Consider the following 70,031-nt stretch of genomic DNA (forward strand, 5'->3'; position numbering starts at 1 on the left):
ACTTTCCTTTAAGACGCTCTGTATATCTTGTAAATCCTCTTTTGCTTATATCCCTCACACATTATGCGTGACTTTCAAGTCCTTGGAAAGGGTAGAAAAATGTTTATCCACCCGTCCATCCATCCATCCACTCCTCCATCCACCCATCCATCCACCCTTCAATCCACCCATCCACTCATCTATCTACCCATCCAGCCAGCCATCTATCCACCCACCCATCCACCCACCCATCCACCCACTCATCTACCCATCCATCCATCTATCCATCCATCCATCCATCCATCCATCCACCCACTCGCCTACTCACTCATCCATCCACCTGCCTACCCGTCCACCCACCTATCCATCCACTTCACAAATATTTATCAGGCTCCTGCCAAGCCCACAACAGGTTTAGGTTCTGGGCATAAACAAGACAAGCATGGACCTCGTTTTGCAGGTATGATCACGAGAGGAGCAAACAGAGCAAACAGACAAGCAAACAAAACCCCAGAAGCCCACACAGCAATGAGTACTCTAAAGAGAACAAAACAGGGTGATGGGCATTAGAGGCGGACAGGGGAGGGTTCTGTAGCTGGGATGGGCAGGGCAGGCCTCCCTGAGGAGGTGACCTTTGGGCTGAGATCAGAATGACAAGGGGGAGCAAAGGTCTGGAGGAAGAGCATGTCAAGTGGAGGGGACAGCCGGCTGCGAGGGCTCTGAGTCTGCAGCAAGCGAGGCCCGCATGCCAAAGGGAGGGGGCAGGAGCCGAAGGGCGAAGGCCAGGACCCCTCATGGCAGGTCACCCAGGCTGGGGCCAGCCACAGGAGCAGAGGCCCCACCCGGTCGCCTTCCCAACACTCAGCGAGAGTGTGGATGCGATTCACATACCCAGACACTTCCCTACGCACTCGGTGCTCCAGCAATACCGGCCCAAGTCTCCTGTTAGAACCATGTCAGTGGCCGCAGTCAGGTGCAACAGGCTGGCTGGGCCCCCGGCCTGGACCAGGGAGAGAGGGCGTGTTCCCTGTTTCGGCGACATGTGCGGGTTCCTGTCTGCTGGGCCTGCTCAGGGGTGGGTGTTAGTGATGGGGAGCAGCTGGGTCTGACCTCCTGCAGCTGACAGTCTCCGGGGCCTCTCTGGGGGCAGAGGGCTCCATGGGGCAGGGGGACGCGTCCACGGTGCCAGCGTGCAGCCCGGGGCGGGCACCTCTTGCCCTGCATCTCTTGCCTTCCCGGGCAGCTTGCAAGGGTGTGGAGTGTAGAGAGCGCGTGGCTCCCCGCCTCGGCAGATCCCGCAGCCCCCCAGCAATCAGGGAGGAGCGGAGGCGCTGAACGTCCCTGCCTGTCCCACCGGAGCCTCATCTGCTCCGGGAGGTGGCTCGTTGCCACGGCTACGGTGGCGGTGTCCCTGCTCCTGTTGATAAACTGGATAAACCAGAGGGGAGGGAGGCCTGATGAAAGGGAGAGCCCAGAGTTCAAGGAGGAAGCCCAAGAGATGGGGAAGCTGGGAGGCTCTTGGGGGATGGGTCTCTAAGCCTGGCCTAGGGACTGGTCTGACCCCGTGGCGGGGCACTATCCCATGTCCAGGAGAAACACACCGTGGCTCTGTGGGCTGACCGAGGGCTGTAGGGAAGGTGGCCTGTGAGGACCTGCAGGGACAGGAGCGGGAGTGAGGCCCTGGGTGGGGCACTGACCGTGGGGGAGGTGGGCGGAGGCTGCATGGCCCAGGCCGGGGGTAAGCCCCCAGCAGGCAGGCAGGACGCCCAGCGGGTGCCAGTTCACGGTGGGCCTGGAGCCTTAGAGAGACTCTCCATCCTCAGAGACGGTGTCTGTGGGCTGGGGGGCTGGGGGGTGGGCAGGGGACGCATTCACTGATTTGCAGACACGCAGGCGGGCTCCAGTGGGACAGCAGGTTTGAGGGAACCTTCATGCGGTCCAGTCTCCAGCGGACGCCCGCGGACGCGCAGCTCGTACACGTAGAAGTGGCCCCTGACATTCACGCGGACTCGCGAGCAGGGGGGCTGGCGGCTGGTTACAAACGGGTGACGAGGACAGCGGGGCTCCCTGGTAAGGTGCCAGCGGTCTGCAGACTGTGGGCCCTTGGCTCCCGGGACCCAGGGCTGGGATCCGGCCCTGACTCTGTAGTTCTCTTGGGATGGCCCCCCCTCCCCGTCCTGTGCACCCATGAGAGCTCAGGGAGGCGCCCCTGGGATTCTAGGGAAGGGGGAAGGGACCCTGTGTGGGGGCCACTATCTCATTGCTTCTCATCAGCTCTGCCAAGAGGCGTTACTCTGCTCGCGGAGGGCGGGTGGCTCCAGAGGGCCCACGGCGCGGCCAAGGGCATTGGCTACAAGGGCCCAGAGGACAGACGCTCCATCGGAGGGCTACCCCTCCCCCCACCCCGAGGGCTCCTTTGGAGACCGGAGGACACATGGGGGCTTCCCTCTCATTATTCCGTGAAAGGCCTGGATGGAGATGGTGGGATCCTCCTGAGCCGCACGCCTCGGAGCAGTGATTCTCGGTAACCGCCTCCCAGCTCGGATGCACCAACCCAACTCCAGGCAGCGAACGGAACGAGCTCTTGGCCAAGGGTCCTGAACGCCGGTAGGAGGTCTCACCAAAAGCACACTGTGTTTTTCCCAGGGCCAGAATACAACAGCTCACACCTCGGCAAGGTGTGTTTTCCAGAAGTGTATCGCCTTCGCCAAAAGGAGGAGAGCGATCTTTTTCATTTTTTTAAAAACCTTTCCCCAGACAAACAATTGCAAGCCTGGATGCGTGTTTATTAGCCCGGAGTCTTAGAGAACAAAGCCACGTTGTTGGCGGGAAGGAGACCCCCAGGGGTCTGCTTGGGGGTGGTTTTACCCCACGGGGCTTCAATAGAGCACTTTTGCAAATAATTAATTGCTTACCCCTCAAGGCTACTGGGGGCCGCTAAAAAGGAGCTTACGGCCAAGGCCCAGGGCTGGAGGCTGACTCGGCTGGTGGCGGCGGGACGTTAAGGCCGCGTGGAGACTTGATGCGCTCCAGGGTCCGGTTCCATTTAACGGCTCGGAAGAAACCCCAGCCACTGTCGGAATCTAGAGTTCGTGCCTGTAACTTGGGCCACCTGAGCCTGTGGGGACACTGCAGGGGTGAGGGAACGCGGAGGGGGAGCCTGAAGCGTGGATGTTCCGTGCAAAGGCTCCTCTGACGCCGCTGAAAGCAACCGGGGTGCCCGCATTTTTCACGTTTTCTGTATAAAAGGCCCGTACGGATGAGCCCCGCAGAAGCAGCGTCGGGCCCTAGGGCCAGAGCCGGGGTTCGTGGCCGCCCCTCGTCCCCGCTGTGGTACCCAGGCCCACCTGACTATCCACGAAGCCAGGACAAGGGCAGAATACACTTGGCACACCCACACCATCCGAAGTCCTAGGTGAAGATGATCTGCGGAAGGACCTGTCCCCCCAGCCGCCCTGACAGAAATACCTTCCTAATGGAAGCCCGCCCTCCACGAGTCTCGCGTCCCTGGAAATCTGCACCAGATGTGGCATCTAACGCCTCCTCCCTTCTCTTCCCCGCTCTGGCTCCTTCCTGAGCCGCCAGGGCTCCCGTGCACACGTATGTAGGACGTTCCCGCATACCCAAGCTCTAGCCACACCCCCGCCAACCTCTACTGCCCGGCCACTCTGTCCGTCCTAGAGGAGGGATGGTGGGCATACGCCTCATTTGATGTCCTTTGTGCAGGGCATTCTGGGGTCCTCAGTACCCGGAGAATGTTCTAGAAGAGGGCAGTGGTTCTGAGTGGGTATGTACCCTGGGCCCCATAGGCTCTTCATCCCAGGGGGCAGAGCACGCACAGCTAGAGGAAGGCTGCGATAGGGCCCCAAACAGGCCCCTTGCCACGGGTCAAGGCTGCACTGGTGGTACCCACGGTCGTCCTGAGAGGGTGAATTCATCTGTGATGCTGCCTCTGCTCAGCAGACATGAAGGAGAGCAAGGCAAGGGGACAGGTGGTTGGACTCTCCTGAAGGGGTCGGAGACATTGGATTTGAGTCTCAAAATAACTTCATCCTGGGCGCACCCAGCAAGCGCGGGCTGTTTCTCCGGGAGCCCAGCACACAGCTCCAGGTGCCGCCCGTGCCGCCCGTGCCACGCCTCTCTTGCTGGCCTGAGCGGGGGATGCAGCTGCGGTGGAAGGAGCGCCTGTGGCCAAATCCCACTCCCTTCCTGGCTGTGTCCCACCAAGCGCGTTACGCCCAGGACCGAGCCAGTTCTCTCAACGGACACACGGAGACGATGGATCTATAAAAAGGAGGTGACCGTGGTGCCTGTCTGTGACAGTTTCCTTCATGGGGCAAGTTGGCTGGGCCACGGGGCCCAGACATGCGGTGGAGCATGATGCTGGATCGTCCTCAGGGTGTTTTTAGATCAGATCGTTTAGATCGGTGCACTCTGGGTAAAGCAGGTCGCCCAGTCGTAACGTAGCCTCATGGAATCAGCCGAAGGCCTTAATGGAACCGAAGCCTGACGTCCTCCAAGCAAGAGGGAATGCTTGAGGGCGCAGCCCCCAGACCCGAACTGCAGGAGGACTCTTCCCTGGGTCTCCAGCCCGCCCGCCCTGAAGCTCTTGGACTCGCGAGCCCCCACAATCTCATGAACCAATTCCTTAGAATACGTCTATCACATCCCGTCGGCTCTGTTTCTCGGGGGAACCCGGACGAGTACACCGCCCTAGAGGGTAAGTCGCGTAGCCGGTGTGGCCCAGCATCTAGCACGGAGAGGGTCCTCCGTGCGCATGAACTGCTATGGTAACCTGGAGCATGGGCTCTCGCTCTGCGTGTCCTGTCCTCCACCCTGGGCCTCAGTGACCTTATCTATAAGGCTGGGGTGAGAGCAGCTGTCACCTGGACTTACGAGGATGCTTAAAAAGAGCTCGTGTTCATGGAGTTTCTGGTATGGTGCGTGGAATTCACTGGTTTGCTCTTTTAACCAATAGGCATCTGGGTTGTGTCACGACGGCACCCACGTGGCCCGGTCCTGGCACGCGGGGAGCTCATCCTCCAGGCCAGAGAGGAAGACCAGAAGCACGTAACCCAAAGGGCAGGATAATCTCACATCACGTGCTAATGAGGACACTCTGAGGAGGTGACATCTGAGACTCAGTGACACGTGTGGAGATGGAAAGGGGCATTCCCGGTGCCGAGGAGGCCATCAGGCGGTAAGTAGTGTCGTCCTTGTTGTTGGTTACAACTTGAGACCCCACAGCAGCTCAGGAAGCACTAAACCACCGCCTGCTGTGGCATTTCCCCAGCGGAGCCCCGGCTCCTGGGCTTGGATGTCCCTCCTGTCCCCAGCATCCTGAGGGTTTCAGGGGCTTTATGTCCAGACAGTGACTGTCTCAACTGGCCATATTTCAAAGCTTTTCTTCCCCAGAGTCACGCTCCTTCCAAAGCTCAGGGGTGCAGCCGGCAGAAATGGGGGTTGACTGGCGTCCATCGAGCCCTGGGCTGCTCCCACCCACTCCCTCGTTCACTCAGTGAATGACCCCATGCTGTGCAGGGCTTGTTTCTAGGGAAACGGCTGAGTCCACTCTCTCTAAGGCATGAAGTGGACTCATCAGGTGGGAATCCACCCCCTGCGACCTCTTCGAACGAGGCTGTGGTCCTAATTGCACAGCTGGGGGCACCGTTTCCCTAGGGGGCTCGACTGGATGCAGGGCCTTTAGTGGTGTCCCTCGTGGGGTGCTCCTGGGGTGGGGATCCGACCCCGTGACAATGGGCGGCGCTTCGGACCCCAAACCTCAGTGCGCCTGCAGCCAGGCTGGGGAGGTGCTGATGCGAGAGTGTCTTGTGTCTCAAACTCTCAGCCTCTGAGCCCTCGCCTCCCCCGATCCCCCGGCCCGACCAGGTCTTTTCCACAGCCCCCCTCCGGGGACTCACTAGGCGGAAAACCTTCTCCGGGAGCCTCCTTCACACGAAGGTACCCACGGTGGCTGGAACCTCAGGCCACTTTCACAGGCGGCCACCACCAGGCAGCTCACTCTATTTCTCAAGGGAAGTGCTACCTGCCCAGAGGGGGGCCCACAGAGGTGGCTCCCTCCGGTGCTGAGGTGCCACGGAACGTGGCGAAGATGCCCACCTCCCCACGTGCCCCGTGACTGTGACAAGACAGCTCCCTGAACTAAGGGTCTCCTCCCCGGGAGCCAACGAGGCCGGAGGCCAGAAGGGGGGACTGGGTCTCCTCGGGGGTGGAGGGGGAAGAGGAGTAGAGAGGGTAGGAGAGGAAAAGAAGGAGGGACAGGAGGCGAGACTCAGCTTGAAGCCACTCGCTGAGGCCTGCCCTGACGCGAGGGTTCGTTCTGTGCATCAGCTTGCCGGGCTCCAGGGTGCCCGGATATGTGGTTAAACGTTATTCCCGGGTGTGGCCGTAGGCGTATCTCTGGATGACAACAGCCTTACGAGCTGTCCCCAGTGTGGGTGGGCCGTGTCTAATCTGTCGGGGGCTGAAGAGAACAAAAAGGGGAAGGAAGGGAGACTTATTCCCCACACCTTTCCCTGTCGGCCTGGCCGCTTGGGCGGAGTCTTCCCCTGCCCTCGGACTGGAGCTCAGCCTACCGGCCCTCTTGGTTCTCAGGCCTTTGGACTCAGACTGGAGCTACAGCACTGGTTCTCCTTGGGGCTCCAGCTGGCCAACTGCAAATATGGGACTTCTCAGCTTCCATACTCATGGGAACCAGTTCCTTATAACCTAGATGGATGGATGGGTGGGTGGATGGTTGGGTGAGTGGGTGGGTGGATGGGTGGGTGGTGGATGGTTAGGTAGGTGGGTGGATGGATGGACGGATGGGTGGATGGTTAGGTGAGTGGGTGGATGGTTAGGTGAGTGGGTGGGTGGATGGGTGGATGGACGGACAGTCACAGACATACAGCATACCTGTCTCCGTGTGTCTGTTTCTCTGGAGAGCCCCGGCTAACACACCCGACTGTCCATTCCTGAGTAGCTTTCACCTGTGACTCTTTCGCAGGATCTCACTCACCTCTTTCACGGGGCTTCTCTCTACCTGCCATTACAGTTCTGTCTACTTGTTTGTTTTGTGTTCCCCGCTAAGAACAGAGGCCAAGCGAGCAGGGGCCCTGTCTTCTTACTCAACCCACACCCACACCCACGCTGTCCGGACCAGGGCCTGGCCCTTCGCAAGCGCTCAGTTGGGATTTGCGGAGGCAGAGATGGAAGGAGGCAATGGAAGAAGGACACGTGAGGAATATATTGTAAGAAACAAAGGATCCATCCACCCATCTATCCACCCACCCCGAAACACCCAGGGGCTTCTCCGGGGCCCCGTCTATGTCTCAGTCCCCAGCAGGGTCTGATGCTGCTGACACCGTCACCTTGCATCAGCCTGCTGGGCGTGTGACACGGCTGCATATTCTCTCTGCCCCAAAGCGCCATCTTGCACATCCAGGAAAACACCACCTGTCACAACCTGTGCTGCAAACAAATGTCACACATGCCCTAAGGCTGCGGATGGAGAGTCTCAGGTTTAGGGTTTTTTCCCCTTTTTTTCTTTTAACATTTTGTTGATCCAATGCAACCTGATTTTTGGAATCCTGGCCTCGGGGACAGTTTACCGCAGATTCTGGGGATGACAAGTCCGGGCCGGTGTCAGCACAGAGACGGGTCAGGCGTTAGTTGGTCGAGGAGAGACTTGAGCTGGGGGGCCAGGGGGGGCTGGGGAAGGAAGACAACTGGTTGCATCGCAGGGGGAGGAGTGATGGGGCACAGAGGCCATCGTGACTACACATCGACCCCCGTCCTTCCTCTGCTGAGCTGCTGAGGCTGAGGGTGTGAGTTCCGCCGGCAAAAGCCTTCCTCACCTCTCACCAAAGCACAGCGACAGACACCCTTTGGCTGGGCCTTGGCTCTTCCCTCGGTGCACAGCAGCCACACGCACCTCCCCGCTGGAGCCCCTTATGGCAGGACAGGTCCCGCTCCGGGGACAGGGCCCCGGATTCGAGTCCCCGTCTGAGCTGCTGTGTCCTGGGGCGGCGGTGGGGGAGGAGGAAGAGGAGGCCGCTGCTTGGTCTCCCAGTCCAGGCCAGAGGACGATGCACAAACCAGTTCGGCGGTGGGACCTACAAGGGTCCGCACCCCCTGGCTTCAGCGCGATGGGGACGCCTGGCTGGGCCGTCCCCTCCCCGCTTCTCGCACTTCCAGCAGGGAGACAGGTCCCCCCAGAATCCCTCCTGGGTTCCTCTACCCCGCAGGTTCTAGACTCTGTGGGCGCCCAGGTGCGCAGCCAGGGGCAGGTGCTGCTCTGGGCGCTGCAGGTCGGCTCCTTCCCGCCTCCCCGCACCCCTCTCTTCGGGAGGCTCGGGCAAGCCGAGGGGGGGGCAGCTCAGTCATCCTCGTCTTCGTCCTCGTCCTCGGTGTCCTTGTTGGGGGCACACCTCTGGAAGCACTGCACCACGGTGGCCAGGAAGAAGCTGGAGATGATGGCGGCGATGGACACGGCCACGCCCGAGAAGATGATGATGAACAGGTCCGTGAGCGACAGGCTGAACCTGCACTCGCTGAAGCTGGCCTCGGACAGCTCGTGCAGGAATATCCTCCTGTTCCCCAGGGGCAGGGAGCACTGGATTTGCTCACGGCCTGTGGAAAAGGCAGGCGGTGAGAGAGGTCGGAGAATGGCCCGGAGGTGGGCAGGCGAGTGCTTGCCAAGTGGGGAGCAGGGGGTCCCCCAGAGCAAGCGGGAGGGCTGGGCCGGGGGTAGTGATAATGGTCTGGAAGCTTTTTTAAAAGCCCCTGAGTAATCCCCCTGGGAAAATCAGAATGCCTCGGTCCCCCTCGCCCTGCTCTAAGGTGTGGGACTCCGGGTGTCCAGCCCCTCAGGTGGTGAGGCCAGAGGAGACTCGGGGCCAGGGCCTCTGCAGACCTGGGTACCAGGCTTCGGGGCGGAGGAGGGGCCAATGCAGGGGGCCGGGGCAGTGCCAGGGGTGTGGTGGGCTCCAGACTGCGGGCCGCTTCCCGAGCTGGATGCCTTCCTCCTTGTCGTGGTCCTCAGGGTGAAAGGGAACAGAGGGTTAGCACAGCGCTGGAGCAACTCCACTACTCTAGGAAGGATTTCCCTCCACGGGAGCGGGCAAAATAGGCTGTATCTGAAGGTGGCCTCCAAACGGCAGGCACCGAAGCTTCTACGAAGCTTCCGTGTGTTTCAGAATCACCTGGAGAGAGTTTTCAAGGGCAGGTTCCCCAGGGAGTTGGAGAGCTTCTGGGACACCTACTCCGACAATGCCCAGAGGAACCCTGGCAATCTCTGTTTTATTTATTTTATTTAAAATATATTTATTTATTCATGAGAGACACAGAGAGAAGCAGAGACACAGGCAGAGGGAGAAGCAGGCTCCATGCAGGGAGCCCGACGTGGGACTCGATCCCAGGACCCCGGAGTCATGCCCTGAGCCGAAGCTAGACGCTCAACCACTGAGCCCCCCAGGCGTGTCCCTAACCCCTGTTTTATACACGGAGGTTTCCTCTAAGACTTAAGTTGGAGAGTGTTTGGCTGATTTAAAAAAGAAGTTTTACCCCCCTCTAGTCCAGAAAAATCTGACATGAGTACGTGTGAGAAACTGCTTTAAGGCAACAGTGACAATAAATGCTAACTTGGACCGGCCAGGGGCCAGACGCTGCTCTAAGCACTTCACATACAGCAATGCCTTTCATCCTGCTCGTGTCATCAAGTGAGGTAGGGGGACAGCTAGGAGAACTGCAGCTGGGTCACACCTTCCAGCGACCTGGTGAGCCTGAAGGAAAACTTGCCTGGGGCATGAAGATCTGAGCACCATGAGGGTGGCTTTCCAGACACTCGTTTATTCATTCAACACACATTTACTAAGCACTTTATCCTGTGCCAAGGGATTGGTGATTAAGAAAAAAAAGGTCCCTATTCCCAGAGAGTCTAAATTCTGGAAGATAGACACACATTCATGCCCTCAGCCTGTGTTTATTAAGTATCCACTATATGCTAGGCCCTGGGGGTACAGCAGTAAAACAACAAAATTCTTGCCTTAATGCAGCTTAGGTGTAGACAATTAAGGAGTAGATCAGGAAATGCACACACGTAGGGGCCCCTGGGTGGCTCAGTCGGTTGAGTGTCTGTTGATTTCAGCTCGGGTCATGATCTTAGGGTCATGAGGTTGAGCCCCACGTCGGCTCCCTGCTCAGTGGGGAATCTGTTTCTCTCCCTCGCTCTCTACCACTACCGGCGACGGCATGCTCGCTCGCTCTCTCTCTCCAATAAATAAATCTTTTTAAAAAATTTTTAAAAAATGTTTTATTTATTTATTCATGAGAGACACAGAGAGAGGCAGAGACACAGGCAGAGGGAGAAGCAGGCTCCATGCAGGAAGCCTGATGTGGGACTCGATCCCAGGACTCCAGGATCATGCCCTGGACCAAAGGCAGGTGCTAAACCGCTGAGCCACCCAGGGATCCCCATAAATAAATCCTTTTGCGTGTGCATGCATGTGTGAAAAAGAAATAAACGTGAAGATGACACACTAGGGTAAAATGGTGTCTGGGGAAGTCGACCGTCCTCAGATGGGGTGTTCAGGAGCTATTGTTTCAGCAAAGACCTAAAGAACCAGATGGAACCAGTCATGGAATAAGACCATAGGCAGAAGAGACAGGAAGCTGGCAAGGAGCTCAGTGTTCGGGGAGCACCGTGTAGCCAGGGGCAGCAGCGTGGGCACAGGGGCGTTCAGTATGAGCTGAGGAGGGAGACGTGGACGTGGGTGGAGATGAAGCCCCCGACTCGCCAGGGTCTGCAAACGAACATCACCAACAGAGGCCCCGCCCGGTTATGGGCTGAATTATGTGCCCACCCCCACATTCACAGGTTGTTGACTTAACCCCCAATGTGACTGTTAATTAGAGATAATACTAGGGAGATAATTGAGGTTAAATGAGGTCAGAAAGGTGGGGCTGTAATCTCAAAGGAGTGGTGTCCTCATAAGAAGAGGGAGAAATAACCCAGAGATCTCTCTCTCTCTCCCTCCCTCTGCGTGTGCACAGAGGTAAGGCCATGGGACGACTCTGGGAGCAGGTGGCCGTCCACAAGCCAGGAAGAGAGACCTCACCAGAAACCGATCCTGCTGGCACCTCAATCTGGGACGTCGGCCTCCAGAACTGTGAGAAAACCGATGTCTTTTATCTAGACCCCCCCCCCGCCCCCGTCCACCCTGCACCTGTGATGTTTTGTTACAGCAGCCCTAGGAAACTGATACAAACCCTCGCTGGACGCGAATGAAATAGACCAATGTGAGGGGTCAGCCAGCAAAGACTGTTTGTTACCAAGGATAATCCCCACGCGCTGCCTGATACACAGTCAAGTTACGGTCACGAACTGTTTACAATAAAGCAGTCGAAACTACACTCACATTTTTGCACTTACTATGTGCAGACAAACGTGCTGACTCTTAATTCTCTCCGCAACTTTATGGGGCGGGTGGTGTTATTATGCCCACCTTATGGATGAGAACGCCGAAGCCTTGAGAGTTCACATAGCTCGTTCAGTGACTCAGCTTCCCCAGAAGCGAGGACACCATTTTGACATTAAGCTCAACTGCCTGCAGTCTCTGCGTACCGCTGGCTTCCTTTCAACTTTCAGCAAAATCAGCTGTTGCTCTCTTTTTCTGCGCTTCCAGGTTTCAAGAAGCTGGCCCTCAACCCATCTCCAGAATTATCTGAAAGTCCGAATGACTTCTTCGCACCTCCCTAACGAGCTGGCTCCTGTCCTGCAAAGAGCAGCCCCCCGCTCATCGCTCAGCAACCCCGCAACCACCCTTCGGGTCTTTGTTTGTGTATCTCTCCTTCTCCAGCTCGGAAGCAGAGGCCTCCCCCTTCCTTCGGTCCTGGCCCGTCTTTTACGTGGCCTACAGCCAACCCCGCTGATGCTCCCGTCCCCATGGGAACCGCTGCCTGGCAACCAGACTCACAGCCCCTCGGCTCCCCGATTCCGCGCCCACCTTACGCACCCAAGGAGTGAGCTGGACGAGACAGCTCGGCATGTTTCTCCAGCTTAGGTTTGAACTGGGTTTTGACTTTCTTTTTCTTGAAGAAGCCAAACTTTCGTTTACTACTTAGGAGCATTTTAAATGCATTTGAACCGAGGAGGAGACAGTTGTCTCCTATATCCCTTGAAGGCGTTTATCGGGGTTCCCTTGGAGTCACCGTTTTCTTCAATGGAAAGTGGACCGATCAAGTGACCTGCCTCCTCTAAACACTCCCCCCCCCGCCCCAGCCCCGATGGTGTGGACATAAGCAAGGTGGACGCCTATGAAGCACCGGAGGTCTCTATTTCCAAGATAACATTTGCGATCTTCAAACCCGTACCAGGTCACTATGGCCGTTAGAAGAACTTCCCAGCAGTTCCTGCCTTCGAGAAGCAGCACTGACTGGAAAACAACCACGACGGAACAACAGAGGCCACGGAGCCTGCCACTTAAACCCAACGTGTGCTTGCCAAGACTCCTTGAGTCGATGCCAGCTTCCACGGGCGTCTCTGCGCCTTGGGGTTACGCTTGGCATTTTTACAAAGCGACGCTTTTCGGAAACATCCTCTCACATTTCTCTGTGGCTGGAAGAAACAGGTTTGTTTGCAAAACATCCCCGCACACGCCCCGGGGGGTGGGAGACTCTGGAGCGGCGCCTGATGCAGCTCGCAGGTAGGATACGCTGTCGCTGTCCTGACTGTCCTAACGGTCCTCTCGCGGCTCACAAAGGCGGGGCCGGGAGCGAGGTCCACAGAGCCACAGCCGCGCAGACGAGGCCCGCGGGGGGCACCGGGCGACCGCTGGCTGCACGACTCAGGAGTCGGGCACTTTGGGGCCCCCTCCTCCCCTGCGGGGTCTTACTCTAGACCAGACTCCTCCCCCTCGGCCTGTAGGCGTCTGGGGTGGGAAATGTCGCGGGAGGCGAGCCTGCTTGGTGCGGGGGTTTGTCGGCTGCTCGATGCCAGAGCCGTGCCCGCCAGCATGGCCATCGCAAATGCGCCCCAGCAGTGCCACAGGGCCCCTCGGAGGGGGCCTCAGGTCCTCCTGGTCGAGAACCTTGGTGGGGGGGTGAGCCCGGCTAAGTGAGCTCCCTCCGACGGCAGGGCTACGTCGGCACCCTGAGCTGCGTTACCAAGTGGGCTGCTTTGCTTCGGGCGTTAGGCGAGGTTTCACGCTGCAGGCCGTGAAGGGTGCAAGGAGGGAGAAGACGGAGGACGCAGGATGCAAGGACGCAGGACCCCAGGTCCAACAGGACGGGCAGCAGGGCAGGGCCAGGGAAAGGTGGGGCAGGGGAGGGCACATGCAGGGACAGGGGCCCTGGGATGTCCCTACTTGATCTGGAATGTTCTCTCCCTTCCGGACCCCCATGCCTTCCGCTGTCTGAGTGTAGAACAGCAAACCAAAGCCAATGCCGATGCAGCACTTGGGGTGCGCTGGGCACTGCTCTCAGGGCTTCATGCACCTTAGCTTATTTGATCCTCACGCCAACCCAGCGAGGGGCCCCATGACTATCCCCCTTTTACAGATGGTCAAATCGAGGCACAGAGCATCAGGTGACTTGCCCAAGGCCTCGCAGCCAGGGAACAACGGAGCTGGGACTGACCCCAGGCCACACGCTGATGGCCACCCTGTCCCACGCGCTCCCCCGGGGCTGCCCAGACCCGCCCAGCCCCTCAGAACAAGCTCCTTTTAGGCAGACTGGCTTTTAAAGAGATGCCCTAGAACACTCCAGCAACCCTCCTGCCCCCAGACCCTGACCTAGGAGGGACCAGAGAGGCCACCCTTGTCAGGAGCAGGGCTCCGAATGTGGACGCCGAGGGACACCCCCCGGTGAGCCTTGGAGCAGCGCCCCAGCTGGCCTGCTGACGGCGGCGTGAGCATGAAATAAGGCACATCTGGAAAGTTCTCGCCATGGCGCCTGGCCACCGTTCGTGCTTGGAAAAACAGTGTTCGTTTTATTCAGTTTCTCAAGGTTTCAAATTGTGCCCACACCTGACTCGAGACACCTGAGGAGGGTGAGTCCGCATGAGTCCGGGCTCTCGAGAGGCTGGTAAGGCCGGCGACCCCGAGAGCTGATGGTGGAGTTCCCGTCTGAATACTGGCAGGCTCAGCACCCAGGAGGAGCCAGCGTTTCAGCCCAAGTCAGAAGGCGAGAAGGAAGTGATGTCCTAGCTCGAGGTCGTCAGGCAGGAGGCATCCTCCCCCACCCCCAACCTACTCACAGGAGGATCCGTTTTGTTTTGTTCTAATCAACTGATTGGGTGAGGCCCACCACCCCGGGGGAGGGCACTCTGCTTCACCCAGTCTGCTGATTGGAAGTTCATGTCACCCAAAGGTGCCCTCGTAGGCACCCCTGGAATAACGTCTGCCGGAACATCCAGAAGCCACCACCACAGCGCTCTTCGTGTTTTTCTGCGGTAGCAAGGGGGTGTTTTTTTCATTATATTGATCGGAGGCGAAAAGTCAAATGAAACGGTCTCCTTTCCTCCACCTGCCTGGAACACCTGACGGGAGGCGGGAGGAGCTCGGAGCGAAAGCAAGGATTTAGCAGCGTGGAAAATGGCCCATCTGCGCAGCGAGAGTCATTCTCTGACCACACAGGGAGTGTGGCTTCTCCTCCATCTACCCTCCAATCTCCTCCTCCGCTCCTTCTCCTTCTTCCTCTCTATATTTTTCCAACTTTATTTATTTGAGAGAGAGAGAGAGAGAGTGTGTTGAGGGAGGGGCAGAGGGAGACGGAGAGAGAGAGAGTCCTCAAGCAGACTCCCCACCGAGCGAGGAGCCCGATGCGGGGGCTGGATGTCTGGACCCTGCGATCACGACCTGAGCCGAAACCCAGAGTCAGCTCCTCAACCAACTGAGGTTCCACTGTGGCTGCTCCACTTCACGTCCCTGCCAGCGGCGCACGAGGGCTCCCATTTCTCCACATCCTTACCCAGACTTATGTCACATTAAATAATAAATAATAATAATAATAATGCTCATCCTAATGGGTGTAAAGCAGTATCTCATTTTTTGTGGATGTGATTTTGATTTGCATTCCTCTAGTGAGGTTGAGCATCTTTTCCTGTGCTCATTGGCCAAACTCCCTCTTTTTAAACGAAGGACATGGGCCCCTAAAAAGCCGGGCATGTGATACATCATCAAGGATTAGCAGCCACGTTGCAAAGAGCTAGTCCCCAGTGAATCAACACGGGGAGAAGAGCAGGGCTGGGACAGGGCCCAGGGGAGACACACTGGGCAGATTTCTGAGAAGAAAGAATAGGCATGTCTCCCACTTCAGTATAATTCACCTACAACGTCCTGAGGCCTGACGCACGCCCTAGACCGGGAAGGGGGTGCGTGGTCGTGTGGGTACCGGGTGCTGACACCTGCAGTGCTCTGATGCAGTGCACGCCCCTTAGCACATGTCATTTATCACTTCTTCCTCTGGGAGGTGAGCAGCGCTATGCTCAACTCGTAGCTGAGGAAATGGGCCTCCATATCTTTGGCAATTTGTAGACGATTAACTGGTGGAGCCAGAATTCAAGCTACACTCAGTTTGGTCTGTTTTACTCCAAAGCCCCTGTATCTTCCATCTGCCTATGTTGTCCCCGGCCCCAGGACGTTTATAATCCAACAGAGGAACCGCACCTAAAATACACGAAGCTACTGGAAAGGAAGATAATACACGGTTGGGGATCTGCAGGGCTTCACAGATTTAGAGAATGAAGAGGCAGGGTGCCTAGAAGGTCTAGTATGTTCTCATGGATATTTATGGAATAAGTGAATACGTTTGAGCGTGAAGGATTATTTGGGTGGAATGAGAAAGGCCTCGCAGGCAAGAGGCACAGGTGAAAGAAATCTGAAAGCGTGGGTGGGCGTTGGATGTGCTTCCAAGACGGGATGGGGCCCCCTAGACACGGCATCTTCCCAGAGGACGGTCCCTGCTGGGTTTCCGGTGGGCTGAGTGTGGAGTCACCAGACAGTCACGGCCAGGAATTGAGAATTTGGATTAAGACATTTAAAAAAATTTGCTTTTTGTCAATGTGATGGTGGTAGTCTTTCAAGAGTCTGAAAAAAGCCCGTGGAAGTCAGGCAATAAGGCAGCACCGTCATGCAGACGCACCCGTCACGCTGCCCTAATGAGACAGGACACATGCCGCGAGCCTCTTCACTCGTCATTCCTGCCTGGTCCCTGTGCGAGCCTCTGAGTGTGCAGCCCCCGGGGCAGTGGCTTCAGCCTGTCTGTGTCCCAGACGCAGCCTGGGGGTGATGGGCATGGCCAGAGGTTGAGGAGAAGACTGTCTGCCCACGACAAAGACCTCTTGAGAGCCTACAGTCTAGAGCTGTGGTCCTCAGGCTTTGGGATTTTACAAAACTGGTAAAAAAAAAAAAAAAGAAAGAAGAAGAAGGAGAAGGAGAAAGAGAAGGAGGATGAAGAGGAAGAGGAAGGAGGAGGAGGAGGAGGAGAGGAAGAAGAGGAGGGGGAAGAGGAGGAGGAAGAAGAGGAGGAGGAGGAAGAGGAAGAAGGAGAAGGAAAAAGGAGGAGGATGAAGAGGAAGAGGAAGGAGGAGGAGGAAGAGGAAGAAGGTGAAGGAGGAGGAGTAAGAGGAAGAAGAAGAAGGAGGAAAAGAAGAAGAAGAAAGAGGAGGAGGAGGAAGAAGGAAAAGGAGAAGAAGAGGGAGGAGGAGGAGAAGGAGAGAGGAGGAGGGAGAAGGAGAAAAAGAAAAAGAAGAAGAGGGAGAGGGAGAAGGAGGAGGAGGAGGAGAAGGAAGAGGAAGGAGGAGAGGAAGAGGAGGAGGAAGAAGAAGGAGGAAAAGAAGAAGAAGGAAGAGGAGGAGGAAGAGGAAGAAGGAGAAGGAAAAGAAGAAGGAGGAGGAGGAGGAAAAGGAGGAAGAGGAGGAAAAGGAGGAAGAGAAGGAGGAGGAGGAAGAAGGAGGAGGAGGAAAAGAAGAAGGAAGAAGAGGAGGAGGAAGATGGAGGAGGAGGAGAAGGAGGAAGAGGAGGAAAAGGAGGGGGAGGAGGAAGAGGAGGAGAAGAGGAGGAAAGGAAGTAGAGGATGAGGAGGAGGAGAGGGAAAAGGGGGAAGAGGAGGAGGGAAACAGCCTGCCATAGGGCCACAGCTTATAATGTTGCCCCATAAGGACACGGGAAACATACATCGTCACCGTCAACCTTTTATAAGAGAAGTCGGGGTAGGACAAGAGGAAAGCGATGCACATGCGGGGCCTTAGGAACGACTCGGGGCTCCCTATTCTCCTCGTGCAAAGGGCCTGTGGTCACCTGGAAAAACGACCCCGGATCCAGGCCGCCATGGGGAAGCACCGGCTGTCTCTGTCCTTCCCGTCCCCCTGCAGCGAGCGCCCAGGGACTTTCTCTGAGAGCAGATGCCCCAGCCTACGGCCCCACAGCCACGTCCCCCCACCACCCCGTGCAGGTCACATCACCCTGGAACCGCCAGGCCCGCGGGCCTCCCCCTCCTCTCGGCAGCTCCCGCAGGCTTGAGTAGTTCCAAGAGGCCGGATGCCTCATGAGCCCTAAAAGGTTCGCCCTCTGAAGGAGGTGGGCCGTCTCCTGTTCAGAAGTCAGGAAACACCTCCTACGGGAAGCCTGCCCTGATTGCCACCTCTCCCCGGAGCCCCTGTGCATCCTCCACAGGGTGAGGGGCTGTGCCTACCTTGTCTACACTGCTGGCCCCCAGCTGGGAGCCTGGCACGTGGAGGTGTCCGGGTGGAGAGGCTGCCGGCCGGGCCGAGGGGGCTGTGGTAGGTCAGGAGGCCACTCCCCTGTGCGCGACGGGGGACGGCACCCCCGGCAGGTTCTCGGGGCAGGAACGCTGGCAGCTACCGATGCTGCTGGCTTCACGGCCCCGTCGGCCAAGCGCACCCCAGACGTGCACCCCTCTGGTCACTGCAGCCGCGGGTCCAGCAGACCCCGCCCCCCCCCTGAATCCAGAACCGAGGGGGCAGGAGACCCCAGGAGGAGACCGGAAAGTCGCGTCCCGACAGCCAGACACTCGCCCCTGCTCCTGCTCTGCGGGCGGCCCCAGGCCCTCCGCCCCACGGCCAGGCTGTTACCGCCCTCTGGCTCACCCCCCACCCCCCCAGCCTCCTCCTCTCTCTCATCTCACCACCTACCCCCCTTCCTGCCTCCCTCCCAGCCTCCCACTCCACCTTGCTCCCATTCCTCCCACACCCCAAGCACAGGCCGGCGCAGGGCCCTTGCACCTGCTCCCACCACCTGCCTCACTCCTTCACTTGCTTTCTCAGCCGCCCTCCCGACGTCACTTTATCAGAGATGCTGTCCCCGCCTCCCCGATCGTTCCCCATCCCCCCACCTGCCCTGTTACCTACGCAGGCAGTTGAATGAACATAGGGATGCAGGATAGGACGGGAGCGGCCGTGCAGCCTCAGAGCTTCCTAACCCGCCTGCTCTGACACACGGACCATCCCTCCCGACGGCGCCTGGTGCTGGACAAGTGCAGGCCCCTCCCGGGCAGGACAAATGTCCCTTTTCCCAAATTCATCCGCAGAGAACTCTCTACTCCCTGCGAAGAAACAGAAGCTGTACGTGTTTCTCCCGTGCCCCCCCACCCCGAGTCCTACCACCTGCCAGGTGTCCCTCTAAGCACTCTGCACTGTCTACACTGCCTTAATCCACAAAACCATCTCTGGGGCGAGTACTATGTCGACTCTGGTTCGCAGGTAAGGAACCCGAACTGTTGTGTCACATGCTCAAGGTCATGTGGTGAAGAAACGGGAAGGCAGGGGCTCTGCGTCGGGCAGGGTGACTCCAGAGCCCGGGCGCGTGGCCCTTACACTCCCCTGTCGCCTTCAAAATGCTTGTGCAAATCCCCGCAGGGCATTCTAAGCTCCCGTGGGGCATGTAATTATGCGGAGGCTGCACAGCCAAGGTGCAAACCCGAATTGGAACCCGCGCTCCCTCCAGGGACGGCCCAAGCGCGGGGGGGGGGGGGGGGCTCAGGGGAGGACCGCACAAGGTCATGCTCAAGGGTCTGGGCGTTGCATTCGTTTCCTAGGGCCGCCCTCACCGGTGACCGCCAACCGGGTGGCTCAGCGCGAGTTCATTCCCTCAGCTCTGGAGGCCAGGGGGTCTGCAATTAAAGTGCCAGGAGGGCCGGGCTCCCCCCTGAAGACTCGAGGGGAGATACTTCCGGGGCGCCCCCGGCTCTGGAGGCTCCAGCAGCTCCTTGGCTTATGGCAGCGTCGCCCCACCCTCTGCCTCTGTCAAATCTCCCTCTGATAAAAACACCCGCCGTTGGATTTAGGGCCCATCCTAAATCCGGGACGAGCTCAGCTTGAGACCCTTAATTACATCGGCAAAGACTCCTTATCCAAAGAAGGTCGCACTCACGGGTGCCAGGCTTCAGGGCTCAGCGGATCTCTTGGGGGGACACAGTCCAACCCGCTCCAGGTAGCTCATGTGCGATCGTTAGCTGCTGCCCTTGGCCTCTCATCCTCCCCGTCTCCTTATTTGGAAGCTGCTCCCACATTGCATTTTGGGCCATCGCCGTTCACCCCTCGGGTCCCTCTTACAAAATGCATGGTCCTTCCCTGGCCGGGGGGTCAGCACGTGACACTGGGCCACAGCCTCTCTGTCCTGGTAAACTGAGCCTCCAGTGACCGCGAAGGGGGCCGGAGCCCACTCGGCCCAGCGGCAGCCTTGCCCCGCGGGAATCGGGCCCTGGAGACATGCCTCCTTCCTCGTGCACGGCGGCTTGGCACCCCGCCTGCTGCTGCTCTGTCCCCTTGACTGATGACTTCTCCCCAGCAGCTGACACCTGAGCTGGAGAGGGTGAAGAGCTGCCACTCTCCCGAAATAGACGGTGACACAGCGGATGGTAGATTGAGATTAATCTCGTGCCCCTTGCCAACAAACAGGCCTGCAGCCAGAGGATCTCTGGGGCCCTCCCCGCCCCCCCCCCAGCCATCCACAACAAGCTCCTCTAAGCACTTTTCGTCATTAAAAATATATTTTTCTTTTCCCAACCCCACTTAGGCAACGCCCGTGTGCACACTGAAAGAACAGAAATAAACAAAAAGGAGGACCAAAGGACCCATAAATGCATTATCTAACACGCTGGCTTATCCTCCCCTGGGTCTCTCGTGTGCGCACGTGCACAGAGCTCGCCCACGTAGACCAGGCCCTGCCGCTGGGCTGCATAACCACGCTGGGAACGTCCTTCCCTCCGACCAACACAATTACCAAGCGTCACTGGCTTCTTTCCTCATTTATTTTGAAGTCGGCCCCACGCCCAACACTGAGTCCGAGGCGGGGCTTGAACTCACGAGCCTGAGATGGACACCTGAGCTGAGACCAAGAGTCAGGCGCCCCCCAAACACGATTTGTAATGGCTGCGGGCACAGTGTTGCGTAGATGAGCCATGATTTACTTCTGCAGATCCCACGGGGCTTCCAGGTTTTTTCTTACTAGAAGCAACGCCGCTACGGGCATCTATTCACACGTTCTTAATTATCTCCCCACGATGCATCCCCACAAGCTGAAGGCTCCGTGGACTGGCGCCAGCGATGGATGTGGTCACTCTTTCATCTTTGCCAATCTCACCAGCCCCTAAAGGGCATAACCGCTGATTGAATTTGCATTTCTGGTGACTAGTAGAGCTGAATGTTGTAACAAGGGTTCATCGGCCACTTGGAGTGGTTCTTCCGTGAACTGCCTGCCTAAGACGCGGACTAAAAGCTTCGCGTGACTTATCAAAGTGTGAGAAGGGCCTGGTGTCAGGGAGGGTTGGGGAGAGAGTGTGGCCGATGCTCTCCAGCCAACCCACTGCTGGAGCTACAGCTCCCAGCCCACTGGGCTTTGGTTCCACTGCTCTTGACCAGAGCTCCCCCTCTCATCGCTCTCCTCTCCTGCACGCTGGAGGAAGAGGGCTCAGCGTGGGCTGGGGAACCGTGCCAGGTGGCCGTCCACCCTGCCGGCCTCCCACAACTCCAAACCCGAAGGACCAGGACACAGAAGCAGCACTGTGTTCTTTCGCACACACAGCCAGACTTCCGGCCCCAGCGTCCTGATTTCACAGCAGCATAGAGGTTAGACCCGAAGGCATCGGGGACTGCCGCCCGCCCCACCTCTCCCTTTTATCGTACCTGAAGGTGTGGGTACCATGGCCCCCGCTGCAGCCTCTGGTGTCACAGTGGAGGACGTGTAGGGGAGGCACCCTGCAGGGCCTGGGGGGTGGGGTGCTGGGAACGCCGGCCCTGATTTCCTATCGTGCTGGCTTTTGTTCTCCACCGTAACTTTCATTAACTACGGGCTGCGGCATCAGGGAAATTCCCAGTTGTCCTCCGTGTCTCGGCCGCGGACACTTAGTCTGATTAGGTCATCAGCTGATTTCCACGGAGGAAGGTGCACCCGCAGCGCCGGGCCTCGGGCTCCTGCTGGTTCTGGCTCCACCGAGCATGTCGTGCAGAATGGGCAGCAGAGGCCAGCGCTGTGACTCGAGTCCGCTAGCCCACACTCCAGCCCGACCTGCAGCCCGGGACCTCAGGACGCCCACATCAGTCGCCGCATGTAGATAGAAAATCGACACTCACCGCAGTTTTCCCAGCCTGCCCTCCTCCGGGGAGGAAATGAGCAGAGATGATCACTGAGGGCTGAAAATCCTATTCCCTGGGAAGGTGTGCACGCATTTCCACTGCCACCCCCAGCATCACCACCACTGTCATTATCTTGACCATCACCACCCTTATTACTCCCACCACCTGTCCCATGTGCATCACCCCCACCATGATGTCCCCCACCTGTCCTGGTTCCACCATCTCCACCACGATGTCTCCCACCTGTCTTCCTTCCACCATCTCCATCATGATGTCCCTCACCCGTCCCATGTCCTCCATCTCCACCATGATGTCTCCCACCTGTTCCACGTCCACCATCTCCACCATGATGTCTCCCACCTGTCTTCCTTCCATCTCCACCATGATGTCCCCACCTGTCCCACATCCTCCATCTCCACCACGATGTCCCCCACCTGTCCCACATCCTCCATCTCCCCATGATTTCTCCCACCTGTCTTCCTTCCACCATCTCCACCATGATGTCCCCACCTGTCCCATGTCCTCCATCTCCACCATTATCAACTCAGTCGATCCTCTTTCTCAATGGCCCTTTAAAGATTTTATTTATTTACTTATTTATTTGGTCGGGGACAGTGGGAGAGAGGGAAAGAATCTCAAGCAGACTCCCCGCTGAGCATGGAGCCCAAAGTGGGGCTCCATCTCACGGCCCTGAGATCATGACCTGAGCCAAAATCAAGAGTTGGACACTTAACCAACGGAGCCACCCAGGCGCCCCCGAATGTCCTTCCTTTTAAAGCTGACTCATATCCCACTGTCTGGAGAGACCACATTTTGCGCGTCCGTTCACTGTGGGTATTTGGTGCAATTGTGAATAACACTGCTACGGACTTGGCCGTGAGGCACTTTTCAGGTGCAGAGACCCGGGCTCAGAGAAGCTGTGTCACTTGCCCAAAGTCACACAGCTCGTCTGCCAGGGTGTGGATCGAAAGGCAGACCTGCCTGTCACCCGAGCCCATCCTCTCTCCACGACACCACGGCTCCCACGGTGGTCATCTGTGGCACTTCACTGGCCGCTCTCCCGTGCGCAGCTTCACCCCAGCTGTGAAACTAGCCTCCGTGCCCATCTGTGCTCGGTGGTGCCGCCTCCCTGTCCCCTCTGGACCCCGTCCGTCCTTCCCCCTCAGCATGGGAGGCCTGCCTCCCGCCGGTGTCCCCGGGTAGCTGCTCGTGTTCCCATCCTGTGCCGCTTATCACCCAGGACCGCGGTCCCCGGGTGCCGGCCGTCCCGCTCAGCCTGGAAAGTTCTCTCTGTGCCTCAAATGGCTCTGAAACCAGCAGAGCAGTTCTGACTTTCCTGGGAAGTCAGCAATCAGGTTGGTTTTAGTTACATGTATGGGTCTTTCGGCAGCTGGGGGGCCAAGGGGAGGCCCGGGGTCCCAGGAGCAGATGCCTCCCCACGTGGTATTCAGGAGATGCCAGCACTGGGGCAACTGCTGTCACGGGGCCAAGGCCCTGAGGTTCGGGAGGGGGATCCCTTATTTTTTTTAAAGATTTATTTATGTATTTATTTATTCATTTATTTATTTATTTATGATAGACACACACAGAGAGAGAGAGAGGCAGAGACACTGGCAGAGGGAGAAGCAGGCTCCATGCCAGGAACCGACGTGGGACTGGATCCTGGGACTCCAGGATCGCGCCCTGGGCCAAAGGCAGGCGCTAAACCGCTGAGCCACCCAGGGAGGGGGATCTCTTATTAGAAACAACCTGTGCAGGCAGAGAGGCCTTCACCTTTACCTGAGCCTCTACTTCCACAGGTGGGGGAACAGGCCCAGAGAGCCGCAGCTGCTTCCCTGTGGAAGACAATAATGCCCCCAAGAGGCTCACGTCCTAACCCACGGCATCTGTGATCATCGCAAAAGGGACTGTGCAGCTGAGGGATGAAGTCAGCTGCTCCTGACTCTCCAGGTGGGCCCAACGTCGTCCCCGGGCTCCTGAGCCGGAGGAGAAGTGCCGACCCCGGGGAGGAGATGCCGATGCTGGACACGGAGAGGCCTCAGCGACGGGGACCGGGAGCCGAGGGAAGGTCCGAGGAACACAGACACCCCGATTTCAGCCCGCAAGACCCATTTTGGAACCCGGACCTATGGAACTGTGAGATTCCACATCTGTGGGATCTCCAGGCCCTGATTGTGCGATGATCTGTCGTAGGAAACCAAGAGAGCACCCGGGATCACACGGGGAGGCGGAGGCGGAGCCCCGCCCGGGGTGGGGGGGGACCCTCAGTCCTGAGCACCCGCAGCCCCTGAGCCTCTGGAGGCAACACAGGCGCCGATTCACAGCTGATAATAATAGCACTGGCGCGTGTTTCGGGCTTCCTGTGTGCCAGGCCCCGTGCCGAGTTATGAATATTGTCGTCCAGGCTTCATACACGTGACTACCGAAGCACAGAGAGGCTAAGGGATCTGCCCAGGCTCACGCAGCTAGCAGGTAGAGGAACGGGGTTCAAGTGGCGGGGGCTCTAAGTGCAGAGCTGACGACGAGCACCATGACCGACCAGCAGCTGCTGGTGTTGCGGGGTTAGGCCTTGAAGGCTTTTCACTAGTTCACCGTGTGGTTTAGGACAAGTCACCCGAGCTCTCCGAGCCATGGTTTCCCACCTGAAAAATGAAGAAGGATAGACTGGGTAATCCTATAAGCTAAGCTTGAGTTTTCTGGAATGTTCCCTGCCAGAGAGCAGAGCTGTGGTCCAGGTCGCTGCCATGTCCTCCACGCTTGATGCTGAACCTGTTTTCACGCGTGTTTCGTCCGCTCTGGTTCCTGCTAAGACGTTCAGGTCATCCTTGGGTTCAGGCCAAGCTCCGGATCCGGAAAGCTCGCTGACGGGGTTTGGTTCTGAGCCCAAAGCAGAGGCTCCGGATCTGAGGGGCCTGGGCTTGCCGCTGAGGGACCCGGGTTTCCGGTATGAGATGCGAGAAGCTGTACGGCGGCGAGTGACGAAGATCCTGGAGTCAGTCTCCCGGGGTCACACCCGCCCAGGTTGGCTGGAACTGTCCCCTCTGGGCGACACGACAGACCCGGGGCCCTGCCGTCCGCCGCCACAGCCCCGGCCCAGGTCTGGTCCGCACTGAGATGCGCCTCAGCTGTAAATACGCCCCGGACCTTGAAGACTTGGAACGAAGAAGACAACGGAGCCAAGATCTCGTGGGTGACTTTCCTCTGGACGACAAGGGGAAGAACTGACATTCTGGATATGCTGGATTCAGTGGAATATTACAGTGGGTTTCAGCTGTTCATCTGCGGCTCGCTCGGTCTTTCACTGGGTGGGGCCGCCCTGGGGTGCTGAGCTCAGTGCCGGGAGCACAGGAAGACCTGGATGAATGAGCCGCGGGGCAGCCTGCTGGCGGCAGGTGGCAGGGACAACCTCGATCAAATACGCAAGAGCCTAACTTGGACCTTTAGTGCTTATTTCCCCTTAATCAGAGCAATTTGCTTGGACGTCATAAAATCTGATGGCTGGACCCCAAAAATGGTTTCGGGAGGCTACTGAAGCCCAGCTCCCGGGGTGTGTGGGCCTGCCCTGGTGCCCTTACGCTAACTAATCACATCCGCAGTGACCCCGGTATTCACGTCTTTGACCTTCCGGGTTTCATTTAGCTTCAGCATCTTGGGGCCTTGCCACCTGGGGAGGGAATGCCCCCCGCCCCCCAGGGTTCGCCACTTCCCAGGGACAGTAAACAACCTGAAGGCACACCTTCGCTAGGCAAACCGAGCAGTCCCAGTCCACACCCCCACCCACCTTCTTTGGTGGGACTCTTGCAATCTGGAACACTGTCTCTTGCCCTGAATGACGCCAGGGCCTGGATAACAGGGGACACCCCCCCCCAGCCCCTGGCCTGCCCGAATTAATCAAACTAGCCAACCCCAAATCTGCCCAGCCCGCCTACCCTGCCCCTTCCTCCTGAAAAAACCACAACGAAAATTCTTGCCTGCACTTTTCCGTCATTCCCTCTGCGCCCTGAGCATCCCTGGTGCCTCCCTGCACGGCCCTGCGGAGCATCCACGCTTCTTGTCTCTAGGATCTAGGAGTGTTCAATTTCTTCCTTTGTACAGTCTTTTCTGTGTCTGCACGTCTTAACCAGGCCGGATTCAAACAAACCCCAGCCAGGGGCACCCGGGTGGCTCAGTCGGCGAGGCGTCTGGGCCTTGGGCTCAGTCATGATCCCCGGGCCCTGGGGTCGAGCCCCGCACCAGGCTCTCTGCTAAGTGGAGAGTCGGCTTCTCCCTTGGCCTTCTGCCAGCCTCCCCACCCCGTTCGCTCTCTCTCTCCCAAATAAATAGAATCTTAAAAAAAAAAAAAAAAAAAGCCTAGTCATATTTAAAATAGTCCTATCCCCAAATAAGGTCATCATCTGAAGGACTAGGGGTTGGGACTTCCACATATGATTTGGGGAAACAGAGTTTAACCCATAGCATCCGCCTCCAGTCATTGCCTGCTCAAGAATCTGTGAGAGCTCAAGTCAGGGTCCCAGCGGGCAAACACGGCCCCCCCAAACAGGGTTATTTGAAGGGAGTCTAACAAAGGGGCTGTTGATGAAGATGTGGACTGGCCTCCAGAAGTCAGCGAGGGGTCGGTGCAGTACCCTGAGTCCAGCAGTGGGGAGGGGCGGCCTTCCCTGAGAGCCTAGGGGAGCCTGGAGAAGGAGGGAGACAGCTGTGGCTAAGGCAGATGTGCACACCTGGCTGTCGCGGGCTAAAGGTAAGGTGGGGGGACATGGTACCTATCCACCGTGCCAACGTGGAAAAGCGCGCAGAAGAAAAGGAAGAAGTGAAAAGCTCTGTGCCATTCTGCTAAAGGCCAGACCACAGGGACGGCAAAAAGGCTGAGGCTTCCTGGAGAGGGGTTCCAGAGAGGAATACACAGGTGGAGCACAGGCCTCCTTTAGGACGGCAAGACCACCCATAAGATACCGTGATGGTGGGTGCACGTCACCCGTCTGCCCAAACCCAAAGGATGCACGCGACAAAGGGTGAACCCTAGAGTACACTGTGGACTCTGATTAATAACGTCAATGCTCTCCACGATGGTTCCTCAATTGTAACAAATAACGCAAAGTGTCAGTAAGAGGGGAACTGAGGGGGCGGGGGCACATGGGAACTCTCTGCAGGGTCTGCTGAATTCTCCAGAAACCTAAAACCGCCCCTAAGAAATAGCCTATTAATTAATTTTTTAAAAAGATTTTATTTATTTATTCATGAGAGAGAGAGAGAGAAAGAGGCTCCATGCAGGGAGACTGATGTGGGACTCGATCCCAGGATCACGCCCTGGGCCGAGGGCAGGTGCTAAACCACTGAGCCACCCGGGAACCCCCTATTAATTAATTTTTTAAAAAAATAAGATAAAACCACTCTTTCACCCAGAGAAAATCACCAGCGGCGCCTGGCTGCCTACCCTTGCCAGTCATTTTTCTACGGGACTCAGTTCTTTCTCCTGGACTCCCGGGGGGCACGGGGCTCACCGCAAGCTTCCCCAACCTCGCCGCCCCTGCACTGGCTGGGAGCTTCCTTCCCCTGCTCAGCACCTCCGCCCTGTGCTCCCCGCTCCGGTCCCCAGCAGTGCACCCTAAAGCCCAGGTGTGCCCGTCGTCTAGTCTAGTGGCTGGCTCCTGTGACCTGGACGCCCACCCTCCCTCCCGAGGCCCATCGAGGGCTGCCCGTCGCTGTTCTGAGGTTCTGGCCACATGACTGTCTGGGGGGACTGAAGACCTATAAACCCCCATCCTGGAATTTTATGGGTTCACAATGGCCCTTCTCTTGCAAGCGCTCCCCATTTTCTTCCAAAGCTCCTTTATGTCAGCATTTCCTTGATCACCAGGGGGTGACAGGCGAGAAAACCAAAGCCCAGAAAAGTTGGTGACTTGCCCAGGTCAAGAAGGGGCAGGAGGTCCTGACCCTTGGCTCTAAGCTCCCATGTGGCCACGGGCAACTTCCTTTTCTCCTTTCTTTCTTCTCTTTCTTCTCTTTTTTTCCTTCTTTCTTTCTTCTTTCTTCTTTCTTTCTTTCTTCTTTCTTTTTTAAAATTGCATTTATTTGAGAGAAAGCACGAGCAGAGGAGAAGGGGCAGAGGGAGAGGGAGAAGCAGGCTTCCCACCGAGCAAGGAACCCAACGCGGGGCTCGATCCCAGGACCTGAGCCCAAGGCAGATGCTTCACCGACTGAGCCGCCCAGGCAGCCCCGTGGGTAACTTTCTTTTCTGATGCGGATAATCATGCGTGATGGTTCTGTTCAAGGACAGATACCGTCTCACTGGTGTCTTGTGAATAAGCAAGGCTCTTCTGGTAACTGTTGGAGGGATCTCTCCTCGATATGAGGCGGCAGCAGAGGGGAACATACTCTCACACCTCCTTATTTAAAAGACGCTTGCTGGGGGGCAGGACCGGCGCCAAGGAGCCCACCCCAGACACTCTTGCTAGGAGCTGGCGGCTTCGGAGCCCCTCATCCCATGACCTGGAGGAGGCTGGCTCAGGACCAGCCAAAGTCAGAGCTAGAGGGAGTCTTCTCCGCCAGCTAGCACAGGGCCCGAAACCGGAAGCCAGGAGGAGGAACGAGCCCCAACATGTTTCTGGGTGCTCGGCCAGCGCGGTGCTCGAAACTGCTCTTCACATGCACGTGTGCTCGCTTCGGCTCCTGCCCTACCCTCTCCGAGGACTCCCACCTGTTGCCCAAAGGGCACCCGAGGTGATTTAGGGCAACTGAAGGAGGGACGAGCCTCGCAGGTCCCACTGCTAGCTTTGGATGGAGCCGGGACCCGGACCCCGATTCCTGACTCTTTGGTTTGCATTCAGCTCCGAGAATCATCCCTTTAATCCTGAGGGGCCCGCAGCTCCCTCCGGGTCCTGACCCCTGCCCCGGCCCTTGGCCCGTAACGCGCCCAGAGGATGGGTGGGGGGCACGGGACACCAGAGGCTCCCCGATCAGCAGCCTCGGAAGCGCAGGGCCGGGTTGCGAGCCAGCGGGAGGATGTGCTGTGAGAGCACGGTCCCCATCTACGTGGGTCGTCGGACACTTGGGATTGGCCGCCAGTGTGACAATCAGTGGGATTTGCAAGGTCCTGTGCGGAGCTGGGCTGTTCATCGGCATTTCTGTGATTCGCATAAAGAGAAAAAACAGCTTCTATGTGTGGCGGCGGAGGAGACTGCACCTCAAGTTTCTTCCCATGACGTCACTTGAGGTCAGAGGGCGGATGCCATCAGCTGTATCTGAGGACACCCAGGGCCCAGGAACGTTAGGAGATGCATCTGCCATCAGACAGTCAACCGGAAGCACAGCCACGGTCACGGTCACGGATGCCTAGACCCTCTTGAAACTCCACCCCGAGCCCTGGTGGTCCCTGTGGACGGTGTCACTGCGGCCATCCCCTGCCCTGACTGGACCCAGAGGGGCTGCTCCCAAACCGAGCCTCCTCCTGGGACCTGGCAATTGGGACCAACAGAGCACAGCCTCTGCCACCCGGTGAGAGGGTGGAGAACGGCCATCGGCGCTTGGAGAGGAGGGGAAAGACGGGCGAGCAGCAGAGGCGAGAGCGCGAGAGAGGCTCGAGCCAGGAGGGCGCCCAGCAGGGCTCACCCGCAGTTCTGCCCGGGCCGGCTCGGGACCTGCACCTCCTGGAGACACCCCACAGCCTTCCCGGAAGCCTTCTGCTTGCTCACGCCAGGGGAAGCTGTTTCTTGTCCAGCGGGGTTCACGGAGCTCTGCGGCCATAGAGACCCCAACACCGCCTGCCAGCCCCTCATGCTGCACCTTGCAGAGCACAGGGCGCTAGGGCACCGGCCACCCCAGGACCCCCCGACGGCCGGCCCTGCATCTTGCCAGCGGTGCCCCAGCAGAGGGGCAGGCACAGCTGGCTCCCTCCCTCCACGGTGGAGAGCCTGAGGCTCGGGGGCTGTGGGGTTCGACCAGGACGCACCCAAATTTCCGGACCTCCGCCTCTGCTCAGGGATGTCTGGGTGCCTAGCCTTTGCCGACTGCGACTGGGGACAAAAGCCAAGGCCGGTGATCTGAGCAGCAAAGGCCTCGGGCTGCGCGTTTGTCAGCTAAACGTGCCCGTGGCCCCACGGAGCTCCTTCCACGCGGCGCACGGCCCCGGGGGCCTGTGCTCCCACAGGGACGTGGACGTCTCGTGGACCAGGTAACATGGACCTCAGTCGGGGGCGGCGCGGGACTGCCCAGGCAGGGCAGTCAGGGAAGGCTTCCGGGAGGTAGGGACATCCGACTGGGGACCTGATGCTGAGGAAGACACAGCCCCTTGAGGAGGAAACGTCCTAGCAGCTGGAGTGTCCCAGGGACACAGGGGGTCGGCGCGGCTGGGCTGGGATAGACGAGGCGGTGGGGGATGGCTTGTGGGACACGAGAGGGAGCCGGCTTGTTCTGAATGCAGTGGACCCATCAGAAGGCTTCCAGACGCGCCATTTACTGTTCCAGCCTCTGGGGAAGACGGGACGGAAAAGACGCATCCCGCGTCCTCCAAACTGGCCAGACCGGGAACTGCTGATGTCAAGCCGTGCCGCAGAGGTAGGAGCGTCCGGGGAGGCCCTACAGGAGAGCTCCCAGCCAGCGTCGGGGCCCCACAGGGCTGGAGGCTGGAAGGCTACGTGGGCACCAGAGGGGCAGAGAAGTAGAGGCGGGGGGGTGGGCGGGATCCGGGGCCTGGAAGGGCCGGGCAGAGGCCCGAGGGCAGGAGCCCAGGCCAGCTCCCGGGCCTGCAGTCCCGCACCCGGGACAGACACGGGAAGCCGCGAACGCGCCCGACATGGGTCCTCAGGGCAACCCACGGGCGTGTGCAGGGCTCCCGCGGTGCCATCACTGGCGCTGCCGGCCCGGAGGCCGCGGGGCCGCTGAATCCTACGGGGTTCCGGGGCCGCGGGGACCGGACGGCCACTGGCCCAGAGCTGGCGCTTGGCTGTGAGGCGGCCAGCGGCTTCACGACGTGAGGGGCCTCTCCAGGACGGAGCCCCGACGGCATCCCTGGGCCGCCCTGCGCCAGGGACCTAGGTGCACTACCCTCCGTTTGAGTTAACCGACAGAGTGGCACAACCCATGTGACACTTCAGAGCGATCCAGTGTGTAGGACAGCGGAGCGGGACGCGGCCGGGCTCCCCGGGAGCCAGAAGACAGGGCGAGCTCGCCTTGGGTTCCGCTCACGGCCCACTCGCCGCCAGGACTCCAGGCCCGGGTGCTCTAACGGCCGACGCTGGGCCCCAGACACGGGTAATGACGGGAGAGGGGACACCCCGTGACACCACTCTGATACAGGGACCAGTTAAAGACACATTAGCCGGTGCACACAGGACGTGTACGGACCTGTCGCAGACACGAGGGAGGCCGCCTGCCGGGAACATGACTCTTGGGTGTATAAACACACCCCAAACACCCACTCCACCGGTCAGATTAAAGCAACCAGTTGGCGGGGTTTTGCCTATCAAACAGAAGACACGTTTTAAAAATAATAATACATCAAAGTGGGAAAGATGCGGCAAGACAGGTGTTCCCCAGTTGCCAATGGTGGCAGCTGCCCCGGGTGCAACTAGGCAAAAAAAAAAAAAAAAAAAAAATTCCAGAGGTTTAAAAATCACCGTAGGCTCTCACCCCACATTTCCACTTCAAAGAATCCACCCCAAGGAAATAAAATACCAAGAGGCACCCCCACGTTTTCCGTATATGGGGTGTTTGGTTCAGCGTTGTTTATGCACCAAAAAACTAAAGGGAAACAACCCACATTTCTAACAATAGGAAGAGGTTTCAACGAATAGATCCATAAAATGACGTACTACGTGGCCCTTAAGTTACGCCTTCAAGGAACTGTCACGACAGGGAATTCTCATGGCTCAATCGGAGAAAGAACAAATCGGCGATAAACACACAGCGCCACAGCAACGTGTTTAAAAATGTAAATGCGCATAGGAACAGAACAGAAATAAAACACGGCAAAACTTCGACGGCGGCGGGATTCTGGGTGGTTTCTGCCTCCTTCACGGTACTTATCTACATGTCCCACATTTCCAAGGAGCCTGTTATTTTACAACTGGGGAAATAAAACTGCTTTTATTTCTAAAGGGAAAGAAGTAAGAGTCACCTTGGAGTCAGCTGGGAGAAAGGACCCGCTCCCTTTGGCTGGGACACCGTTTACCTTGTCGGCCTGACGAGACTTCCCATTCACCTGCACAAGCCAGGCCCTCATTGCGTCTGATACGAGGAAAGGAAATGGGGTTCCCGGCAAGTGGGGGGCAGCTCCCCCCAGGGAGCGGTCAGTCGGGCCTGGGTGGAGGGTGGAGAGTAGGACTCGTCCGGGGCCTTGCTGCCAGGACACCCCTTCCTAGAGAGGGGCTCGGGAACCTGCAGAGGCTGAGCCCCCAAATGCCTGTATGCTCCAGGCCCCATAGTGGACCTTCTCTAGGGCCTGAGCCCCCCCAGGGAGCCAGGGTCACCGACACAAAGCATGATCTGTGGCCCCCAATCGCCCTCCCCATGCCCCCAGCCCTTCCCTCCCCAGAACTACACATGTCAAGGTCTCGGGGTGCAAGATGAGCTCAGATCTCTTCGCTGGTGCTGAGGGCAGGGACCTGCAGGCCACATACACGGTGGTTAGAGAGGGAGGGGAACGAAGGTGCCTTCCACTCTGGGACCTGCATGTGCCCTTCCTGTGACATACCCTCGGCACGGTGTGGGCCGCGTCCCTGGGGCAGGTGTCCGTGCACCTCCGAAGCCGAGCCCAGAGACAGCCCCCTGCCTGCCTGCCACCGTGGTTTCTCAAACCCAGTAGCTTTTCCTCCCTGTGGCTCCCGGGGGGATGCTGGGGACAGGTGAGGTGTCCTGTGAGCCCAGAGTCCCGAGTGGTCTGGGTGCTCTGCTCCCCACCCTGCTGCGCAGAGACACGGCCCCCTAGATTCCAGTGGACGGGTCTCTAGAGGGACCAAGCCTCCCCGGGGCCTCGATCTTCCAATCCTTAACACGAGGACAATATTCCCTTCCCTTGAAACCGTGGAATTTTAGAGTTAGAAGGAGCCTTAAAATCTTCCTGCCCACACTCCTTTGTTTGTGAAAGAAAAATGCGAGGTGCAGAGAGAGCAGGCAAGTCCTGCAGAGTCACACAGCCAATGAGCTACTGACCCAGACAGGACCTCGGGTTTCTGGAGATGCAGCAAAAGGCCTCCAGAGCAGTTCTCAGGCTTCAGGATGTACTGCAAGCTCCTGGGCTGGGGGTGAGGAATGCAGGCCCTGGGCCCCATCCCCCAGCATCCCTTCAGTAGGCCCCGGAGGGAGCAGGGAGCGCAAGCTTCTGCATTTCAGCCAAGCTCCCACGGGCCTTCATTGCCCATCTGCCTCGGCCGCCGGAAGGAGACCCACCTCGGCCCTCAAAGCCCGAGGGGGTCACCCTGGTGCTCCGTGTCCCCAGACAGTCGCCGCCCTCTCCCTCTCCACTGTGCAACTCACCTGAGTGATTTCCAAGGACTCCCACTTCCAGGTCCGGAGTCCAGGTCCGGAGTCCTTTCTACTTAAAAAGGGATGGTCACCGTCCCCATGGCAACGCACTGTCCCAAACTGCTTGGGACCCACTGTCTCGCGGGAGAACCAGCAGACCTCTAGGCGCAGGACCGGGGGTGGCGAGGAGGTCAGCCAGCTGTGACCCAGGGCAATCGGAGGCTGGGCCGGGCCGTGTTGGGGACAGCCTCGCCCTCCCTCCTGATCTATGCCCATCAAGAAGAATGAGGTGCAGGGTCGGACACTGCTGAGGGCCAGCTCCTCTCAGCCACCAACTACACGGCGGGCACAAGCCGACCTTGTGCAAACCACTGCGCTTCTGCGCACCTATGTTGGATAGACCGCCAGGCACGCTTGTAAACTACAAGGTGACCCACACCACAAGGCGAGGCCGCCCGGGAAAATACGGGATGGCACCTGTTAATGGTGAATCTCAGAAAACAACAAATAATTTCGTGGGTAAGTATATCCCACACTATTGCATGGGATATACTCATACTAAAATACGTAGATCTGAAATTCAGAGTTGATAAGACATCCTGGGGGGGGGGCTGGGGGGGGTGGGTTCCTTGTTTTCTCATTTTAGGTTTGTCTGCTTTGTTTTGTTGCTACGTTGGCTGATGGGCATCCCAGCTCCCAGCAGGCATCCCCTGCCCGCTCCCTTCAGACCCAGCACCAGCGGGGCTGCTCCTCCTGAGCCTGTGGGCCCAGCCCTGCTAACCCCCAAAGGATCCCGGATGGAGGGGATCCGTGGCCTCCGCGGCTTCCTCCCTCCCCACTGTGGTGTGCTCTGTGATCGGCACGGTGGCCGCCTGGCAGACGAGCACATTTTTGTAACTGTCAGAGCCAGTCAAGGTCACTTGCTCTGCTCCGTTCTGCTTCTCTGGGGTGGGGGGGGGGGGCGACCGCAAGGCAGGGAGGGCAGGACCCCTTTGCTCCTGCCTTTGAATCCCCTCCCCCGGGAGAGGCAGGGCACTTGCCTACAAAACCCCGGAGCTTGGGCCCCCCGGAGCCCGATTTTCCTCTGCAGGACGTGGGTGGCCACATCGTGGCAGGGGGCTGGACACCCTGAGGTCCCGTGTGTCCCCCAGCTGTCGTTAACGCTCTGGGCCATCCGTCTCTGGGCCTTCTGGTTCAAACGGGACAGTGCCAACAGCACTAACACTTAGAGGGTATTGCTGTGCGTCAGGCTCTGTTCTAAGAACTTCATAAAACACCTTTTTGATCCTCCCAATAGCCCCCGGAGGTGAGCACTAATATCCTCTCCATTTCACAGATGAGGAAACGGGGGGGGGGCGCAGAGGGGTCACACACGGAGCAGTAAGTCGAGGCAGGATTGGAACTGAGCCTGGGTCCTCAGCTACTTTGCACGGCGCCTCCGTGAAGACACAAGGAGTGTGGGGCCGGGGTGGGGGTGGGGGGAGCAGGGGGGGCTGGCATCCAGCAAGCACCTAGGCTGTGCTAAGCATCGCTGACCCCTGACAGAGCTGGTCTCATTCAAACCTCAGGGCAAACAAGGTGTGGGAGGCCGTTACTGCAGTCTGAAGTCAGGGGCAGGGAAACTGAGGCTCAGAGGGAAACGAGAGTGGAAATCAGAACCCCAGCCCCACACCCCACTCCCAGCTGCCAAGAGGTGCCGAAGCCCTCAGGCTCCCTCCCGGCTGCCTCCACCTCTCCCCAGGGAAGCAGACCAACCCTCAACCCGGGCCTGGACGCTGTTCCTTGCTCCAAGCCTGTCTGTCCCTTCTCCCCAGCCGCACACCCCCACCTGGTGGCCCTTTTCTTCCCTCTATCACAGACGGAGCAGAAATCACATCTTACAATCTCACGGCTCTTTCCGTCCACGACCCACATTATCTGGTTCGGATCCTGGCAACCAGCCGCTCAGGTGGACCACCCGGCATTACCGTGTCCTAATTTCACGCCAGAGGGAGACAGGGCTCAAAAAAGTCAAGGGACCCTGGCAGACTCACCCAGGTTCCCTGCCAGGACTCAAACCTATGTCCTCTGACTCCACAACCGGGGCTGTGTGGGGACCTCAGAGGTCAGTCAAAGCACTTTAGAGAGGAGGAGTCAGACCCAGACAGGACACGCGGCCTGCTCAAGGTCACAGAACCCAGACGGAAGGCTGCAGCCTCCAGGCCCCTAAACCCTCGCCTTCCTGCGGTAACACACGGAACCAATGATATCGGCTCCATGACAGCAGAGGCCAATGATGCCAACGCTGCCAAAAGGCAGAGGCAGGAGCAGGGGAACCGAGGCATGCCCCCCCCCATCCTGTTCCACAACAAGGTTTCTGGCCCGACATCCCAGTGTCCAGGACCGTCTTCTGGGGGAGGGTCAGGCGAACGAAGGCGGGTCTGATCTTTTTAGGACTTGCTCCCGGGGCTGAAAATGCCAGCTCAGGGCCTTGCGTCTGGGCAGTGACTGCCCCGATGCCTGGGGTTCCTGCTTCGCAGAGCGAGGAGTGAAGATCAGAGGAATTCAGGGCATAAAGGAGCAACATCCCTGAAACCTCAGGAAATGCATAAAAAGATCTACCAAAGCTAAATCCACGGCTCTGTGACCTTTTATAACGCGTGCCTCCCGGTTCTGGGTCCTATTCTGCTGAACCCTCTGGCTCCACAAGGTCACTGCGGGGACTGGTGCTCACATGCCCACCAGTGGAAGGCTGGAACCCACCGAGGGCAGGGACATCCTGGGGCTCCCCATCCTGGGGGCTCATCCCTATGGATGCTGGGGTCCCCTCTTCCCAGCTCTGCCTCTGCCTCCCTCCACTGGCCTTTGCAGGGCCCCTTAACTTCTGTGCCCTCTGTGTTCCCATCTGCCAAAGGGACCTGTACGTCCGCGTCGCCCCTGGAAAAGTGCACCAGCGAAGCAAGGGCGCAGCAGCCTGCTAAGGCTTTCGTGTTCAGCTTTTCACATCTGGGCTGAAAAAGCACAGAACTGCACATCTGTACTGCATCCCTGGCTAGCGGGCTGCCAGTACGCGGCGCCAGGACTATTTCTCTCCCCTCCTGGACAGAAGAGCAAACCTGGGAGCTGAGAAACAGAGCTGCTCAGGCTCTGGAAGCTGCCCGGGAGCCCGTAGAAGTGGCTGGATCTTTCCGTGTTCAGTGTAGCATGCATGGCGCTCAGCTCTTTCCCGCACAGTGCGGCGGGGGGGGGGGGGTCTTCCACTTACAAGGGGCCCATCAGTAACCTGCACCCTGCTGTACTCTGACGCAAAGGCGGGTGAGTAGATCAGACTTGGGTAGCAGAGAAATGGGAGGTCCCTAACTTCGGAAAGTGAGTTGCTGGAGAAACAGGTGGAGAAGCATGGCATCGGGCCCTGAGACTCCAGATGTGACCCTCCCCACCCACTTTCCCCAGCAGACTCCGGGGCTGGGAACCTGCCACGGTTATTATCTGGGAGCCACTCGACCGGGGCAGCTGCTCCGTGCACCCAAGCCCGGGCTTGCGGGGGGGGGGGGGACACCCAACCCAAGGCCCTGCCCCGGCCGCTCCCGGCTCCCTCCCTGTCACCCCCTGCCCTTGGTCCCACAGCCCAGCCTGCCGGCAGCTCACCTTTGGGCAGCTTGGACGCGTTCTCCTGGATCCAGGAGAAGAGGTGGGCAAAGTCGCAGTCGCACAGCCAGGGGTTCCCGTCCAGGCGCAGGGTGCGCAGCGCGGGCAGCGCGGCCAGGGTGGCCACGTTGAGGCTGCGCAGGTTGTTGTCGTTGAGCTCCAGCACCTGCAGCGACTCGAGGGTCTCGAAGGCGGCCTCGTGCACGCCCGCCAGGTTGTTGTTGGCCAGGCTCAGCTTGACCAGCCTGCCGGCCGAGCGGAAGGCGCCGGCGCCCAGCTGGGTCAGGTTGTTGTAGCTGAGGTCCAGGAAGGCCAGCTTGGCCGAGCCGCTGAACGTGCCCTCCTCCAGGGAGCGCAGCGAGTTGTTCCTCAAGTCCAGGTACACCAGGTCGCCGTAGAAAATGAAGAAGTCCTCGGGGATGCGCTGGATGCGGTTGCCGGCCACCAGCAGCTTGCGCACGTCCAGGGGGAAGGGGTCGGGCACGCTGGGCAGCCCGCGGTCGCGGCAGTCCACGGTGTGCGGGGCGGTGCAGGCGCAGCCCGCGGGGCACGCGTGTCCGGGCCGGAGCGGCAGCAGCAGCAGCAGCAGCAGCAGCAGGAGGCTGCAGAGCCCGAGCGCGGCGCCGGCGGGGGCGGCGGGGGCGGCGGGGGCGCGGGGCCGCATGGCCGGGACCGCGGCGAGGGCGCGCGGAGGGCGCGCGGGGAGGGGGCGCGGGGAGGGCGCGCGGGGAGGGCGCGGGGCGGGCGTGCGCCCAGGGCGCGCGGCGGCGGCGGACCAGGGGACCGGGCGGGGACAGTCGGGAGGGAGGGCCGAGGGCCCGCGAAGGACTTACCGGGACAGCAAATCGAGCCGCCGGAACATCCCCGGGAGAGGCGGGGGCCACGGGCCTGGCGCGCGCCCTGCGCCCCACGTGCGCCCCCCACCCCGGGACCCCGAGGCCGCGCCGGGGGCGCCCACCCGCCCGCCCGCCGCCCACGCGCGCTCCCCGGGCGCCGCCGTCGCCACAGGGAAGGCCACCTGCGTCCCGCGGGCTCTGGCGGGCGGGGCTCCAGGGCGGTCGCTCTCCCTCCTCGCCGGCCCGCGCTGCTCCACCGGCCAGGGAGGCGCGGGGTCAAGTGAGGCGGAGCCGCCTGGGTCCTCGCCAGGGCCGGTCAGCACTTTCCACCCGGCTGGAGCTTGTCAGGCCCCGGAATCCCCCCTGGCAGGACTAGCCCGGGCTGCTGGTTTACAGGGGGGCTGGGGGGGCAGGGACTGGGGTAGGGGCTGGGGTAGGGGCTGAGGGCAGGGACCTGGGGCAGAGGCCTGGGGGCAGGGGTTGGGGGCAGGGACCTGGGGGCAGGGGCAGAGACCTGGGGGCAGGGGCTGGGGCAGGAGCTGGGGGCAGGGGCCTGAGGCAGAGGCCTGGGGGCAGGGGCTGGGGCAGGGGTCTGGGCCAGAGGCCTGGGGTCAGGGACCTGGGGGCTGGGGCAGGGGCTGGGGGCAGGGGCCTGAGGCAGAGGCCTGGGGACAGGGAACTGGGGCAGAGGCCTGGCTCCTCAGTGATGCGGCCTGAGTTCCAGGGCCTGCACCTCTCTGGACCCTCCAGGGCCTGCACCTCTCTGGACCCCGGTGCCCCATCTGTAGCCTGGGACAAGGTGATATGAATGATCCTGGTGGGAGATTTCCCTCCCGGGGAAACTACCCCCAAGCCAAGCTCCATCCCCCAAGCCAAGCTCCATCCCCCACCCCTCCACCCATTTCAGAAATGGTCGAGAGAGATCCCCGCAGAGCCGCCAAGACATTGTCCTGCTGCTGGCTATTTTGGTCCAAATACCCTGGAATTGATAAGCTCCCACTGAACCAAAATAACCTTGGCAACAGCTGTTGGGCAACAGGCCAGAGACCCTGCCCCGGTCCCCCGCCCCTACACAGACTGGTGGAGGCTCAGATTCTAAACTATAAGAGCTAAGCCCCAGCCTTTTCCAAAGGTACATGCAGTCTCGATGCCGCCTCCGATGGATCAAAAACCTGAGCCTCTGGGACCGAGCCAACAGCTCAACAGATGACAAGTGCTTGCAGAAGACCGGGGTGGAGGGGGGTTGAGTACAGAGTTCCAGGGAACAGCTCTTGGGGTCCTGCAGCTCTTTCTCTGCTTATTCTCTGGGCCACACTGCCAGACCCCCGGAATCCTGTGTCCCTACTTTCCCAGGAACCTCCACTTGCCTGTATGGCCCCCAGGTGCAGGGTGGAGCCCCCACCCTGCCCCACCGTGGCATCATCCCCTTGAAGAGGCACCTGCAAGGGGGAGGGGGAGGCATAATCTACCCTCCTAGAGTGGGCGAGAGTACCCGGGACTGCATAAATGATGCACTGCTGCAGTGTCACACAAAGCACAGGCAGGTGCAGGATCAAAAGGTCCCCCTATTGTGACTCTGTGGGAGCGCCCTGCTCCATCCCTTACAACCTCCGCCTTTCTGGGGTCCAGGCTGGGTTCTGGGTGCTTACTCCAGGGCTGAGAGAGCCCGCCTGTCAGTGGTCGAAGCCCTGGGCGTCACTGTCTCAGGACATCTGGGTTTGGTTGGGCTCCCATCTCACACGTGCACACGGCTGCGCCTGCGTCTCCAGCGTCCTTCCTGCCAGCTAGTCTGGTTGGCTGCAGCCCTGGCCTGGGAGATCCGCTGCTAGTCACCGAAACTTCCACAGGCCACTTGATCTCTCTGGGGACGCACTTCTCAGCCTGGGGTCCGTGGGCCCTTGGTGATGAACACTTTTCAGAATTAAAAAAAAAAAAAAAAAAACGAACAACAATCTGGTGAAATCTGGGAAGGAGGCCTCCCAGAGTAACTGCTGCAGTTCTTGGTGACGGACCTGACGGCAGCCCTAGTTCTGCGCGGAGCAGACACTGGCACCCGGGGATGACTTTGACTAATGGACACAGAGCTGCGTTTCTACGTAAGAAATGCGGACTGTTTGGCAAGGGCTTTCGAAACGGGGATGCTGGGTGGTAAAATAGCATAAGGGGCTCCTGCTGATGAAAATGTTGAGAAATACCACTCCTGGCCTGAATTCTCATCTTGAAATGCGGGAAAAAATACTTTCTCTCTCCTCTTCCACAGACTATGTAAGGCCCACGTGGGGAAACACTGGTACGGGATGTGAGCTGAAGAGTATTTAGAGAAACACGGCCCATAGAGGTGGCCGTAAGTCTCACTACGGCAGGAACTCCTCGTGTCTTGCTTTGAGTGTCCCCCGAAGTCCCTCAAATCTAAATTTAAGTGTTTTTCATTAATATTAGCAGGAGAAGACTCGGCTGGCTTTCATGGGGAGCAGGGAGGGGGCCCCGATGTTCCAGAGCTCCTATCCCTTGGGAAAATGCAAACTTTGCCACCTCTGATTTTCCCCAGGCAAGGAAAACATAGCTGTGACCTCGGCAAGGTCACACCATGAGTCAGTGGTAGCTGCTGGAAATAGAACACAGGCGTCCTGACTCCCCAGCTGCTCCGCTCACCCTGCTTCTCCCACCCCTACCCCCCCAGCCCAGGAAGGGGGCCCCTCACAGCCGGATGGAAAATGTTGCAGGTGACAGGGACCGACCTTCAGAGACTTGGTCAGCTCCTCCTTTGTGGTGCCTGTTCAAGAGGCTCAGAACCTGACGTGCCAAATACCCAAGGTATTCTAAGGTTTCAAAACCTCGCGTCACGCGTTTCCCAACGGTTCTCCTCCGGTGTCCCCGAGCCACAGCCACGCAGCACCTCCCGTCCTGTTTCATGAGTGGCCGCCGTCTGTCGCCCTGTGGGGTCGGGTCTCCGGATCTGTGTGGACGGTGGCCCCCAGGAATCCCCTCCGTGGGGCCTGCGCCCTGTAAACAGAAACAATCCTCAGTCGTGAGGTTTTCTCCCTTGGGTGGGCGGACTGGCCTCTAAAGCAGCCCAGATCCTCGGCCCGACACTATGAACGAGGTGATGCCCGCATGGTGTGTGCAGAGCCTGCATCTGGGAGCAGGTGCTGGGCCTGAGCGGCGAGTGGCTGGCGTTCGTGGCCATGTCATCTGCTACTGGTCGTATTGCCTCTGGCGAGCGCCCGGCTCACCTGGGTGGGAGGCACGAGGACACCCCAAAGGCCCCAGGACCTGAGACCTGCTCTGGGCCTTTGCCCGGGACAGCCGGAGGCCCCGGAACCCGCTCTCTGCTCCGTGCACGCGGCTGTGGCTCTGTTCCCTCGTTAGCCGCCAGCTCCACCTTCACCTCCCTCACCTTCCTCGGCGTCCCGCCCGCTGCCCCTTCTCACCGCCCCACGGGGGGCACCGCCGGCCGCCTGCACCGGCTCCATCTCTTCTAACCACTAGGTCTGGGGTGAGGAGAGCCCGTGAGCCCGGGCCCACGGAGAGGAAGAGCTCCAGCCACTGGGGTCATCCCTGGAACCGGGAAGCTAACCTTCAACCCGCCTAAACGAGAGGCAGGGAGGCGGAAGGGGTTGGGAACATAGGTTTGGACTCAGACCTGGGTCAGATCTTGGCTCTCCCGTTCATGGTCTCCGTCACCTTGGGCAAGTTGCTTACCTTCTCGAAGCCTCAGGGTTCCTGTCTGTGAAATGGGATCATCCTAGGGCCTACTTCCCTGGGTTGTTATGAGGATCGAATGAGCAAGTGCTTAGCAGTGAGACTGTCCCAACAAATGGCAGCCACCTAATTACCTAGCTCTCTATTTGTTCACCCACGGAGGCGGGTGTTTTTCGGGTGAAGTATGGGTGCCTTCGCCTGGCTGGAAGTCCCTTGTTCTGAATGCCCTAAAATTCCAGGGTCAGCTTTCAGAAGTCTCCCTCTGCTGAGCCACGCTCCCCACTCTGACTCTAGACTATCTGAGAGACAGACACGTGCGCACACACCTTAGCTCTCTCCAGCTCTGGCTGACTTTCTGAGCACCGTTATAGGTGAGTGGTTCCCCAACCACACCCCAGTTCACCGGCTGGATTGGTCTGAGTGTGGGCAGACTAGTAAGATGAAGGGCATGGGGTCAGTCCTTCATCCCAGCACAAGGAGACATCTGTTCTCTGCCACGGCCGGCGCTCCGACCGCCGGCTGGCCATCCCAAGTGTGTGACCTTGGGTTGGGCCAGAGGTTGGGGGTAGGGCCACCCTATCTTTCCCAGGAGGAGAAAAATGCAGAGCACATGTCCCAAGAGTCAAAGGGGCCCCATTCCATGATGTGTAGCAAGCTCAGGAGTCATCCCCGGTTCCTCTTGGCTTGTGTGCACCCCCTCCTATCCATTGGCAAGGCATCCCCGCTGTCCTTCTCTGCTCCCCACTGTTACCTCCTTAATCCAAACCAGCATCGTCTTGTACAGCAATCCCCACTGGCCTTCCCAGCCCCTGCCCACACTCCCAATACTCAAGAAAGCTAAAGTGATCTTGGAAAACATACGTCAAATCACCTCACCCCCCTGCTTAGACAGCTCCAATGGCTTTCTGTGTGTGGTGAACGGATTTCGAAGATGATCTCCCTGCCAGTTACCCCGCCCTTGGTACTTTTTGTGTGGGGGCAAGGCCTGTGATCTATTCTAATGAATACAATACGGCCGAGGCGATTGATGCCATTTCTAAGATTAGGTTACAAGAGATGGTAACTTCTGTCTTGCTGTCAGGCTCCCTCTGTTCCCTCTGTGGCGTGTGCGCTTTGACGAAGCGAAGCGAGCTGCTGCATCGGAGTGGCCGGCACGGCAAGGATGTGAGGATGGCCTCAGATCAGTAGCCTGTGAGGAACTGAACCTTACCAACAACAACGTGAGCTTCAGGCCCCCACATGAACCCAGAGATAAACTGTGAGATGAAGGGATCCCTGGGTGGTGCAGCGGTTTAGCGACTGCCTTTGGCCCAGGGCGCGATCCTGGAGACCCGGGATCGAATCCCACGTCGGGCTCCCGGTGCATGGAGCCTGCTTCTCCCTCTGCCTGTGTCTCTGCCTCTCTCTCTCTGTGTGTGACTATCATAAATAAATTAAAAAATTTAAAAAAAAAACTGTGAGATGAAACTGTGAGACAAGAAAATGTGTTCTGTTTTAAACCACTACATTTGGGGATAACTTGTTACACAGCAATAGCTAGCTAATACACTGCAGCACTTGGAGTAAAACCCTAGCGGACCCTGTGTAGTCTGGCCCCACATGCCTCTCCCACCCCATTTGGGACCACCCTCCCTTTGGCTCACCACCCTCCAGCCACTCTGGACCTTTGTACCTCTAATTCTTCATGTTCATGTCCATCCCTGGACATTCGGTGCACTCTGGCTGGAACACTCCCCAGAGCTCTTAGTGTGTTGGTGCCATGTGGTCATCAGGTTTTCTTTTTCATGTTTTTTTTTTTTTTTTTTTTTAGAGAGAGAGTGGGAGAGAGAAAGCTTGCACGCACACACCTGAGCAGGGTTTGGGGAGGGCCAGGGGAGAAGGAGAGAGAGCTCAAGCAGGCTCCTTGTCCAGCAAGGAGCCGGACTCAGGGCTCAATCCCACGACCCTGAGATCACGACCTGAGCCGAATCAAGAGTCGGATACTTAATCGCCCAAGCTCCCCCCAGGTACCCCGGTCATCAGGGTTACTCAGCCCAACTACCGCTTCCTTAGACTGGCCTTCACTGGCCTCCCTCTGTCCTCAGTTACTCTCTTCCAAGCATTTATTACGCCCTGACATTACCTAGCTTGCTTGTTAGTTAGTTAGTTGTTTATTCATTCTAAGTTCTGCCACTAAACGGAACTACTGTGAGGCCAGGATGTTGACCCAGTTCCTAGCATCGGCCTCAGAATGTAGTAGGCACTCAAGGAATGCTTCATTAAGTTAATTGCTACCTGCAAGAGATGCTTCTCAACTAACCTACCGGTTTCTCGGTAGCTTCCAGTGGCGTCTCACCTGGAGATGTCCACCCAGCTCTTCGGGGGGAGGAAGGGCCTTCTTCCCTCCAAAGCTGGCCTCAGCTCTGGCCTCATGGAGGGAAAGGCATCCTTGTGTGGGGCACAGAGTGCTCCAGCGACACCCTGAAAGTAGCCTGGGAGTTTGGGACTCCTCCAAACACATTCCTGGTTCCTCTCCACTCCATCGAAAGCATGCAGGACCCCACAGATGGCTTTATCATCCACCTTCAATCCTTCACAATGCCCTCTCTCTGCCTTGGCTCTCACCAGCTTCCAAGTTTGGCTCAAAGAAACTTGGCCTCCTCCGGGGAGTCCTTCCAGAATCGCCCTGGATAATTCCCCTCGTTCTCCGTCCTGGAAGAACAGGTGCCGTGCCGTGGATGGGGCTACAAGACGGAGCAGGAACAGCTCTGTGCTTAAGGAGCCCATGGTTGAAGAGGCAGCTATGGGAAAAGGTAACCACAGTGTGGTTAGAGCTCAGGAGGTACATGTCGGTCTGTAAAACTCCAAGCCACCGCGTTTTATTCAGCACCCTGAACGGGGGCAGTAATTTGGGTAGAGTCAGAGCTAAAAGCATCGGCCCCTGGGCCAGTCAGCCTGTGTTCAAATCCTTGTCCACCATTTCTAGGCTGTGTCTCTTCTGCAAGTAAAGTAGTCTCGCCACCCCTCAGCTGCTTCATCTGTAAGACGGGGACGCATGGTAGCCATCGGTCATTGAGAAGATTCGGTGAGGGATAGCGTACAGATGGGCACGTGGCACAACTTCTCACGAGCAGCGGTGTCCCGACACCGTCAACCATTGAACACTTCCTGCAACAAGCATCTGTTGCTCGCCTCACATTCACAAGGAAGGCACCCACCTGGGTCCCTGACAGGCAAAGATAGAGTAGAGGGCGTCCATCCTCAGACGACTCACCGTCTTCATCAAGAGACCGGGACACACGGCAGCAGCAGACAGTGCAAGGATGCACCGTGTACGATAACCACCGAGCAAATCTCCCGGGCTCACAGATGTCACAGGCATTTGGAGGAGTCAGGGATGCCTGGGCTGGCGTGAGTGGGGCAAGGTACGTCTTGACACTGTTGGCCATATTTTCCAATTCGGATCTGGGAGCACATGGCCACGTGGCTTCATGCTTCTGTACCCTGGCGCACAGCGTTCCCTCTGCCGGCCCACGTGGCACACTCCTGCTCACCCTTGAAGACACCGCGCATTTTTCCAGGTGGCCTTGACCTTCCCAGGTGCGGCCAAATACTTCCTCCTCTGCATCTCTTGCTCCCCGGGCTTCTATTCTTGTTCCCTGGGTGCAATGTGACATTTATTGATGACATGCTTGTCTCCCCTGCTGGAGGGTTAGTGAGCTCTGGTGTGAGAAAACAGGTCCTTGAGAGCAAGGACAGCAGACAAAGGTCCTTGTGAGCAAAGATCGCATCTGTTCCACCTTGAAATCTCGGAACCCAGCATAGGGTAGGGCCCTGCCTGGGGCACTGAACCCAGCTCAGTGTCTTTGCTGAATAAGTGAATGAGTGCACACATGGATAAATGAATGGTTCTGCCCTATGGAACGATCACTGGACCAAGTATTTGAAGTCTGAATTGCTTCCGGAAGCTCGAGAGGTACGAGCGTCTGTAATCATGCCACCAGACTATGGGTTCAACCCCACAAATCCTGCAGACTGCTCGGTGGCCCCCGTGGCTTCTGCTCCTTGCCCACACCCTCCCTCACAATAAGAAGCCCCGTGATCCCAAGCCCTCTCATTAACCATTTATAGGGCCGCAAAGCCCCTTATACCCGTGATCTCAGTTGACCCTTAAAGAATAGTCAGGTGGACAGGCCGTGGGTCATTGTGTCTGTTTTATAGAAATCAAGACTTAAATGGCTCAACTTTTCCAAACCAGAAACAAGCTTCCCGTGCTCCTTGTGCGGCTCCCGTGTCCTCGAGTGGGGTTCTATAATAATGAGAGACGAGCCCGTGGCTGCAGAGTGGAGGCCCTGATTGGATACAGGTCCTCAGAGCCTGGCATTTCAAGGTTTATTTTGGACCAGCCACACATCTCTGATTGCACGGCAGCATTTAAGCTGTCCTCGCTAGCCGCCCCTGCCCTCCCCCACCCCAGCTCCCAGCCCTGCGTGGGCCCCGGGCACCTCCTCGTGCATGCCTGCGGGCACTTCCTCCTTCCAGGTGTGTCTTTCTGAGAGGGCAGATGGGAGCAAATAGTATAAAACCTCCAGAATTCTTTCTAGTAAATGCGGAGGCACACAGGAGGCTATTTTTATGTGAATTTGTATGTGATTTGCATAAATCTGCATATATTTCCCCAAGCCATCACACTGAGCTCCTGAAGCAAACCATTAATGGGTGAATCCGCTTCATTCACGCCAGCCAATGGCAGGAGTAGATGCATCTGCTATCCTAGCTGCCCTGGCTGTATTTCCCCCCCTGAGATTTCTTCTAATTTAAGATGAAATCATTTTCAGTATTACCGAAGACCTCAAAGGATATAGGAAACATGACATTTATACAATAATAATAATTAATAATAATAAGTCTCTAAATCAGAGGGCTTGCTATATAGCAAGCATTGCTCTATCAGGTGTAATTATATTATCTTTTTTTGGCAAATATATATTTTTTTATCTTCTCAGTAATTCAAATGGTGAGTCCCATCACTATCCTTATTTTACAGATGAGAAAACTGAGGTTCACAGGGTTGGGGAAACATGACTTGTCACCGACTCAAACAGGGGCATCTGGCTTCATTTATTCATACAGCAAATTTTAGCTTAAGCACCTGCTATGAGCCAGGTATTATTCCAGACACTGGAAATACTGCAGCGAACAATAAAAATAGAAAGTCCAGCCGTCACAAAGCATTAGGGTGCCTTAGGTAGGGTGAGGTTGGGTTGCTGTAACAAAGAGACCCTAAATTTATTCAATCAAAGAACAAAGAAGTGAATTTCTCTCTCAACTGGTAATTCAAGGCCTGTTTCCCAGGTTGGTGGGCAGCCCTGCTCCACCTGGTCACTGGGGAGAACCCAGGTTCCTTCCAAGCTTTTGCTCTGCTGGGCACCTGGGACACTGTCTTCACCTGGTTGGGTGGGCGGGGCTGCCGCCCTGAGGTGTAGCGGCAGGAAGGTGGGAGGGAGCGCGGAGAGGCCACCCTCGGTGCTGAAGTCTGGGCCTCTGGGCAGAGGCAACAATCATTTCTGTTTCCTTTCTGGGAGTGTAACCTGGTCCTCTGGCCACATCCAACTCCAAGAGGGGCTGGGAACGGGGTCTGGCCGGGCCCCGGGAGGACAGGAGAATGGCTCTGGGTGGGCAGCCAGCAGCTTTGCCACAGCATGACGTTCGCCAAGCAAGTGACGCTATTGGATGGTATCACACAGTGATAAGAGCAATGAAGAAAGATGAAACAAGGGAAGGGCCTGGAAGGTGATGGGGACAGATTTGTCAACAGTCATGAGCTCTTAATCACGGTTCTGAACTGACCCCCCGCAACCACCCCCACGTTCACAGCGACGGCGCTACAGGCTCAGGAGACACCCAAGCACTTCCTGAACCAAATAAGGCCAAGTCAGGTCCAGCTGAGTAACCAGAGGCTCTGGCCAAGCCACAGTTTACTGGACTTGACCTTCAGAGAGGCTCTCATGCCTTTTTCCAAGGTATTTTATTTATAAGACATGTTATTCTCATTTTAAATTTCCTTGTGGTGGCTAGGACAAGTACTGTCATTCCCCTTTGACGATGGGGCATCTTGAAGCTGGAGAATGTTCGGTTCAGTTAAAAATAAACTGTAGGGGCCCCTGGATGGCTCAGCAGTTGAGCATCTGCCTTTGGTCCAGGGCATGACCCCAGGGTCCCGGATCGAGTCCCCCATCGGGTTCCCTCCCTCTGCCTGTGTCTCTGCCTCTCTCTCTGGGTCTCTCATAAATAAATAAAATCTTTAAAAATAAATAAATAAACTGCATCCAGCTCTTGTGTGCCAAGGAACTGGGATAGGAAGGCAATTGGGATGCGATTCCCCCAGATGCCATGACAGGTAGGTAGGGTGGTGAACAGACAGGTAAGCAAATAATTTGTAAAACATACACGCGATCAAAGTGCGCACACAATACAGTGGTGCAGAAGAGGAAGGGAGTGATGATTCTACGTGACCCCTACGAGAGGGGTCAGGGGAGGGATCACAGAAGAGGTGATGGGGGACCAAGTTTTTGAAGGAGGAGTAGGAGTTCTTCAAGCAGATGGGCAATCTGTTCCAGGTCAGACAAATACGTCCCAGAGAGAAGGACTGCGTACATAAAGGCGCAGGGACCTTGCAAAACTTCTAAAATCAATGCTAGAAAGTAACCCGGGCCTCCTGAATCCTCGTCCACGCTAGTACTTGACCTTCGTTTGCAGCTGTTCCAGGGTCTGGTGGCCCAATGCCTGGGTGTTGTGTAAGTGTTGGAAAAGCTCTGATCACAGAGCTACCAGCCGTGCACTCGTCCAGGAACACTGCCCGAGCGCCTTCTAGATGGACTTGGTCACCGGGGATCCACCGACATCCCTGGGCTGGCCTGATCCCCAGCGTGGGAGGGTGACCCGAGAGGGGATGACGGGCTACACCAGGGAGGCCGCTGCATATTTCGAGGTCACGAGTCTGGACTTTGTTCTGAGCTCTTGCAAGGGTTGTGGTGACAAAAGACGTAACCGGGTGTGCCTTTCAGAGACATGACTGTGGGGACAGTGTGGGGCTTGAGTTGGAGGGAGGCAAGACTGGAGCGCCGCTCCGGGAACACAGACGGGTCTCCCACGGGGCTGTTGGGGCCAGAGGGACTTTGTGCTCCGTCAGGGCCACAGTGGCCACGGGCCTGCCCTGCCGCACGCCTCCCCTCCGTGCTAGCAGGACCGCCAGGCCCCGCGCTGCGGTCCAGGCCGGAGGGGAAGGCGGGGAGACTGTGAGCACCCAGCTACGCCTCCAGACGGTGCGGGGACTTTGCCAGCCCTCCGGTCCCAGCTCTGTCACCTGCTAGTCACGGGGACTTCACTCAAGTGATTTCAACAGTCTGGGCCTCGTCCTCCTCCTCCGTAACACGGGAGCCGTAGTACCTCCGAGGGTTTATGGGGCTGAGAAAAAATACTACAAGCTTAGAGCAGCACTTGGTGGGCAGGAGCCCTGGTGTTAAAATCATTCTTCGCCACTGTCATTGTTCCGTCCCCGGCTGCTGCTGCGGCTCCCGAGCCACTGACGCCGGGTCCTGGCGCGCCCTCGTCGTGCTCCTTGTGTCCTTACCCCTTCCTCACCTGACCACAGTCGTGCTCTGGGAGACTGCGCCTTGCCGTCCCGGCGGTGGTAAGACATCTCTGCTGGCCGCTACCTGTCGCCAGTCCTTGCCGCCACCTGAACCTCAGCATCCTGCGCCCGTCACCTTCCAAAGAGAGAGCTGATCTTTGCCTGAAGCCGTCTGAGGACCAGAGATGTGCACGAAGATGTTCATCGTGTTATTTATAATGGAAAAAAAAAAAGGCAAAGAAATAACCGGAAATACTCCCTTAGTCCATTCCAACTGCTAGGACAAAATGCCCACGTCCTACAAACAACAGAAATTTAGCCCCCTCCCCCCCACCCCGTTCTGGAGGCTGGAAGTCAGCGATCGGTTCGTGCCTGCTTCCCGGCTCACACGCGGCCGTGTTTTGGCCGCGTCCCCCCATGCGGGGGGGCTTCGGAGCCCTGAGGGGCCTCTTTGCTGAGGGCACCGGTCCCATTTGCCAGGACGCCGCCCTCACGACCTAACCCCCTCCCAAAGGCCCCACCGCCTAACCCCATCCTCTCGGGGGTCAGGCCCCCACTTGTCACCTGCTGTGGGGACCCAGGCACACAGACCCCAGCAGACATCCCGCTGCGCGTCTCGCACAACATCCCCGTAGGGACGCGCTGCGTGGCCTCTTGAGGTCTTGCCTCAGAAGACCCCCCAGGGGCGAGGAAATACCGCGTGGGAGTGGCCGGTTACAAAGCCTCACGTGCGGCGTGGGCCCCACTTCGTTTTACGGATACGCACCCGGAGAAGAAGAATGAAATACTAAGGGAGCTTCTCTAAGTGGCGTCTTATAACCCAGAAAAAGACACTGAGAGCAAAATGGAAACTTCTGGGGGGTTACATTCGTCTTTTGAGTAAGTCCAGACACTTGCAGGGCCCAGCTGTGACCTCAGCCGAGTCCCTCCACCCTCGTGTCCAGCAGCCTCGCTCCTGCTCCTGAGCGCCCAGCCGGCGCTGCTCCCGGGACGCGATGGGCCCTCTGTCACCTGGGCCCCGGTCCCCACCCCCCCGGGGCCGCTCTGGCTCACCAAGCCACCGCTGTGGGCTCACCTGTCTGACTCCTGCACGAAGCCCGTAGGGAGAGACACCCTGACCCCTAACCGTCGGCCCCGGCCCATCGTGGGTGTTCGGGAAAGGCCACAGCTTTCCGCGCCCGATTACCAGCAAGGAGGCGCATCAAGAATCCCCGCGGTGTCCAGTTCGGAGCAGCGCCACCTGCAGCCTCCGGCAGCTCAGGGGCCCGGTCAGCCCCGAAGGCCCTTCCCGAGGAGCAGGAGGGGTGCCCTCCTCCAGGCCAGGCGCCCCCCGAAAGCCACCTCCTCCCGAGGCTGCTGCGCTCCAGGACACCCTCCGCCCCAGTGTCGCCCTCGTCGCTGCCCCAGACCCCAGGCCACTGCCTTTCCTGCCTTCCCTGTCCCGCGTCCTGCCGTCTCCACTCCGCGCCCCGGTTTGGCCTCTGGGGAGCTGAGAAGAGCCAGCCCCCCAGGAGCGAAGAGATGCCGCGGAGGCCACAGAGCGGTTCCCGGGCTCATGGCTCCTGGCGCTGGGAAGGGGCCTGTCCCCTCGAGCTCCGCCTCGCTGGGGTGCACCGTATTCCAAGTGATGGGTTAAACCAGATCCAGGGGCGCCGGGGGCTCAGCGGTGGAGCGTCGGCTCTGGGCTCAGGGTGTGACCCCGGGGTCCCGGGTTCGAGTCCTGCATCGGGGTCCCAGGATGGAGCCTGCTTCTCCCTCTGCCTGGGTGTCTGCCTCTCTCTCTGGATCTCTCATGAAAAAAATACATAAAATCCTTAAAAAAGAAAGAAAGAAGGCGGCACGCTCATCTGCCCGTTGCCAGTTTCCGTCGTAGGACGTCCATGTGCACTCAGACTTCAGCCACCTTTCCTGAGTCAGCTTTTTTTTTTTTTTATTTTTTAATTTACTTATGATAGTCACAGAGAGAGAGAGAGAGAGAGGCAGAGACACAGGCAGAGGGAGAAGCAGGCTCCATGCACCGGGAGCCCGATGTGGGATTCGATCCCGGGTCTCCAGGATCGCGCCCTGGGCCAAAGGCAGGCGCCAAACCGCTGCGCCACCCAAGGATCCCTGAGTCAGCTTTCTTAGTAAGAAAGAGAATGTTCCAGTCCTCCGTCCACTGGCGGTTCTCTTATGCTCAGCTGATTCGGACCAGGTCGGGGTCGGGAAGGCAGTTTTCCGGCGCCGCAGAGCCCAGTGCCTCCCTGCTCAGCCTCCTCCCTTGTCTGCGCGTCTGCACCTGCATCAGCACACCTGCGTCTGGCACCTGCATCCGGCACCTGCATCAGCACACCTGCATCCGGCACCTGCACCAGCACACCTGCATCCGGCACCTGCATCTGGCACCTGCACCAGCACACCTGCATCTCCACGCGCGCTCCCCTGAGCCTCACAGGTGACCGTCCTAACCATCACCCCACAAAGCAGCCCTCTCCCTCTCCAGCGTCAGTAATAGTTAGGAAATCCCTGCTGTTATTTCCCTCCCACGTTGATCAGTTGGCTCCTGCTCGTTTTCCAGCGAGTTCCAACCGACCTCCTGGAGTCGTGTGACGCTGGCCCTCGGTCTCTCCCTCGGAGCCCCGGCTCGCTCGCCTCAAGCTCCGTATTCCAGAAACGTTGTCTCCTCAAGTTGGCTGCAAGGATCCGATGGGATGATATCTCTGAAGCTCCCCGTAAACCCTGCGCCCCTTGCAAACGTGAGGTGCTGTTTCTCCCACGCCCCTGAAGCCCATGACACATCCATCCTTCACTCGACTATGAGAGAGCAGAAAAGTTAGACATAACCTGTTTCCCACCGAGAATGTTCTCTTTCTCAGATGTCAGGATAAATCAGGTGAGTCCCAGGTTTTTGGGGTTTGTGGAAAGTGCACTTTATCCTGGCGCTTTTGTGCAAATCCTACCAGATTACTCACCCAGAAGAGGTGTATTTCCTGGCAAGCCTGCGAGGAACTCGTGGGTTATCTGTGGGCCCAGAGGTTTTGTTCCGAATTTTCTGCAACATACTCTAAACAAGGGACATTTTGTTCGTTCACTCAAACATCAAACATCCTGGGTCCCCGGCTGGACTCTAGGGGCACAAGAAGATCTGAAGACGATGCTGCAGACTGGTCTCTGAGTGGGGAAAATGAATTCATTTCCAGCAGCAGATGGAAATAAATGACACCAGTTCTGAGCAGGACACTCCTTCATCCTACTTTTCCCGTGAACTGTCAGTCCCCCTTCCCTTCAGTGCTGCCAGAATTACGTTTCTGGGTCTTGATGATAATTTGTGGCAGCTCGAGTGGTCACACTCGGGGGGAATCTTCGGAGCAGTTTACCCATTTGAGTCAGGCCCCATCCATCTAGAAACGTGCTACGGCCAGGGATGTGCTGATGGATGCCAATCCCCTGGCTTCTCCAGAAAACACATGCCAATATCTGGGCACATCGATAAGCAAAAATTTTGCCGATAAAAAGGGTGTACGGTGCACAATTCATAAATAACAAATAACAAATCTTATTGTAAATTCCATACAGCCAACCGCTTCTTACAAAACATTTTCACTGATTTTTGTAGAACTCCTGATCTGTAGCAAACCTATGGTTGCACTTCAGTCATGTTGGCAAAACACCTGCTTGATGTGACTCGGCAAAGAAGTTGCTTAGATTTTTGATGATGGACTGGAGTTCCCACATAGTGACTATTGACTGGGACGCCTGGGGGGCTCAGGGGTGGAGCGTCTGCCTCCAGCTCTGGTCGTGATGTCGGGGTCCCGGGATCGAGTCCCGCGTTGGGCTCCCTGCATGGAGCCTGCTTCTCCCTCTGCCTGTGTCTCTGCCTCTCTCTCTCTCTCTGTCTCTCATGAATAAATACATAAAATCCTTAAAAAAATTACTATTGACTGATCTCTTTATTTGCATTAGTGAGTAAAATAAAACCATGCATACACATTGAAACTTCATTTAATGATGTGAGCAACTTCTCTTCTGAATCAGTGTTCAAATACTAGAATATTTCCTCAATTCTTTGTTTGTCTCAATGTAATAGTCATGGACAGAACATGCTTTCCAGTTTATCAGTCGATTGATTGATTGATTGATTGATTGATTGGGGCAGGGAGGGGCAGAGGGAGAGGGAGAGAGTCTTAAGCAGGCTCCATGCCTCGTGCAGAGCCCAATGCAGGGCTCAATCTCACAACCCTGAGATCATGACCTGAGCAGAAATCAAGAGTCAGACACTTAAAAGACTGAGCCACCCAGACGTCCCTATCGTTGTATTTATTATAACAAAGTAATGCATTATTAACTATTTTATTAGCATTAATGTTTTTCTATCACTTTTTAAAAAAAGATTGATTTAAAAGAGAATGCAGGTGGGGGGCATGGGGCAGAGGGAGAAGGAGGGAGAGAATCTCAAGCAGACTCCCCGGGGAACGCAGAGCCCACCACCGGGCTTAGGTCCCAGGACCCTGAGATCATGACCTGAGCTGAAACCAAGAGCTGGATGCTTAACCCGCTGAGCCACCCAGGCGCCCCTGTTGTTCGCATCACTTTTAAAAGTCTATACAGCAAAAACAAAAACAAAAACAAAAAAAAAATAAAAGTCTATACAGTTTAAAAAGAACAGATTAAGTCCTGATTTGTAGTGTTTCCCAATTTCCGTGGTGGAAATACTCACATTGTGGCTGATGCCAAGTTACCAACGTGTTGTCACTGGGCATGGAATTGAGAAGAAACGTGCAAGAGCACAACATTCAGTAGAATTTCTACTGTGCAGATGCAGTAGATGTAAATAACCTCAAGGGCACAGATAATAGTAAGACTTAGTGGAGTAATTAGGAAATAATGAGTTTTAAGTATTTATTACCTTTTCTGTCTCTTTCCTTTTTATATATTTTTATTTATTATTATTTTTGGCGAGGATAGAGAGAGAGGGTGTGCATGATGGAAGAAGGGGGGTAGGGGCAGAGGGAAAGAATCTCAAGCAGGCTCCCCACTGAGCGTGGAGCCTGACTTGGGGTTGGATCTCCTGACCTTGACATCATGACCTGAGCAGAAATCAAGAGTCGGACACTCAACGGACTGGGCCACGCAGGTACTGCTTTTTTTTTTTTTTCTAACCACTTTAACCTTTTTAATGTTTACATGTCAATAGCATTAAGTGCACTCACAGTGTTATCCAACTGGCACTACTTTTCAGTTCCAGAACTTTCTCGTGGCCCCAGGTGGGAACTTCATACCCCGTAAGCAGCCATTTGCCACCCCCTCCACCAGGCTGCTTTCTGTCTGTGCATTTGCTGACTCTGGGCACCATTTAAATGTCCGGTTTCTTTCCCTCAGGATGATGTTTTCAAAGTTCATCCATTTGTAGCTCGGATCAGTAGTTCATTCCTTTTCTTGGCTGGTGAATATTCCATCGTTCAGAGAGACCACGGCCCATTTAGCCCTTCATCCACTGATGGACGTTTAGGGTGTTGCCACCTTTTAGCTACTATGAATAGCATTGCTATGAACATTTGTGATTACCTTCATTTTCAATATAATTTACTTAATTGTAAGTTTATATAATTCCATTTTTAATAATGGTTGTGTTGGAGCATCTGGTAGAGCATGCAACTCTTCATCTCAGGGTTGTGAGCTCAAGTCCCATTTGGGTGTGGAGTCTACTTAAAATAATGCTGATGATAATAATAATGATGATGATAGTAATAATAAACAGTTGTGTTACCAACCAACTTGCAAAATTCCTGAACATTTAAAGATTGGCCCTTGGGAGTGGGCAGGCGCCAGCTCCAGTGCTCCGCGGGTTGTCACCATCTACCAGCAGATCTGTATTCTGGGATCAGTGAAGGCTCCTCCTTGCTTTGTCAGTTTGAGCAGGTCACTAAGCTCTCTTGTCTTTGGTCTCATCTCTAGAATGAGCCTCGTGGGCTAGATGATGTCTAAGGTCCCTTCCTGGGATAGCTTCTCTCTAATTAGTGGCCATGCCAGGTAAACAGGTGAGACAAACCCACATTAACCTACCACCACCACCCCCGGGCAGTTGAGGGGCTGAGCGGCATGCTTCTGCAGGTCAGGGTCATCAGCTCCATGGCCCTCGATGGACATATTTTGATTGTCCCCCTTCCACCTCTTCTCTTCTCCTCTGATCAGTTTTCCCGTTGGTGGATTCAGCCTCTCCCTGTTCTCGAGCCTGTATTTTGGGTACTGACCTGATGAATATTCTCTCCTTGACCAAACTCTACTCATACTTCTTTGAGCTACCCTTCCATTGGGCCCCATCCTTGGGTATGTCCTCAAGGGCCCAACTTTAGCAAGAATCCTGCTTTGTCAGGTTAGCCAAAATCCCTATCCTTTGTATCTGCCCAAATTCCTCACTCCACCATCCCCCTGTGGCACCTGACCACCCTGGCCTGCCTTCAGCAAGAATCCAGCCAGGTCAGTTTAGCCAGAATTTCCCCCTTAGCCCTGATGGTTCCCCTTAGCCACTTTCGATCCATTGAACCTCCCACCTGTACCTCCCACTGCTCCTTGGCTATAAATTCCCACTTTTTCTTGTTGTATTGGGAGTCGAGCCACACTTCTCTCCCCTTCTGCAAAGCCCCATTGGGGCTGTCCTTATGCTTATTTCTATAGTCCTGAATAAAGTCTGCTGTACCATTTTAACAAGTGCCATGGCCTTTTCTTTAACAGACCCTACCCCATCTGCAGGTGATCAGGTCAGGTCTGAACACATGACCCAATTGGCTCTAAGAAGATGCCAGCATCTCTTTCTGAAAAGAGAAAGAATAACCTCTTTTCCTTCCACTGAGATACTATGGTGTGAGGATGTGGTGCTTGCAGTTGCTGGGGCCATTTTGGGGCCCTGGTAAGCATTTATTAAGCACCTACTGAGTGCACGCAGGGCCCTGAACCAGTGGAGTCTGTGAGCAAATGGATAAGAAGAGAATGGAGGGCGAGTGAAGAGATGCGCGGTCTCTCTGGACTTCTCAGTTACACAAGCCAATAAAATCCTGTTTTTGTCTTGGGCAAATCTGAAGTTTAAGCTGCGTTTTCTGTCTCATTGCAACTTGAAAAAAGGCAACCAAATCAAAGGATACCACCTCCATGAGAATGAGAGCTTCACTACCGCTTTAATATCAGACCAGCTGTGCTCAGTGCCTTTGATCCAAAGAGATCCTGGGGATTCCCACTGGTCCTGGGTCCAATGGGAATATTAGAAAACCCATCCCCTGTGTAACCTGAAGGATCACCTCTGGATACTGTGGTATAATAAAAAATATATTCAGTCATCGTCCCTGGTTCCTGGCACAGTGCTCTTAAACCTTTGGCATTTCCTGAGTGAATGGCGTGTATTTGGTTACTCACAACTAACCCTTTTAAATTGCACCTGAGTTTGTGCCAATGCCATGGCTCAGGGTGGGGCTCTTGGATAGCCTCAGGATGGGACCGGTCACCAGAAGGATGAAGAACTTTCAGCCCCAACCCTGAACTCTGGAGAGGGGAGGGAGGCTGAAGATTGAGCTCTGTAAAAACGCATGGACAATTTGAGTCACAGAGCTTCTGGGCCCGTGAGCACATGGAGGTGCTGGGAGGGCGGTGCCCCGAACAAGGCTTTGTTCTCAGGTCAACGGTACCTTCTTTTCTCCCCAACCTCACATCACCTGCAAACTCACGCATTTTCCCCGGCCCCTCTTTGAAGTAGATAAGCTTATCAGAGCTTGGAAGAGAGTGATTTGTGGCTTCTCCTGCCGCCATCAGACTAGCTCTCTCCCTGGCACTTGACAGATGAGGTACACTTCAGTTTGGTGATGAACGAGATAGAGCATGACCTCAGAAGTGATCAGGTGGTGGAATGGAATGGTGAGTGAGCACAGGTAAGCCTAAAATCCCTCAAGGAAAAGAATACATTAAGCTAAATGAGCTAATTATGTGTGTAAAGAACCATGCCAACAGGAATACGGAATGGGGGAAAGACAGTCTCTTTAAATAATGGTGTTAGGAAAACTTGGACAGCTACATGCAAAAGAATGAACTGGACCTCTTTCTTACGTTTTCATACACAAAAATAAACTCAAAATGGCTTAAAAACTTAAGTGTAGGGCAGCCCTGGTGGCTCAGTGGTTTGGTGCTGCCTGCAGCCCAGGGTGTGATCCTGGAGATCAGGGATCAGGTCCCACATCGGGCTCCCTGCATGGAGCCTGCTTCTCCCTCTGCCTGTGTCTCTGCTTCTCTCTCTCCTCTCTGTGTATTCTCATAAATAGATGGATAAAATCTTTAAAAAAAAATTAAGTGTAAAACCTGAAACCATAAAACTTTTAGGGGAAAACATAGGCAATAAGCTTTTAGACATCAGTCTTAGCAGTATTTTTTTTTTTTTGGATCTGCCTCCTTAAGCAAGAACTACAAAAGCAAAAATAAACAATTGGGACTACATCAAAAAAGAAAGGTTTTGCACGGCGAAGAAAACCATCAGCGGAATGAAAGTCAACCTACTGAATGGGAGAAGATATTCACCCATGATATATCTAGTAAGGAGCTAACAGCCAAAATATATAAAGATCTTATACAGATCAATGCCAAAAATAAAAATAAAAGACAATCCCATTAAGAAATGGGCAGAGGATCTGAACAGACATTTTTCCTCAAGACATCCAGATGGCCAACAGGCACATGAAAAGATGCTCAACATCACTCACCATCAGGGAAATGCAAATCAAGACCACTATGAGGGGATCCCTGGGTGGCGCAGTGGTTTGGCGCCTGCCTTTGGCCCAGGGCGCGATCCTGGAGACCCGGGATCGAATCCCACGTCAGGCTCCCGGTGCATGGAGCCTGCTTCTCCCTCTGCCTGTGTCTCTGCCTCTCTCTCTCTCTCTCTCTCTGTGTGTGTGACTATCATAAAAAAAAAAAAAGACCACTATGAGATATCACATCACACCTGTGAGAATGGCTATCACCAGAAAGACAAGAAACAGCAAGTGTTGGTGAGGACACGGAGAAAAGGGAGCCCTTGCTCACTGTTGATGAAAATTTACATTGGTGCAACCACTACAGAAAACAGTATGGAAGTTCTTCAATAAATTAACAATAAAACTACCATACTCTCCAGCAATTCCACTTCTAAATATTTATCCAAAGAAAATGAAAATGCTTATTTGAAAAGACGTATAGGGGCACCTGGGTGGCTCAGTTGGTTAAGCATCGACTCTTGATTTTGGCTCAAGTCATGATCTCAGGGTTGTGAGACAGAGGCCTGCATCAGGCTCCACACTCAGCACAGACTCTGCTTGAGATTCTCTCTCTCCTCCCTCTGCCCCTCCCCGCCTCTGAAATAAATAAATAAATAAATAAATAAATAAATAAATAAATAAATAAATAAAATCTTCAAAAAGACACATACACCCCTATGTTCATTAAAGTATTGTTTACAATAGCCAAGATACAGAAGCAACTTAAATGTCCAACAATATGTGAATGGATAAAGATGTGATACACACACACACACACACACACGTATACACAACAGAATATTAATAGGACAAAAAGAATGAAATCATTTGCAGTGAGGTGGATGGACCTAGAGGGTATTATGCTGAATGAAATAAGTCAGACAGAGAAAGACAAATACTATATGATTTCACTTATATGTAGAATCTAAAAAACAAAACAAATAAGCAAACAAAATAAACAGAAAGCGACTCATAGATTCACAGAACAAACTCACGGTTACCAGTTTGGGGGGCAGATAGGTGAAGGGGATCAAGATGTACAACCTTCCAGTTATAAAATAAATAAGACACCGGGGTATAATGTAGAGCATAGGGAATATAGTCAATGATACCGTAACAACTTTGTATGGTGACAGACGGGAGCTAGACACGGTGGTCGCTTGTTTTGTAATTTATATAAACCTCGATCACTTGCTGTGCACCCGAAACTAACACATTGTATGTCATTATTCTTCGATAAAAATAAAGAAAACATGTCAGTCAGTCAGCATTTATTGAGCACCTCCTGTATGCACACAGAGTCCAGCACCAGCCCTGAATCAGGTACCTGGGAGGAGAGGGTGGCAGTGGAAGGCACAATTCTGGACCACAGGCACGAGTCCTTGGTTCTCACCAGTCACTAAACTCTAACCTTCTCAAGGCTGGCTCATCACGGGAACGCTCTTAATCATCCCTGGGTTTAAGGGGAAGCACTTAGGCAGAGCCACTCAAGTCGGATTGGAGATGCTGAATTTGGAAACGCTCCAGGGTCTATGAGAAGGCCCGCCGTCTGATTTCTTTAGGGAGCAAATGACCTCAGCAGACGGTACATTTCATCACCTGAAAGGATGGGAAGAGGTGAGGGGGATGTCTCATAGGAAGTGACACCTAACTACTCATTGCTCATCCTGTTTCCAGCCCTGGCAGGCAAAGTCCCTCTGGGCATCTGGTCTACCCTTCCCCAGGAAATGCCAGGCTCGAGCTCTCGCACACACGCCCCGAGGGTGAATCAAGGCCTTTTTCTCAGCTTAATCACAGGCCCCGTAAGAGTAGAAAATGAGTGTTCTGCATTGTGATTCTCCGTCTCCCGCTCTGATTAGTTATTCGGGAACTGTTGATGGGTGACACTTGCCTTGAAGTTGTGGCGACTTTCAATATCCTGAAGCCTAGAACGCGGGGAGAGAGCCCTCCGCACGGAATGACAATGCATATTGAAAAAAGAAAATAGTGCAATTGCTGCCTTGGAAATAGGAATGTATCTTTGATGAGAAAGCACTTTGCAGATGAGACTCTCAGGAAGAGAGGTTTTGAGGTGATTATTTCTGAGAGATTGTACATGTAGACAGGCAGCTATTTTGCCAAAAGACACTCATTGTCCGATTATGAAGGAATGAATGAACAGGAAGGGGACAAGGGGACTTCTCATCTCATCTGGATACACATGCCCCTTGCTTTAGGGAAGGCATTTGTTCCTGAAAAGTTAACTGCAAATTGGAATTTTCATAGCCTGAATCATTTTTTTCCATTACTTTCCTTGCAAAATGGGTCCTCAGAATATCCTTAAGCTCTAGGATGTGATAAAACTGCAAATAAGACTGCAGCAAACCTTTTAACATGATCACTTTTATACTTGGAATGGACCTTTTCTTATATTAAAAAAATACATTTCAAAAACCTAAAAAACATGAAATAAAATGCTAGGGTTCTTTCTCTATATGGTACAATAATTTCAACATCAACCACCATTTCCTGAGTAGTTTCTAAGTTTGGGGCACCAGGTGAGGTATTTTCACATCGTATCTAAATTAATTCCCACAACAACCTGTGAGCTAGATATTATTTTCCTCTTTTTTTTTTTCTCTTTGATGCAATAATAGTTTACGGAATGTAAGTCACTTATCCATGTTCATGCACTGAGAGTGGCAAAACAGGAATTCGGACCAGGTCTGGAGGGATTGGGGTATTTTCCCCTCCTCCACAGGTAGGTTTAAAGGTCTCAAGCAGAATACCAGTGACCCCAACAACAACCTCAGCTGCTAAAAGAAACAGATCTCAGCCCCAGCCCCTAACAGGTTTCTCTCTTAAGGGTCCTTGGAAGGGTAAGAGCAGCCCCACTTTCGCTGCTCAGATCTGGAGTCCAAACCACGTATGAAATCTATGGGCTTTGGGGCACCGGGGGGGGGGGTGGGGGCTCAGGGGTTGAGTGTCTGCCTTTGGCTCAGGGCATGACCCTGGGAACCCGGGATCGAGTCCCGCATTGGGCTCCCTGCATGGAGCCTGCTTCTCCCTCTGCCTGCGTCCCTGCCTCTCTCTCTCTCTGTGTCTCTCATGAATAAATAAACAAATTCTTTAAAAAAGAAATCTGTTGGCTTTCCCAACAACAGCTTGGGCAATGCTGAGTGGGTGATGGACAAAGACCAACCACTCAAAGCTCAACTGGAAAGGAACTGGAAAGGGCACATCTGTAGAGCACGTGTCAGGGGTCAAGCTCTCCACGGCGAAACCCCCAAGGCCTGCAGAGTCTGGGGAGCCTGAGCTGACGGATGCCGTCTTCAAAATGTGACTTTCTCAGGATGTCGGTGCTCCTGTTCTGCCGTCGTGTGGCAGCTGGCCTCCAGGATGGTCCCCAGCGGTCCCCCAGCCCCAGCACCCTGGGGTTCACATCCATGCAAGGTCCCCTCCCACCCTGTACCGGGTGCTCTCTGCAACCAATAACTTGTGGCAGGTCAGGTCCGGGCCTAGGGGAAGAAAAGCCTGCAGTTCCTGCCTGGGGTGGGTACTCAGCCCGCTCGCTCCAGGGTCGTTTTCCTGGGGGGCCAGCTGCCAGGCGACGAGGACACTGTCCTCTGCAGAGAAGGCCGTGTGGGCACAGCTCCGGGTGACGGCAGCCGCACCCGCCTCCTGACCCAGGCCTCCCGAGGGGCCTAGGCCACAACCACCCAGCGCAGCGCTCCCGGACTCCTGACCCACCGAACCCGTGAGAGGATAAACATTTGTTATTTGAAGCTGCTAAGTTTGGGGCTATTTTGTTTTGCAGCAAAAGAAGCCTGACAGGGGATCCCTGGGTGGCGCAGTGGTTTGGCGCCGGTCTTTGGCCCAGGGCGCGATCCTGGAGACCCTGGATCGAATCCCACATTGGGCTCCTGGTGCATGGAGCCTGCTTCTCTCTCTGCCTGTGTCTCTGCCTCTCTCTCTCTCTCTCTCTGTGACTGTCATAAATAAATAATTAAATAAATTTTTAAAAATAAAAAAAAAAAAGAAGCCTGACACGGCTTGTTCTCTTTTGCGAGCTTGCCCACCGCCAACCGCAGGAACCGCGCCCGTGTGAATGCGGTGGGGGGTGAGGCCCGCACACCTCCGTGCGGCGCCCGCCAGGCCTGCACGGGAGAACGTGCTTGACGCCAGGCTTCCTGCTGGAAGGAGCCCGTGGGCCAGTCTTCCCAAAGGTTACAGGTGACAGAGGTGGGGGTACGGTGGCTGGTTCTCACTGGGGCCAGTGGGCCCATGTTGGGGTCGCAGGCAAAGCCCCAGCGTTTGGGCCATTATCTCCCTTCCTGTCTCAGGGAAGCACCTGCAGGGCTTGCCGGTGTGGTGGCCAAGGGTTTGGGCGCTGGAGGGGCACCTGGGTAGCTCAATCGGTTGAGCATCGGACTCTGGATCTTGGCTCAGGTCATGATCTCAGGGTCATGGGATCGAGCCTCAGCGGGGTCTGCTGGAGATTCTCTTTCCCACTGCCCTTCCCCTCGCTTGAGCTCTCTCTCTCTCTTTCTGGATAAATATATATATATTTTTTTAAGAGCTTGGGCACTGGAATGGCACAGCCAGGTGTGGTCCAGGCCATTAGTGGGGCCACCCGGTAGGCGGCTTCACCTCCCCTGGGACTCAGACTCCTCCGGTGCCAGGTGGGAATCATAGCAGCCCCGCTGCAGAGCGGCCGGAGCGTACAGAGGGCCCACACGTGTTGTACCTGGTTCAGGGCCTGGCACCTGAACGACGGCAGGTATCGTCTTTCTGCTCGCCCAGGTGACTTCCGCTCCCCGCTTGTCACAGAGCAGGGGCTCAGCAAGGATTTCTCGAACTCACCGAATGAAAGGCTCCATTTCTCCGGGAGGGGGACCGCCCTGCCCACTAGGTCTGGTCAATCAGTCGACGACGCCAGTAAGAAAACCCCTGGCACTGAATGGAGGCTTTTCACTAAACGGGACGAGCGTGGCATCCAGGGAACCCTCCGCCTCACCAGCCAGAGCCTTAATTCACACTTGGTTTTTTTCCACACTGGAGAAATTTCAGAAGAAAATTCTTGACCCCACCCACTGGCAAAATACAGACTCAGAGGCGGCCTCAGCACAGTTCCAGATGCCCTTGGAGGGCTCCGGCTAATTCTAACCTGGAGACGCACACGCAAACACTCAGTGACGTCGGCCTGCCCTGACTTGAACCAAGCTGCCGAGCTCGCAGAGCGGCACACGGGCCCAGGCGACGGGCCTCCTCTGTCCCCGGGATCACCTCGGAGAGGCTCCAAGGGGGAGAGCGGATGCCGCGCGTCCCTTCCCTTCTTGGGCCTCAGGACACACGTCCGGCTAACGTCTGGCGTCAGAGGGGAGTTCACAGGCCCTGCTCCGGCCTAGTGTCACACTGGCCTTGCCAGGAAGTGACCGGGTGGACCCGCCGCGGCGTGGGCTGGGTACAGGAGCACGCCCGGCCTGGCCGGCACACGAGTGTCCACGGAAGATTCATACAGAAAAGGGACCGACCCTCTGCTCCACCCGGCGTGGCCCAGTTCCCGGGTCACCTCCTGCCCTGGCCCTCTGGTCACACCCACCGGCACCCCACCAGCTCCGGGGCCGCGGTGCTCACTTTCCCTAGCACCCACAGGCACCGGCCCCCCAGAGCCAGCTCCGTGCTCGCCGTGCGGACACACCTGTGGGTGGACGGCGTGGACGAGAGGAGACAGACGGCAAACACGGAGAGAAAGAAACGATCCGGTCATTTCAGGCACGGATGGTGTCGTGAGACAACTGAAACGGTTCCAGGACCAAGAAAGACCAGGCGGGGCTCGTTGGACAGGTGGCCAGGGAAGGCCCCTCCGAGGAGTGACGCTGGAGCCAAGGAGATCCAGTCCCCACGGGATCACGCCAAGGGCGGAGCGTTCTGGGTGGAGGCTGGACCCGCCACACCACACGCGGGGCCCAGGGCAAAATGACAACGTGGGGCCTGGTTCCAAACTTAGGAGGAATTTCAAGACGGCAACAGCAGAGAGTTACGTCGAGCGTGGGGCCCCTCTACGCTCGGGCTCTGTGTGACTATGTGGTCATTCGTCCAAGAAATGGGCCCTGAGAGAAGGAATACCAGTCCGAGAGCCCTAAGGCTCGGGTAGGCTTGGAAAGTTCCAGAATTAACGAGGAGGCCAGCAATCCGGCTGGCAGAGGCCAGGAGAGGCGTCAGAAAGGTGTCAGGGTGGGTGCCTGGGTGGCTCAGTCAGTTAAGCATTTGCTTAGATTCAAGTCACGATCCCAGGGCTCTGCGATCGAGTCCTGCATCGGGCCCTCTGATCAGCGGGGAGCCTGCTTCTCCCTCTGCCTCGGTCCCTCCCCCAGCTCATGCTCTGTCTGGTTCTCAAATAAGTAAATAAAATCTAAAAAGAGAAAGAGAGAGAGATTGAGAGAGAAAGGTGTGTGTGGGGAGATGATCAGTGGGCTTTGGTAGCGGGTGGGACGGTGTGATGAGACTTTGCACCAGGGGGAGACTCAATCTCATTAATATTTTTTAAAGATTTTATTTATTTATTCATGAGAGACACACAGAGAGAGAGAGAGAGAGAGGCAGAGGGAGAAGCAGGCTCCATGCAGGGAGCCTGATGCGGGACTCGATCCCGGGACCCCGGGGTCACACCCTGAGCCAGAGGCAGGTGCTCCACTGTGGAGCCACCCAGGCGTCCCCTGATGAATATTTTTTAAAAATCCTCCTGGCCACCAGGTGAGCCCCACCTGTGCACCTGCCCGCGGCCGCACCTGCCGCCCCGGCTGGACCGGAGCATCCTTTGTGTTGCCGTGTCCTCAGCACGTCCGGCACTTGGTGGTTCGTGCGCAATAACTAGCTATCAGTTGGGTGAATGGGTTTATGAATTCATGTTACAAGAAACGGGGCGCCTCCCCGCCCCCCTGAACCTGGCAAACCTGAGCCCAGACCTTGCCCTGAAATAGGAGATTCTATTTCCAAACTCAGCACGCTTCCCTCTCATTAGATGTCTTTAAAAAAAAAAAAAAAGTCAAAAAAGGAAAGAGAAGCGGCTGCCGTCCTCCGAGGCTGCTGCACCCAAATTGCAGCCTCGGACTATTGTTGACGCTATATTTGTCCCGTGGTCGGGGCGTCATCCTGGGTGGGGGACGGGGACAAGCCAAAGCGGTCCTCCCGGCCGTTGCCCTGCGGCGCCCTCCCGTGGCCGGGATGGACATTGGCCGTGCCCAGCAGAGATTTTTCCGGACTTCTGGAGACGCAGGATGATTTTGATGATGGAGGATTTAGCCGGGAGCTCGGAGGAGCTGCCAGGGAGGCTCGGGGAACTGAGGGCCTCCTGGGCCCGTGGCCTCCACTAACCTGGGCCGTTATTTACCCTGGATGGTCCCAAATCCCGGGACCGCCAGGCTGCGCAATGACAGCTCTCCCGGACGGGCGACTTGCAGCCCTTGCCAAGGAGAACACTGGGCCTTTACAAGGCTTTTTATGGTCCCTTCACAGGGCTGTTTTATTTACCTGCTGCATGGATGAGGAGGCCTAAGAAAAACCCAGATCCACCATATAATTTAGAGCTAAGTACATGATGGATGCCCAGAGATTTAAAATTAGCCGAGCAAACTTAATACGGGGCATTATGCTTGCTTTCAAGCGCCTGGATGTCTGTTAGGGAGGCATCACTCGAGAAGGACTCTCGATAAAATAATCAGGGTCTGTCCTCCCTGGAAATTAGAAAAATAAAAGGACCGGGTCTGAAGGGGACCAGTTATCCCAGACGTCCTCCAACCAATGAGTAGAGCTGGTTGTCCGTGCGTGTTCGTGTCCCACGTGTGGGATCTATCTTGTGGTTGCGCAGATTAAAGTGAAGTGTGGGGTGATTTCCAACAGGCAAATAAGTGTTCGCGATTTTATAGACACATCCCACTTAGCTTTCAAAACCGAGGTCCTCCTCCCTCCCCGACCCTACGGTAGGTGAATGGTGGGGAGTGGGGGGGCAATGAAGACACTTGTCCCTCAGCACCTTTGGCAAGTTCATGGTGAGAAAAGAGAGATGGCAGGGACGCCTGGGCGGCTCAGTCGGTTGAGCGTCCGCCTTCGGCTCCGGGCATCATCCCAGGGTTCCAGGATCAAGTCCTGCGTCGGGGTCCCTGCTCAGCGGGGAGCGTGCTTCTCCCTCTCCCACTCCCCCTGCTTGTGCTCTCTCTCTCTCTCTCTCTCTGACAAATAAATAAATAAAATCATTTTCAAAAAAAGAAAGAGATGGCACGAAGTCATATGGATAGTTAGCGCACGAGAGGACGCTTATCCTTAAGCCCGTTACTTGCCTTATTTCATTTAAGCCTTAACTCCACGTGGTCACGATGACCTCCGTTTACGAAACGAAGAGGCCGAGACTTCGCAGGGTTCAAGGAGGTGCCCAGGATCACGCGGGGGGAAGTAGCGGCAGCGACCAGGAGTCGAACTTGGGTCTGCCTCTGTGTCCGGCACCTGCACCAGCCCCCGCCAAAGCGGAGCTGAGCCTCCCGGTTGTCACCCCTCAGATCCCGTCACCCGTCGGAAGTGTGGGCGGCCGGCCAGCGTCGTCTTCTCTCCCCTTCGGAGTCGTACGGACGCCCGGGAGGTAGACTGTGGTCGTTATCTGTTTCCGGGCGACACCTGGTCCCGCGTTCAGCAGCTGCGCACACCCACACCCGCCCGGTCTCACTCCCGAGGGTCAGGAATCGGAGCGAGGCTGGCCGGTGACTACGAGGTGGGGTCTCTGAAGGGACGTCGGTCGAGAGGTCAGCCCGGCCTCGGTGGGCTCCCGGCTCACTTGGAGCGAGGATTTGCTCGGTGCTCACGGAGGCTCCACTGCTTGCCGCGTGGGCTCCTCCCCAAGGTGCTCGTGATGGGGAGCTGCCCCCCTGCAGTGATGAGGGTGGGAGAGGGAGGGGGACGGGGTGAGCCCCCAGTGGCTCCACCATTTCCGTCTGTGCGGACGCCCTTGTCTGGTCCCCGGGGCAACCCGCCAGTCGGAGGGCGCGTCCCAGCGGCCAGGGCCTCCCGGCAGCACCTCGGAGGCTGCCTCCCTCCCAGTACGGGGGCGCTGGGAAGGTGGAGAACACAGTGGCGGCTCTCAAACTACAGACGTGGCACAGGACGTGTGGCCACAAGGGCCTCGGAACTACGTCCTGCCCGAGGTAGGCGCCCAGAGCACCCGCCCCAGCTGGGGACCCCGCAGGAGGTCGTGGGCCCGGTGGGCTTCACGCACGGGGCAGGACGTTCTGCGGAGAGAAGGGGCGGTTTCGGGGCCTCCGCGGCCACCCGCTGGTCACCTCCCTCCCGGGACTCGCCGCCGGGGAACGGGCTGCTCACTAACGCCGGCCCTCTTCGGCCAGTTCTCTGTTCCACCGCCACCTGCTACGTCTGGTGGGTGTTCTCTGAGCCCCTGTGGGCGAGAGACGTTTCTCACAGGCGCTGGTGTCCCCGGAACCTAACGGAGGACGTGACATGTGCCCCATCGTCAGGGCCACCGGCATATGTCATTAAGCACCCAGCGCGGGCCACGCCGCAGGCCAGTTCCCGCAGGCGTCGTGTCATCCATCGCCATCACCCTCGCAGCAGGCCCCGCTTGCGTCCCGAGCGGCGAAGGCACGTCGGCTTCAGAGGCCTGGACGTCGCGGTCCCCAGGGAGCAGGTGCGGGGCCGGGATTGGAAGCCACCGTCCGGCCGCACAGCTCAGCTCCTCAACTCCAAGCCGGAGGCCGCCAGCAGGTGTTGGCTCAAATACATGAATTCAAAAACAGCTATGACTTGAGAAAAGGAAAGAAAGTTCCGATAAGTGAAGCCGTTGGGCCGCAGCCGGTCCCCCAGGAGCCCCGATGCCCGCCAGGCTCCTCCGGGTCCTCGGGATGGCCGAGTGCGGCATGGGATGGGACAGCCTCCGACACAATGAGCGGTTTCCGAGAGGCCGGGGGCCGGGCCAGCCAGCGGTTCCCCTTGCGTGTGCAGCTCCCCCTCGCCCCGCTCCTCCGCGAGTGCGGGAGGGGGGCTCGCCCTGCACGTGCGGCCAGGCCGGCGGGGACAGATGGCCAGGCTGGCGGCACCCGCAACGTGTTTACACGAACTTCCCAAGAAGCAGAAGCCCCGAGCTCGTTTATGAGACAAACAAATGCTCGGCCAAGAGGGTCTGGACGCCTTCCCTCCGGTTGTCGGCCTGTCCGGGAGCAGCGGCCCGTTTGCCGTCACCGCGGCCGCCTCCGTGGCCTCCTCTGACCCCTGCCTCCACGTCCAGCTGTGTCCCTCTGGTTCCGTCGACTCGTTTCCATGTCCAAACAAAACCAGAGCGTGCCAAGCGCCGTGAGCGCACCAGTTACACGTGGGACACAGGGCAAGGATCACCGGGGGACGTGGGGAGAGGAGATCTCCTGGGGGAGACGAGGGGAGATGAGAGGAGGTGAGGACTCGGGGAAGGGTGAGGTTTTGTGGGGAGACGAGCTCTTACAGGAGGACATGGGGGAAATGGGGAGATAAGATCTCATGGGGGGACATGGGGAGACACGATCTCAGGGGGGAGATAACGTCTCCTGGGAGGACATGGGGGGACGTGGAGAGACAAGATCTCATGGGGGGATGTGGGGAGACACAATCTCATGGGGGGACGTGGGGAGACACAATCTCAGGGGGAAGATAACGTCTCCTGGGAGGACATGGGGGGACGTGGAGAGACAAGATCTCATGGGGGGATGTGGGGAGACATGATCTCAGGGGGGGATGTGGAGAGACAGGATTTCCTGGGGGAGACAAGTTTTCATGGGGAGGCCATATGGGAAGATGAGGACTCATGGGGAGAGAAAAAAAGTATAAGGGAAGACTTAGTCTGCGGGGAGTTGGCTTTGGGATTTTTGGCCGTCCTCAAAGCGCTTGCTTGAGCTGTGGGGTGAGTTGGGGGCGTGACAGGAATACGGGGTGATCAGCTGAGAGGCACTGGCCACGAAGCTCTTGAGGCTGGGCCGACAAGGAAAGCTTTCGGGGGGACGCGGATCTGAGGAACCGGGAAGACACAGTCTCCCAACCCCCATTCTCATTCGATCTTTGCGACATTTGGCTACAGCCTGTTCTGTTGTTTATTCAACATCTTCTTCAAATCGAATCATTTTTTCATATACAAATTAATTCTCCTTAAAAAAAAAAAAAGACTTTCTATCACGCCAGTCAATGGAAAACCAGTGTCGCCTTCCATAACGGAACAGGAGCACAAGGTCGAGGCAGTGAACACAGAGCAACGGGGTCGAGTCCTGTTGACGGCAAGGTCTCTGGTTCTCAGCGGGTCTCAGGGAAGTGCGAGGGGCACAAGGCTGCTCCCGTCAGACTTTGTCCTTGGTTCCATCCAAACGTTAAAAGTCAACTGACCCCTTCTCACGGAGTGTGGCCAATGGGTTCCCCCAAAGACCCCTCCTACTGCAGTTGTACTGGATCCAGGGAGATTACAACCGACGTGCACGGACCACTGTAGGCTCATACGAAAATAAGGACAATCTCCAGGCTCGGGGGCGGTGGGGGGTGGGGGGCATGAGAAAGTGGCAGCAGGGTGGGCACGGTCAGCACGTGTGCGGTGGGGATGGTGGGGATGGTGTGAGTACCAGCCCGGGGCAGGACGCCTCTGCTGCGGGGAGACCCTACCCCCACACTCCCACCCTAAGCCCCGGGCCTTTGCCTGAGGTCGGGTGAGCCGGACCTGGTAGGCGGCCTCGGGCTGCTGAGAAAAGCGAACATTAATGCTCCCTGGAAGAAAGCGGCCCGGTTTAGGGTCTCGGGATCCCTCCAGGTGACGTCCACCCCCACGTGGGCTCACAGGAAGAGAATCCCCAGATGCTCGAGGCAACAAGCTCCACGGAATGAGAGCAGCAGAGCTAACAAGGTGCTGGCTCAGAATCACAGGCCCGTCTGACATTGTAACATGTAAAATACACCGTATGGGGACGCCTGGGGGCTCAGGGCGTGACCCTGGGGCCCCAGGATCGAGTCCCGCCTCAGGCTCCCCGCACGGAGCCTGCTTCTCCGTCTGCCTGGGTCTCTGCCTCTCTCTCCGTGTCTCCCATGAATAAATAAGTAAAATCTTAAAATATATATATATAAAGTATAAAATGTTTCCAGAAAAAAAATGTGTGATTGAAAATGAACAAAGAACAGGAGGCTATAAAAACTGGCCAGGGCAGATCGGGGAGAGAACCATGTGGAACTTTTAGAAACGGAAAACGTAAAACCCGATGGACTCGGCGGGTGACGGGTTGGCAAGAGGGTGAGCGAAGTGAGGGGCGCGGGGTGGCCCCGCGGGTGCTGCCTCGGCTTCGGCTCAGGGCACGTCTCGGGCCGAGGGCACGTGGGGGGCGGGGGTCCTGCCTCTGCCCACCCCCTGCTCCTGCGCGCTCTCCTTCTATGTCAAATAAATACATAGAATCTCTTTTAAGAGAGAGAGAGAGAGAGAGAGAGGCGCTTAG

At 56.7% G+C, this 70,031-nt stretch overlaps 1 protein-coding gene and 1 long non-coding RNA gene across 2 annotated transcripts; one reads left to right on the plus strand and one right to left on the minus strand.

Annotated features, from left to right (window-relative positions):
• Nucleotides 1-7,206: 7,206 nt before the first annotated feature.
• On the minus strand, nucleotides 7,207-37,322 carry LRRC38 (leucine rich repeat containing 38). The gene is made up of 2 exons (XM_055332723.1): nucleotides 36,659-37,322; nucleotides 7,207-8,610 (listed from the first exon to the last, which is right to left on the minus strand). The coding sequence occupies exons 1-2, from the start codon at nucleotides 37,320-37,322 to the stop codon at nucleotides 8,357-8,359; spliced, it is 918 nt and encodes a 305-aa protein (XP_055188698.1). The 3' UTR covers nucleotides 7,207-8,356.
• Nucleotides 37,323-40,116: 2,794 nt separating this feature from the next.
• LOC129514159 (uncharacterized) lies at nucleotides 40,117-42,608 on the plus strand. The gene is made up of 3 exons (XR_008665353.1): nucleotides 40,117-40,308; nucleotides 41,436-41,567; nucleotides 42,278-42,608. It is a non-coding gene; the product is annotated as an uncharacterized LOC129514159 (long non-coding RNA).
• Nucleotides 42,609-70,031: the final 27,423 nt, after the last annotated feature.

This window comes from Nyctereutes procyonoides, unplaced genomic scaffold (genome assembly GCF_905146905.1).
Source record: "Nyctereutes procyonoides isolate TBG_1078 unplaced genomic scaffold, NYPRO_anot_genome, whole genome shotgun sequence".
Taxonomy (NCBI): Eukaryota; Metazoa; Chordata; class Mammalia; order Carnivora; family Canidae; genus Nyctereutes; species Nyctereutes procyonoides.

Bases quoted from the DNA above. Each gene is read 5' to 3' on its own strand.
- LRRC38 (XM_055332723.1), bottom strand. From the start codon at position 37,322: ATGCGGCCCCGCGCCCCCGCCGCCCCCGCCGCCCCCGCCGGCGCCGCG. The intron at 8,611-36,658 runs GTGAGCTGCCGG...CCTTTTCCACAG, and splicing joins CGCGTCCAAGCTGCCCAAAG to GCCGTGAGCAAATCCAGTGC.